This window comes from Gossypium raimondii, chromosome 5 (assembly GCF_025698545.1).
Source record: "Gossypium raimondii isolate GPD5lz chromosome 5, ASM2569854v1, whole genome shotgun sequence".
Lineage (NCBI taxonomy): Eukaryota > Viridiplantae > Streptophyta > Magnoliopsida > Malvales > Malvaceae > Gossypium > Gossypium raimondii.
The window spans coordinates 19239471-19311559 of NC_068569.1; the positions used below are offsets into that span (position 1 = coordinate 19239471).

A 72089-nucleotide genomic window follows, 5' to 3' on the forward strand; every position below is an offset into this window, starting at 1 on the left:
GACTCCATATTATATGTTTCAAATCATAAATAGAGAATATTTATTTAAAAATATCATATCATATCAATTCTAGTTTTAATTCTTTTAAATAATAGAGGATGAAATTACTGTTGAAGATTTCAACTGTGATTTGGAAGCCAAATATCTAGGGGTAACTATTTCATATATATGCCTTTCCCAAAGCATCCATGCTAATCTTAAAAACTAGATGCTGGAACACTCAGATTTCAAGCTACTGTGTGATTAAAAGAAAAGTCATATATATGCTACAAGAATATGCACTTTTTCCCCCCTTAACTCAGTCCTGGCATATTCTCCACATTAAAAGAATCAAATGCTTTAAAAAATAAAAATGTAGCTTGAGAATTTTTATAGCTCAGATTCACATAATCGAGCTTACCAAGATCCCCAGCTTTCCACTTCATGAACGCATTTCGTGTCACTGTCATGGATGCGCTCTACCAATAATACATGTATAAAAGTTTCTATGTTTTATTTTAAATATAAAAAACTTTTAAAACCACGTAATAATACAAATAAATAACATGTTAGACATTGTTAGTAAAAAGGGCGTTGTTAAAAGTAGAATCAACACAAAATAATTGGTACTTAAGTTGATGGGCACTTATCCAAACACTAAATGAGGAAATAGAAAAATATATAGATCACATGAAAATGATCATGCAATTCGATTACCCTACGTTTGTGGAGCCTAATTTAGTAAAAAGTATGTACTTTCTTCAGCAATTATAATATCAACCTACTCAATCACACACACAGTGACCATTTCTCTCACTCTTGTACTTTAAAGATACAAACCTCTCCCCACTATGATCACCCCTGTGACCACAACAGTAAAACCACAATGACATGTTTTACTTTAAAAATAGCACTCTTACACCTCTCCATAACAGATTAAGTGTCTAATTTTCAGTACATTTTTCTATGATAGTCTCTCAAATATATAGACATGGATTCGAGACTTGCTTACAATCCAATATCTAATAAATCCCAATAAAATAGTAATATCATTAATATAATATACAATATAATAACATGTAATATATATATGATCTGTTAAAGTTGTGTGACCCAAAATTTAAGAGATTGCTTGCAAGTCAAGTTAAACAAAATATATCTTCTTTCTAGAAGATTTAGCATTTATGAGTATAATATATTTAGCATTTATTAGCATAATATATTTGACTTTGATTAGAATTAGGTTTTTTCAACCTATAAATTGATGTAGTCGAAACTCCTCTTGTAATTATTCGAATTTGACATAGTGAATTTTCTTCTCCTCTGCCCGTGTTTTTTTTCGAAACGGGTTCCACGTAAAAATCCGTGTGTTCTTTATTTTTATTTCTTTTTCTTTATGATATATTGTCGTTACCGACGTTCTATTTTCACAAATTGGTATCCGAGCTTCTAGGTTGTTCATCTCGATCATGGTAATGCGTCTTTGAAGTATGACATTTCGCTGTTGGATCGCAACACCAGATTTGCGTTGTGGCAGATTAAGATGCAAGCAGTTATTGCGCAGATAAATTTGGAGGATGCCCTGCTAGGGATAGATAAGATGCCTTTGACATTGACAGATGAAGAGAAGAAGCGTAATGATCGAAAGGCGTTAACATAATTACATCTGTATTTGTCTAATGAAATTTTGCAGGATGTGATGAAGGAGAAGACCGCCGCTGCATTATGGAAGAGGCTAGAACAAATATGTATGTCGAAAAATCTAACCAGCAAGTTGCATATGAAGCAGTGTCTTTATGCTCGTTTAGAGGAAGGTGTGCCTGTGCACGAACATTTAACACTGTTTAAAGAAATTCTCTCAAACTTGGAGGCCATAGAGGCTCAGTATGATAAGGAAGATCTAAGGTTGATTATACTTTGTTCGTTTCCCCCGTCTTATTCAACCTTTAGAGACACGATTTTATATAGCCGCGAGTCTTTCATAATTGATGAGGTTTATGATTCTTTGAGCTCGTATGATAAGATGAAGCATCTTGTGATTAAACTCGACTCTAAGAGAGAGAGTTTTATTATTCGTGGGAGACAAGAATAGAATGCTGATGATGATCATGGAAGGACACAGGAACGGAATCCTCGTGGTAAATCTAAGGGTAGATCGAAGTCTTCAAATAGAGGTAAAACTTGTAACTTCTACAAGAAGAAAAGACTCATTAAATCTGAGTGCTATAAGCTATAGAACAATATCAAAAGGGAGGCTACGAATCAAAAGGGAAAACAACCAAAAAATTCCAGTGAAGCTGATATTGTAGAAGACTACAGCGATGGTAAACTTCTAGTCGCTTCTGTCAATAATTCTAAAGTGAGCGAGGAGTGGATCCTTGATTCGAGCTTCACCTTTCACATGAGTTCCAATCGGGACTGGTTTACAACTTACAAAACAGTGTCTGAAGGTGTTATTTTGATAGGAAATAATGTTTCGTGTAAAATTACAGGTGTTGGAACGATTAAAGTTAAGATGTTTGACGGAGTTGTCAGAACACTTAGTGATGTGTGACATGTTCCAGAATTGAAGAGAAATTTAATTTCGTTGAGTACTCTTGATTTAAAAGGGTATAGATATACAGCTGAAAGTAGGGTTTTGAATATTTCCAAAGGTTCCTTCGTTGTGATGAAAGGGCAGAGAAAGACTGTCAAGTTATATGTTTTGCAGGGTTCTACTGTTACTGGTGATGCAGCTGTCGCTTCCTCTTCTTTGTCAGATGATGATATCACTAAACTTTGGCATATGCGCCTAGCGCATATGAGTGAGAATGGCATGACGAAATTGAGCAAAAGAGGACTTCTTGATGGGTAAGGAATTTGCAAACTAAAGTTCTGCGAGCACTGCATTTTTGGGAAGCAAAAGAGAGTTCGATTCACTAGAGGAATCCATAACACGAAGGGAACGTTGGAGTATATTCATTTTGATCTGTGGGGGTCATCCAAAGTGCCTTCGAGAGGTGAAGCTAATTATATGCTAACTTTTATTGATTATTTTTTCAGAAAAGTTTGGGTGTTCTTCCTAAAGTAGAAAAGTGATGTGTTTTTCGCATTTAAGTCTTGAAAAACTATGATTGAAAAACAGACGGGAAAATAAATAAAATACCTTCACACATACAATGGCTTAGAGTTCTGTTCTGATGAGTTTAATAAATTGTGCAAGTTAGAAGGGATCGTGTGACACTTGATAGTTCGTCATACTCCTTAGCAAAACAGTGTTGTAGAACGAATGAACAGAACGATCATGGAGAAGGTTCGATATATGTTGTTAAATGCCAACTTACCAAAGTCGTTTTGGGCCAAAGTAGCCTCCACTGCATGTTTTTTGATCAATCGATCTCTATCCGTTGCCATTGAGAAAAAGACTCCACAAGAGGTATGGTCTAGTAATCCTACTGACTATTCTGATTTAAAGATCTTTGGGTTTCCTATGTATGCTCATGTTGATAATGGAAAATTGGAACCGAGATCCATTAAATGTGTTTTTCTTGGTTATAAAGCTGGTGTAAAAGGGTATACGTTATGGTGTCCTGAAAATAGAAAAGTTGTGATTAGCAGAGATATTGTTTTTTGATGAAACTGCTATACTACCTAACTTATCTCTTAAAGACTCTTCCAATAAAGAAAATCAAAAGTAGGTGGAGCATCAGATTAATTTAAAATCTACAACAGAGTAGACTCCTCAAACCAGTACAAAAATTTAGAATAGAGTTACTTCTTTACCACAATACTTTATCGCCAAAAACAGAACTAGAAGAGAAATTAAACCTCCAAAGAAGTATGCCGAGGCAGATCTAGTTGCTTATGCTTTAAATGTGGCTGAAGATATAGACGCAAACCAATAACCATCTAATTATTCTGAGGTGGTTAGCTGTGAAGACTTAGAAAAGTGGATGTTTTCTATGCAAGAGGAGAGAGAATCACTCCACAAAAATATAACATGGGATCTTGTGAAACTTCCTAAAGGTAAAAAGGTTGTTTGTTGTAAATGAGTGTTTAAAAAGAAAGAAGGGACTCCAGGAGTTGAAGAACCCAGATATAAAGCAAAGTTTATTGCAAAGGGTTACAGTCAAATTCCAGGAGTGGACTTCACAGATGTGTTCTCCCCAGTTGTGAAGCATAGTTCGATTCGAGCTTTGCTTGGTATTGTGACCATGCATAATTTGGAGCTTAAGTAGTTAGATGTAAAAATTGCATTTTTACATGGAGAACTTGAGGAGGATATTTACATGCAACAACCAGAGGGTTTTACAGTCTTAGAAAAAGAGGACTATGTTTGCTTGCTAAAAAAGTCCCTTTACAGTTTGAAACAGTCACCAAGACAGTGGTACAAGAGGTTTGATTCCTTTATGACTTCTCATGATTTCAAAAGAAGTAATTTTGACAGTTGTGTTTACTTTAAAAAAAACAGTGATGGTTCTTTTGTGTATCTACTCATTTATGTTGATGACATATTGATAGCAGCAAAAGATAAATGAGAGATAAGAAAAGTCCAAGCCCAACTAAGTGAAGAATTTGAGATTAAAGATTTGGGACCAACAAAGAAGATAGTTGGTATAGAGATTCTTAGATATAGAAAAGTAAGTAAATTGTACCTAAGTCAGAAGGGGTACATTGAGAAATTCTTTGCAGGTTCAATATGCAGAGCGCTAAGCTTGTTAGTACTTCTTTAGCAGCCCATTTTAGACTTTTATCGGCTTTGTCTCCACAATCAGATGATGAGATTGAGTACATGTCACATGTTCCATACTCTAGTGCAGTGGGATCTCTAATGTATGCTATGGTTTGTTCACGTCCAGATTTATCATATGCAGTTAGTGTAGTTAGCAGATACATGGTGAATCCCGATAAAGAACATTGGAAAGTAGTTCAGTGGATTTTAATATGCTCATGATGTACTATTGATGTTTGCTTACAGTTTGAAAGAACTAGAGATGGAGTCATTGGGTATGTTGATGTTGATTTTGCTGGAGACCTTGATAGAAGAAGATCTCTCACAGGTTATATCTTTACAATCGGAGGTTGTGCAATCAGTTGGAAAGCTACTTTGCAAGCTACAGTCGCTTTGTCTACCACTAAAGCTGAGTACATGGCGATTACTGAGGCTTGTAAAGAAGCTATTTGGTTGAAAAGACTCTTTAGTGAACTCAATGAAGACCTTCAAATCAGTAGAGTATTTTGTGACAGTCTGAGTGCCATCTTCCTTACAAAAAATCAAATGTTTCATGAGAGAACAAAACACATTGATGTTCTATATCATTTTGTTCATGATATTAATGCTCGTGGTGATATTGTTGTGAGCAAAATTAGTACTAATGAAAATCCTGCAGATATGATAACTAAGTCACTTCCTATAACCAAGTTTGAGCATTGCTTAGACTTGGTTGGTGTTCATTGTTGAAGTTAAACCCTTAAGGGGTTTTATGGAAGAGGTGAAAAATTTGTTCGTTGATAATTCGTGTCAAGGTGGAGATTGTTAGAGTTGTGCAACCTAAATTCTAAGAGATTGCTTGCAAGTCAAGTTAAACAAAATATATATTCTTTCTAGAAGGTTTAGTATTTATGAGTATAATATATTTAGCATTTATTAGCATAATATATTTGACTTTGATTAGAATTAGGTTTTTTCAACCGATAAATAGATGTAGTCAAAACTCCTATTGTAATCATTCGAATTTGACATAGTAAATTTTCTTCTCCTCTACTTGTGGTTTTTTTCTCGAAAGGCTTTCCAAGTAAAAATATGTGTGTTCTTTATTTTTATTTCTCTTTTCTTTGTGATATATTGTCATTACCGACATTCTATTTTCACATGAACTCTTAGCAACTTAAAATTGCAATCCAATTTAAAATCCATAATCCAAGAGATTGTTTTGAGAAATTTCGACCCAAATCAATTATCAATATTCATACTCCATAGCAGTATGATCTTCCGTAACAAGTTAGATGCTTACCAAGAAATCAACATAGTCCAAATATAATGTTTAATAAATTGTCAACAACTAAATATGAAAATTGTCACCACAAAAATTAGGTGGATATCCTTCAATACTAAATTATCAATTATATATGTTAATAGAAACAATGATAACATACAATATATTTGAACTATATGTAATTTTATTTATACAATTTCTAAATTTTATTAATAAAATTCAATTGTAAGTCATGAAATACCCTAACCACCAACACCAACCATATATTACGGTATAGTTGTGATAAATTTGGCTAAGAAACTATTCTGGGAAGCATATATAATTTAGGGCTATACTAGCTTTCCAATGCTGAATTATGGGCAGAATAATGAGAGACAGGTTGTCCCATCCAGTGCTAACCGCTGAGAAAGTTAAAATGACAAAAAAAAGGTTGAAATGATGACGGCCCATATTAATTTTTCTTACCCTCAACAATATCTCAACCAATTACGTAAAATCTGAAATAAAAGGAACTTGGAATCATAATTTGAAGAGCTTATATAAATAAGGTAAGAAAACTACATACCCAAAATGGGATTTCTCAACCATGCAGCAAAACAATTAATTTTAGCGAAAGGTCATAAATTATCCAAATATACAAGTACTTTAAGAGTTGATGGTAACTGATAAACCATAGCCTTGGATATATGTGCTCCACTGCACTTTTTTTTTGCCTTTTTAAGTTCAACTTAACTATGAGCTTAGATTTCCCAAGGACATTCGTTTACGAACGAAATAATAAATTCTTTAACCACTTGAAGTGTGCATATATACAGGGGCTCAGCCAACCTCCAAAATAATTGATGCTGGATCAATGGAAGAGCAAAGGTCCGGAGACTTGACTCATCAGCTTTGGAGATCCATTCAACACTTGGGTCCATCTAGATTTCTGGTTTTGCTTTATGTATATAGAATCTGTAGCTTTATTTTGTTTTTCTTCGTAAGTTCTCTTGATTTTCTTTTAATTATTCCACCGTCCTCTTCTTCTTCTTCTCCTATATGAATAAAAGAGGAGGCATCTTACTAGCATTCCTGTCTGATTTTGTTTTCTCTCTCTCTCATAATGTGTGTAAACACAAAATGCATACTTTTTTTTCCCATCGAATCGTGCCTCTATTTGCTGCCATTTGTTTTACTTTGTTTGATAATAAGGAGGAGAATAATTTCAATTTTAATCTTATCTTTTTTTATCAAAATTCAAAAGGGAAGAGCAATATAAAATATAAGCATATACCTACGTATGTACATTTATAGCTAGTGATACTCTTGTTGTGTATTAAAATCACCCATCAAATTATTAATAAATATCCAACCTGCAGTTATTTTTTAAGGTAAATATTAAATCATGCCATCATGAGATTATGGCAACATGAGAGGCATTTTTCACCTCATTTAAAGTGGCACCATTGGTATAATAATAATAAACAACCTTCTTGTCTGGGTAACACAAAACGCAAACCAAGCGTAGATAAAAGTGAAAACTCAGTTTACTAAAAACAAAACCAGATTCCATTAAATGTACTTTAATTGTGAAAATAAATATTAGACAGTACTATACAACTACTACACAGATTTCCAGCAGATTGTGTACTATTGTGCCACAGCAGCAGCCTCTCTACCATTGGAAGTTGAAGCATATGGCATTTTCTTTTTCCTTTTTTGAATTTAGTATATGTCGTTTTCAAGTTACAACTGTATATTCTGTATAAGGTTTATATAATCTTAATTTTTTTTATATATCATTTACAACGCGTTTGGTTGGGGGGATTGCATGCGTATTCCCCCCTATGCAGCGGGCCCACAGGTAAACGGGCGTTTGGTTCGCTGTTACCCCAATCCGTGTGTAATCGGTTACCCCCCTAAAGCCTTTATTGCGCGTATTAGGTAATACGGCCCCTCATCCCCGATTGCCTAATCGGTGTTTTCCCATTTTCCTATTCCGTTTTTTGCCCTCGTCCTCAACCTTCTGATTCTCCGACGCCTCCTTGCACAGGTAATATTTTTTGCCCTTCCCAGCAGTCCGTCATTGATTTAAGTTTAGGGTTTCTTTGATTTTCTTCATTTTATCAAGAAGGAGGAACCGATTTGCTGTTTTATTTTCACTGTTCACTAACCCAAATCGATTTCCCTTTTCTCGTTTCAGACACCTTCTTCATCGCACTCTTCCCCGATTTGCTGTCACCGGGTAAGTTTTCCAGAGGTTTGCATTCACTCTTTTCACTCTTCACCGATTTGCATTCACCCGATTTCCCTTTTCTCATTACAGGTTGTTGTTCATCGTTTTGAGTTCCCCGATTTCCCTGGTTACAGGTTAGTTTTCCTTTTTTTTCAAATTCTTTATTTTTTGTTGCGTCTTGGTATGTTTGGAACTCAAAACTATATTTACGCCCCCCATTACTACTTCTAATCCCCAAACAATTGAAGATATCCTCCCCAAGTAAAACTCCTCTACGATTTGTGAGGAGAAACTTGAGGGGACGAATCTGCTCTCCCTTGCTATTCCTTCTTAACTGCTTTTGATCTTTTGTTTTTGTTCTTTGGCATGCTAATGAGCTTTATGATTGTTTAGTTGTTGTTTGGCAATCTTAATCTGCTCAAATTCCAAACAAATATTATTTGCGTAATTTTAGTTGTTCTTGTGTCTTGGTCTGCTTTGGTCTGCTTATATTTTGTTGTTAGTAATGCTCGTGTTTTGGCTAGATTTGGTTCCAGTTTGCTTAGCTTAGGTGGAATGGTGTTGGGTTTGATATATATTTTACATCGATACATGGAAGAGATGTTGTTTCTTTTCCTTTGTTATGTAATCCAAATACTTTTAAGGCATGCAAGTATGTTATATTAATTATTAAAGCTATGTTTATTATTTCATAGGTAGTAGTACGAACCATTAGGTTCATTTTGGTTGCAATCAAAGTTAATAAGCTTAACTGCAGACTTGAGGCGTTGAGCAATTACGGCTTTGTTTTCTAAGTTAGCTTAATGACCGATCCGGACTTGTGAATTGCCATTTAAATTCGATGTTTTGTGATACTCTCTGTTGTTTGAAAGAGTTGTGATATGTTCGGTTCTCGCTTGTTTTGGGGATAATTAATTGCAAGTATGGTAGGATATAGCTCATTATTTAGATTTTGAAATGAAATGCTGTAAATGGGTTACTTGATGTAGAGGTAGATATTCGATTAAGGGTTAATTATGTATAAACAATCAAGTTTCAATTTCGATTTCGATGGTTATATAATGTCCAAATTTAAAATGAAATGAAATCTCAAATCTTGTAAATTATGTATAAACAATCAAGTTTCAATTTTGATGGTTATAATTTGTCCAAAGTTAAGATTAAATCTTCATATGTTAATTTCTAATAAGATTTGGTACATCAATATTTGTATGTTATTTTTAACCGATTAAAATGCTAACGCAAATTTTTATACTTGATAATAATATTCAAATTTCTTATTTAATTGAATTGATTATAATATGGTTTTCAAAGAAATTATCAAATTATAAAATGACACTAAAATAGACATAATTATTCATAAAGAGTTTATTCCTTTTCAAATGCGTATAATGTTAATTACTCATGTTTTTGTTGCATCAACGGAGAAAATATTCTCAAAATTAAAATTGATAAAATCTTCTTGAACATTAACAATATCTCAACAAAAATTGAAAGAATTAGCTATTTTATTAATTGAAAAGATATCTTATACGAGATTTATTTTAATAATTTTGCATCTCTAAAGTTTAAAAATAAATTTTAAAGTGTTATTTATAATGTTTATTTAATAGTTAGTTAACTAATTTGAAGGTCTAATTTTACAGTTTCTCTTTTAAGTTTTTAGAAATGTTGAGAGACATTAGGTAAATATATTAACAATTTAATTACCTTAGGAGCAATTTTCCTTAAATTTGATAAAAAAATTTTATCTATAATTATTAAGCCTAGTATAGTATTACTTCTTAAATTTATATTATAATTTTTGAACTCAAAAGCAAAAGCTACAAATTTGAACATGCTTTATAATTTATTAAATCATAATGAGTTTAGTTATAATTTGAACATAAATGTTATTCTCTCAAGTTCCAATTTCGATGCTTATATAATTGTTATTAAATTAATAATATTCAAATTCCTTATTTAATTCAAATTGATTATAATATTATTTTGAATAAATTATCAAATTATAAAATGACACTCAATTGACATAATTATTCATAAAGAGTTTGTTCCTTTTTCAAATGCGCTTAATGTTAATTACTCATATTTTTGTTGCATCAACGGAGAAAATGTTCTAAAATTAAAATTGATAAAATCTTCTTCAAGATTAACAACATCTCAACAAAAATTTAATGAATTATCTATTTTATTAATTGAAAAATATATCTTATACGATATTTATTTTAAAAAATTTTCTACTCTAAAGTGTGAGGGGATTGATCTTGAGTTCTAATTTTAATATGGTGCGAGAATGGCTCAAATCTCGCCTTAATTGTACAAAGTGTGAGGCGAAAAGAATCGGTCTTTGCATTGACAATTTGGTTGGAAATCAGAGAATCGCGATTTGGTTCTTATTTAGAATGGGTGCCAGCCTTAGCCTACATACTTATAGACCAAGGATTAGGTCCTATACCGTAGATTTTTATGCACAACGGGATTATGTGAAGAGGCTTGTATATGCTAGTGACGAGACTTGTATTGAACAAGTACGGATGAATAGAGCGCCTTTTTAAACTATGTGAGATGTTAGAATCGATAGGGGATTGAAGTCGTCAAGGTTCATGCTTGTTGATGAGCAAGTAGCAATGTTTTTACATATCATCTCCCATCACCTAAAAATCGAGTTATCAAGCATCACTTTAGGAGGTCCGGGAAGCGTAAGCGAGCATTTCATAATGTTTTAAATCTTGTCATACGCTTACAAGATGTCTTATTTAAAAGCGGACCCGATTACGGTGATTCTTCCGACACAAGGTGGAAATGGTTTAAGGTATTAGACCGAGTTTTATATATAGCTTGTACAATATTTAGTTGACTAATATGATTAATCATAGTGTTCTAACTCAATGTTCTATATCATGTGATATAGAATTGCTTAGGTGCTCTTGATGGAACCCACATCAAGATTAGGGTGCCAACAGTTGATAAACCTAGATATCGCACCGAAAAGGTGACATAGCAACAAATATGCTCGGTGTTTGTACACGAGATGCAATTTGTTTATGTTCTTCTGGTTGGGAAGGTTCGATTGCCGATGGACGGGTGCTTGAGATGCCATTAGTAGAAGACATAGACTAAAAGTTCCTCATGGTACGATTGTATAGTTAGAGGAATTTGAATTATTCATTAAGATCAAACTTTGTTTGCTGAATTAATCATTTTTTAGCCAATTTATTTTATAGGTTGTTATTATCTAGTTGATGCTGGATACACAAATTGTGAGGGATTTCTTGCACCATTTAGAGGACAGCGATATCATCTGAACGAGTGGCGTCAGGGTTATCAGCCAAGTTCTCCGCAAGAGTTTTTTAATATGAAACATGCCTCAGCACGTAATGTCATTGAAAGATGCCTTGGCTTATTAAAACTTAGATGGGGAATACTTAGGAGTCCATCGTTTTATCCTGTAAGGGTGCACAATAGAATTATTATTGCATGTTGTTTGCTCCATAATTTTATTCGAACCCATATGAGTATTGATCCCATTGAAACGGAGGTGGGAGAAGGATTACCTACTAATGTGGTGGATGACAATGAACTGAATATCACAAATATTCATCCATCGGATGCTTGGGCTACTTGGAGGATGGAACTAGCCAACCAAATGTTCGATGAATGGCAAGAATCTAGAAATTAGTTAGGTTTAGGGACAATTTGAGTTTGAATTGATTTGTTGATGTTATTTTATGTATCTAGTTTATTAAACTTTGGTAGTCTTTGATTACAATTCTGTATTGTACTAAACTTTGTTGAATTATAATTTAATTATCTTTTCATTCAGCATGTGTTATAAATTTAAATTTAGTATTGAACTACCGATACAATATATATAAACTGTTCACCTTTTGATTCATGATATTCAAAATAGTAAATAATGTGTATTTGTTTTTTTTCTTAAGAACAATATGTCAGGTGTTCCACCAACGGGTGCTTCTTCTCAAGCTTCTCGAGGAAGCAAAAGAAAATGGGTTCGAAGAGGATGCACCTTGGTTTCTTGCATGGTGGATTTGCACAATGTAGGAACATTTAATGTCGACATCGGGTTCAAAGCGGTTATTTGAACGAGCTAGAGAAAATGCTAGAAAAGGCTTTACCAAGAGCAATGTTGAAGGCGAGACCAAATATTGAATCTCGGATTAGGTGCCTAAAAAGGGAATGGTCAGTCGTCTACGACATGCTTAATGGTCAGAACAACAGCGGTTTTGGTTGGGACGAGCATAGGCGTTTCGTTGTTCTTGAAGATCTTGTTTGGGAATCCTATGTTAAGGTAAAATGTATTTCAAGTATTAATTTGTTTTTTTACAAAACACATGGACTAATATGATTTCCTCGTTTTTTTTAGAGTCACAAAGAAGCCTCTCAGTTCAGACATGCGACTGGGAAAGACGCTCAAACAGCTGCTGATGTTCTTGAAGAAATACATGCTGAGGATGAACGTACTACATATATGAATGAAGAGAGAAACACATTCTATAATCTGCTGTCGACGTCTCTTTAGACGACATGGATGTTTCGCACGGATCCGCGAGGAGATAGAGACCAAGGGGGTTCCTCATCTTCAAACAAGAGAAAGAAGAAATCTGATGCTCGTGATGATGTGTATTCTTCATTTGAGGAGGCTGCCACCTTGTTGGGGGAAAAAATCCAGGCCGTTGGCGATAAAATCAGTAGGAGTATTGCCTCCGAGGTGGTAGTTCAGCACAAGTCAGAAGAGAATATGGAAGAAAAAGCTTCAAATTTATATTCAGCCTTATGGTCAATTGAAGGTTTAACCGACGATCAGCGGTATGATGCTTTGAGTAAAATTCCCGATCATCCAAATCAAATGATCGTTTTCTTTAGTTTACCTTCTGTTGCCCGATTGGAATGGGTCAGAAGATTTCTTTCTCACCATTAAATATCAATGTTCAAACTTTTGATGTTGTAAAACTATATAACATATGGATTATGATGTACAATTTCATTTTCATCTAACTTTTCTTAGTATAAGTTAATTATGTTTATGCGAAAATAATTCTCTAGTTATATTTTTATTTTAGTAAATTCATAAGAACATTTTATGAAATTATATTTAATAATAATTATTTTAAATTGTATTAAATCATATATTTTAATTAAAATATATTTAATATTAATTATTTCAAATTTTCATTTAGTATCATATATTATGATTTGAGTAAATTCATATAAGAATATGAATTATTAAGAATTTTATTAAATTATATACCAAAATTATAATGTATTTAATAATAATTATGTTTAAATATGATTAAATTATTTATTATTGATATTAATAATCTTATTAAAATTTAAATAACAATAACAAATTTCGCTAATTATAAGAATTTTATTAAATTATATATTTTAATTAAAATATATTTAATAATAATTATGTTTAAATATGATTAAGATATTTATTATTGATAATAATAATCTTATTAAAATTAAATAACATTAACAATAATCATTTACCAAAACAATTTTCGCTAATTATAAGAATTTTATTAAATTATATATTTTAATTAAAATATATTTAATTATAATTATGTTTAAATATGATTAAAATATTTATTACGATAATAATAATCTTATTAAAATTTAAATAACAATAACAATAATCATTTACCAAAACAATTTTATGCTAAGGGTATTCTAGTCATTTTAGTTTTTTCCATTATGCTATTACACCTTTATTACATTCAACCAAACACAAGATTACTATTACGCCTCTATTCCATTACATTCAACCAAACAGTGGATTAGCTATTACACCTCTAATCCAATACACCTCTAATCCCAATACACCTCTAATCCAATACACCTCTAATCCAATACAGCGAACCAAACGCACCCTTAGGGTTGAAGAAAAATTAAAAAATAAAAATCGATTCAAGTTTAAATTGAATAATTTAATTTTAATAAATTATGTATACCAATTTCATTTAAATAATTTGATTTTGCCGGGAGTTAACTTTTTTACATTTTGACCTACTCAATATTGAACTAAATTACATAATATTTATATGTAGTCAAGGACTAACCAGTAATGACAATGAGTAAGTGGATCCCTCCCCAAGTTAGTATAATGGTATTATTGAATACTTTTTTGGACTAACATATATTATTGACAATTTTTATAAAAATTAATATTATTTTTAAATTAAATATAAAATTATGTAGTTATGTGATTATATTTTATATTACCAATCATTATATAAAAAAAGCATATAATTACACTCTATTAATTAAGTATATTTTAAAAACTCCTTATAATTACAAAATAACGAAATTATTATCCTAATAATTATACTTCCATTAATATACAGACACACTCTAATTATTCAAATATGTGATACATAAATGGACATATAATGATTGCTTGGGAAGTATTTTTTTAATTTTGGGGTCAGAAGTACGTAATTATTTTGGTACCAATTTAATGTGAGATGATGCCCAAAACTCCCTCCGTCCAAATATAAAATCTCCGTTTCTAATTGGCACTTAAAAACTGAAAACCAACTAAAGCCGTCATTGGGGAATTTTAGAGTATCCTAAGCTTACCGTATCATTTTTACACATAATTTAATTTTATTATTAGTATGACGTGGACTTGCAATGATGTGATGCCAAATACCATAAACTGGCTACATTAAAGAAAACGAAATGAAGGGCTGAGATTCATTCCTGGGTTTCTGGCTCTTCTTTTATCTGCCCCATCTCCACTTCTCCACTTCTTCACCTGTCTGTTTTCCCTTGGAGACCTTTTTGTCAAGAAAATAACGAAAGAAGAAGATGCAGCTAGGGAAGAGACCGAGGCCGAGGCAACCGATGAAGAGAACGACAAGCTTGATGGAGATCACTTTTGATCTAAACACAAGCAACGTTGCTGAAGCAGCTCCACCGCCTGATCCACTTAACCCTTTTAAAAACCACCCTATACAGCAAGCTGGCGTTTGGGGTCCACAGATACAGGCTGATGATGGAGGTTTAGATCAGCGGTCCTTGGCGACGGTGTCACCTAGAGTTCATAGGAGACACTTAGCTGATTTTATGGAAACCCCTCATTTCTTAAGGTCTTGCGGTCTTTGCAGACGTCGCCTTGTTCCTGGACGTGATATTTATATGTACAGGTTATTTATTTATTTTTCCCTTCCTCCTCTTTTTCTTTCTTTCTTTTAAAAAAATGGTATATTTTGATTAAATATATATATTTAGTACATTATCTGACAATTTTTTTATAAAGTAAGAACAAAGTTGGAATCTTAAATCTCAACTTCAGAAAAGTAGAAGAATTTCTAGATCATGTCTAGATTATTGATGTCAGAAACTTTCAATTGCCTGGTTTTTTGTTTAATAGATTGAATTTAATATTTATTTTGGGGTAAAACTTAATGATAGACAATTTTCAAGTTCAATCTTTTTCATGATGAATCATTATCATTACACGATTAACTCATGATGGAACTTTATTTATTTGCTTAATTGCAGGGGTGATAGTGCATTTTGCAGCCTAGAGTGCAGGCAACAACAGATGAACCAAGACGAGAAAAGAGAGAAATGTTCGATAGCATCCAAGAAACAAGCCGCCGCTTCATCTGTTGCCAGATCCGGTGTCTCCGCCAAAGGCGAGACGGTTGCCGCCGTACAGTTATATTAATTAGCGTGGCCAAAAAGGAATTTTACCAAGCCCAATTTCCATGCTACTAGAAGGAATCAAAATATATGTATGTATGTATGGATGGATGTATGGGGAGTGCAAGTTTTAGCTTTGTAATGTTAATGGGACAAGTTTTGGACATGTTATTTTCTGTGGATCCAAAAATGATCATAATCATACCCCCAAAGTCTAAATCCCTACCTTTTCCTATAAATCTTCTTATTTTTGTTATTACTTAATGCAAGAAAAAATTGCAGCTCTAAGTAGGTTTTGAATATTAGTTCTTCATTTTTTTTTTGGTTGTTTTCCCTACTGGGCTTATTAATTGCTTCAAGGGTTGATGAAGAACCAATGGTGGAGATATGGGGCTGACAGATGTTTTGTCCCCTTTAAAATACAAAATTTTTCGTTCAGATCTTTTATAATTTATAAAATTTTAAATTAAAAATAGTAAAATTACACTTACGTGTTTTAAAAATAATAAAAATTTAATTTAATTTTTTAAAAATTATAAAGATATAGATTATTAAAATGATAAAATTACATATTTACTATTATAAAAATATACAATTTAATTCTGGCCGCCACTACGAAGAACCCGACCTGATTGAAAGAAAAATTGCAATATGAATAAATACATATTGTAGCAATAATTGTCCTAACTAGGATGGAAAAATTGTTCCCTTTATTAGATTAGATGACTAAGTTTTAATTGCATAATAAATTAATTTTTTAAGAGAAATTAAATCCGAAGCACAAAATCTTTAAAGAAATAAAATTAAAAGAGAAATGATTTACATAAAAGGGAATTTGCTGCTAATATGATACTGACAATTGATTAGTGGTGTGGCTTAGTCAGCTTTGCATGGAAATTTGCACAAAGTGAATGTAAGAAATAAAAGGAGGAACAAAATGAAACACATTATTGTTATCAAAATGGTAGGCAATTGTTTGTTTCATTTCTTATGTTGTTGTTAAATAAGGAGAAGATCCATTGAAGGGCTCAAAAGCCGAAACCCTAATTAAAATCACAATGTGCAAAGTTTATTGTGAATACCAATCCAGCGTGTAGTTGTCTTCTTTAAAATGACCTTTCCCGTTTAAAAGAGTTAAATGCCATCCAATCAATCCACCACTTCAGCCCATGCCTTAATCAATATTCTAATCATTTCATAAGCATTTAACACCTTTATTACATTAAATACATAACTCTCAACTCACCCTTTACTTCTCCATGCAATAGTCAACAAAACTATATTGGTAGCTATCTATGAAAATTTATAAAATGATCACTCAATTATTTAATTTTGTCTTCTTCTTTTTTTACCATCGGCTGTTAAATAATTAATGGAAAGATGATGTGACAATTTTTAAAATTAGTATAATAATAAATTTAGCTGTAACGCCCCAAAATTTTGAGTGTTGTTTGCTAAATCTTGTTATAATTAAGTTTTTGTAACTGTGGCTAAGTGCTCTACTTGTATGGTCTAGGGTGGGGGTTCAATTCTTTCTTTTGGGGTTTTGCTATTTATTTTGGTTTAACCCCAATCCTTAACTTCTTGGATTAAGTTTAATTTTGTGTGTTTTTATGTTAAGAATGAGCATGTTGGTTCAATGGTTAAACTTTTGTATACTTGTGGTCTTGAGTTCAAGTCTTGACATAAGTGAAGAGGACTTTTTTTTGACATGGTGTGATAATTAGTTCACTTTTAATTAATTAAATATGTTTAAAAAAAAAAGAAAGTTTTTCCTCTTACGTTCTTCCTTCCATTTTTTGTTTTCATTATTGTTTTCTTCTTTTTATTTATTTTTGTTCTTGCTCGTTATTTTGTGACCTTCTTTTTACTTTGTTGTGGTGTGATTTATTGAATTATGTCATTCTGTGTTCGATTTCATTCGTTAAGGTAAGATTTTACGGGTTAATTCATTGTTTGTGTTGGATTCGTTGTAAATTGGAGTTTTTCCCTCAAATTCCATTGTTGTGTTTTAATTTCTCTTGTCTTGGTTGTTGTTTCGATATGTTAGGGGAAGATCAAAAGATTCCTAATGTTCCTCCTCCTACCTAGGATTCGAGTGTGTGTTGTTGGTTTGCAGGTAAGTATATTTTGTTTGTTTGAGGGTTGTGTGTCGAAGTTTTAGATGAAGGTTGATGGTGGTTTATTTATCATTTAGTTCGATTGTTTCGTTAAATTGGTTATTTGATGGTCGTTTTTAGGTTCCAGTTTCCCCGTATTGCTCTGGCATCGAATCTATACCAGGTGTGTAACGAAAACTTGAAAACTTGCTAATGAAAGAGGCTAAAAAACATGGTTGTCGACGTCACACGACCGTATGTGAGGTCGTGTAACTCACTATTTTGGCTTTAGGGTCACACAGGCCAGGGACACAGGCGTGTGTCTAAGCCTTGTAACTTATTGTTTTAGCTTTAGAGTCAAACGGGCTAAGGACACAAGTCTGTGTCTAGGCCATGTAACTCACTATTTTGCCTTTAGAGTCACACGGGCTAGAGACACAGACGTGTGTCCAAGCCGTGTAACTCATTGTTTTGGAGTTTGAGTCGCATAGGCCAAGGACACGGGTGTATGTCTAGGTCGTATGAGATGTATTTAAGTTCTTGAGTCACACAAACATGTGTGGGGCTGTGTGTCAGACCGTGTAACTCATTGTTTGAGCCACACGATCGTGTGCCAGGCCATGTAAACCACAAGGGCCAGCCATCCAGGCTGTGTGAATCCACACGAGCGTGTGGGTCAAATTCTAATTTTTTTCCTAAGACCGTAAATGTTGTTCAAATCGAACGTAGGTCTACCATAGGGTCCGCATGGTCTAATTTAGTAAGAAAATTAGTTATCTGATGATCTGTTACTGAATATTCTGTTGTTTACATACATGTATTGACGTGATACCTGATAAATAAGTGCAACAACATTACATGATTATGGTCTGAATTGGTATTACCATATACGTATATCTGATATCTGTTAAATCTGTATCTGCATTGGGTTGAGAGTGTATAAAGGAGGAAGTGTGGCAGTTTAATAATCTATAGATTTTAGTGGCTGAGCCACAAGCTTATATATGATTCTGGCAGTTTATCGCGTTTTGATCTGGCAGATAGTTTGTAATCATTTTGAAATGTGTCATATTGACACTCAGTGGTATGTGAGGCAGGATGAGTATTTGATACCCTAAATGGTGTGCTGGGATGGTCAGAGATAGTGTATAGTAGATGAGGGTAAGACTCTGCATTTGTATCTGAATCTGAAACTGTATCTAATATGTTCTGTTTTTGAATCTGTAACTGTATATGATATGTTCTGTATCTATTTCTGATTATGATATCCGACTAAATAATATCTGAAAGTGAGATCCGTCTGTACATATTTAGTTCATAAGTTACACATTGAGTGTGTAAACTCACTTCGACTGTTGTTTGAATTTCAGGTAATCCTCAGACTTGATCGGGTCAGTGTGTCGAGAGCTCAGCTAGATTGTTTAACTAACTTGTTATGATATTTGGTTTTATGTTGTTATTATCTTTCTGGGTTTGTGTACTTTAAATGTTTGGTTTACATTCTGATTATAAACTTTTAAATATTTTGGGTTGTCTAAACTATAATTATTAAAGGTTGGATTTTTTTCTATGAAAGAGTTGATGTAGCTCTCCAGACTTGGTCATGTTGTCTAGGCTGAATTTGGAGTGTTACATTTAGTGGTATTAGAGTCAGGTTTCAAAACCCGGGCTGTGTTTTCTAGGCTCCTGTTTTTATGAAAAGTATGATTTTGAATAAAACGTTTATATGATTAACTCTGAAAACTAATTTTATAAAAGACCGAGATACCGACGCTGAACCTATAAGTACTTCTGTCTTAGCTGTATTATTTAGCTAGAAAATATTGTAGGAATTGAACTTGTGTCTTAGGTTAAAGACTATGGTATGAACAGTGAAATGAGATATCTGATGAGAACTCTGAACTTATCTGTGAACTTTTAGCATTGTAGATAAACTGAAATAATGAATTCGCGCGGTAGTCATGGACGTAGTTCTCATTGGGCACCGCGGGCGTCGAGGGGGATCTCGAGCAAAGTCATCCTCTATGGGTAGTATGCCCAATTTGGAGACCAGCGAAACTGTTGGTTCTCTTACTGTTGAAACTGGGTTTTAGACTCCAATAACTAGGGACAACGCACTATCCCAAGCTATACTGCATGTTTGGGAGAGGGTCGCTAGGACTTATTTTGGATATAGGAGCCAAGGGTCGGTTACTGAACGACTCTAGTCGAATGGTGCTGAGTTGTTTAGGGGTGTCACTGGATTCACCCCTATAGTGGCCGAGTACTGGTTAGAGTCCACCAAACGTATTATGAATGACATCAACTACACTCCTATACAGAAATTGAGGGGTGTCGTATATCTGCTTCGAGATGAAGCTTACCGGTGGTGGTTGATTGTTGAGCAGGGTTCCCAACCCGAACAGATCACTTGGGATTTCTTCAAGAGCGCCTTCCAAAGTAAGTATGTGGGGGCGAGTTATGTGGAGTCTCATAGACGTGATGAGCTTAGTTCAGAGTGAGAGGTCTGTGATCGGGTATGAGGTTGAGTTTCTGAGATTGAACAGGTATGCACTCAGTTTGGTTCTGAATGTCTATGAGAGGAGTATTCGGTTCGAGGAGAGACTGAGATATGATATGAGAGTTTTGATGGCTCCTCAAAGGGAGTGATTTTTTGCGGCCTTGATTGACAAGGCAAAGATAGCAGAGGAGGTGAAACGCATTGAGCGCGAGAGGAGAGACCGAGAGAGAGGTCAGAGTATGCTTAAGAGGGATTCAATTTTCTTAAAGTAAGGTTAGAAGTATATTCTAATTGTAACTTATATAAATGGTTTAATATAATAGATTTTGAAGAAAGCTTGAATATAACTCTTTGGATAAATATGTGTCAATGTATTCGAACTTATATCATCTTGTACTAATAATAATGTCGATATAAGTGAAATTAAGACTTAGTCGGCTATTAATCGAATTAGTAATATTGTGTTAATTTGAAATTTTGAATTTGAATTAAATTGTAAAAATAAAATGGTTATATTATAAATAAATTAGTTCACTTTCAATATAACATATTTGAAATATATATATAAAAGTTTAACCACTTCTCTTTTGGCTCTAAATAATGAGTGTGGTGGTGAATTTGATGTACTAAGCAAGAAGGGTAACAATGTAGATGAAGCAAAGTTTGCATAGTTGCCTAGTAGAGGGAGAAAGAATTTGGGTATGTATCATAACAAGGGCCAAGTAGCTAGAGAGCTTAAATTATTATTGAAAATTTTAATAATGATTCCTTATGGACAAAAAAGGTCCCATCCTCAGTAATTGGTTCACAATATATGACCCACAACACATTGATCGTAAGATTACTTTTTCGTTAATAAAAAGTGTAATTTGATAAAACAAGAGTTTTTAGCGTGAAGAGAAACAGAATGCAGCTACTCGATCATCTTGGTGGCATAAGTCTTCCAAAGCAAAACAACATCCGGGGACAGAACAGAATCCCGTTTAGGGTGAAGGCTCATGATTTTTGTTTTTTCTTGATATATAACACTAAAAATTATAATTTTGTAAATTTACATCTACTTTGTCCTCCAAAAATTTAAACATGGATTGCTCCCTCTCTCATTATATTCACCCTATTAGAATACAACTAACTCCATTAGATTCCAACCTAATTGCTTTCCTTTTTTTTTTCTCCGAAATATTTATATTTATTTATTTTATTCTAAAAACTTCAAACAACTTTTTTCGAGGTTTCATGCTTTAAGGAAAAATAACTCAAACTTTTCCCAACCCACTTTGCAAGTTTTGGTGTTAGAGACAAACAAGGCAACCATAAATCATGATTTTAAATTTTAACAGAGATACCTCCCAAATGCATTTGGATGAGTAAAAATAGAGATAGACATAAGAATAGGAAAAATTATCATATGTTTGTCGAGCTTTTAATTTGCAATATAAGATGTAATTTAAGTTTAGTTCGTTTTATACATCAATTTAAGATTATTCTCCCATTAAAATTTTTCCTTAAAAAGCTGAACACGAAAAATAATTTATTTACAAAGTAAATATTGTACTGAAAATAAGTTACTTACTACAAACAAAATAAGTGTTCTCATTCTTCTTCAAAAGTGGAAACACAAGTATTTATATAGACACTAATTGTAATATATTTTTAAATGAGCAAGTATGATTCAATTGAAGGTTTGAAATTTCACCCAACTAAATTACTTATTAAGAAATAAAATAAGAGAGATATTATTGACTTTAACTTCTACAATGTTAGAATCTCTTTAAATAAGATCACACTAAGATTTCTAAGAATTTTCATTACCTAATCTGATCTTTTCTCCAATTAAAATCTCGAGATTTGCTGCTCAAAATCCCAACAACAATGTAAGTAAATAATTAAGATATATAGGTCAAAACATGCCAATAAATAAGACAAGTTGCATAATATCTAGTTAAAAAGTGAATTGCAACTTGCTTTTCATATGTGATATGCAACTAGCATTAACAACCTCCGCCTCTGCATTTGTAACCAAAAACCTTGCACCAAACTTTGTCGAACAAGGGATTATGAAACTTAAAATAAATATTTTCTAACTCTTCTTAAATGTCATCTTGTAACACCCTTTACCCAACCCGATTGACAGACCTAAACCACAAGATGCTACATTTATTGCCGAAGCAACTACAATAAATTTCAATCAAAATAACATGCTTACTTGTATATAACACAATTCAAAATAACGTATAATCATTTTCAAGTCTTATATGAACTTACGAAAACTCTCATAATAACCCGAGCTACTGAAGAAACAACATCAAGTTTCATTTTCAACCTTGGGTCTAGAGCAATTTCGTGGAGTTGAAAGAAACACGAAGTGGTGGCCTTATCAACCTTTGATGCTGAGTATATTGCATCAACTTCTTCAGCTTGTCAAACAATTTGGCTAAGGAGAATTCCTGTATATTTCAATTAGAAGCAGATAGGTGACATCGTTTGTGACAATAGTTCGACTAGTTTGTATGACAAATAACCCAACTTTTAATGGTAGAACCAAACACTTCAATGTTTGCATCATTTTATTCGAAGTCTTATTTGTATTTTTGTAAAATAAGTGAGCCACTTATAAACATTTTATAAAATCAATTTCACAAGTAAAACACGAATTTTTCAGGCAACAACCTGGAGTTTGCAGCTTTGAGTGAAGAGGGAGTGTTGGATATGGATTCAAAGCTTTGATCGATTGTTGTGGATGTATGTTGGTGGATGCATGACACAGTATTTTGGTCAAAACTTGTTTCTACTAATTAGCTTAGTGGGTTATTTACTTTAAGATAAGGCTTGTTTATTGCATGTAAGCTTGTATATAAAGTCACTCTCTATTTGTTTGTTTTTTAATCATTGAGTTTTAGAAGTAATAAAAGCATGAGTAAACTATGATTCACTCAACTATATGCTGGTTTATTTTTTTTGTCATAATTTCTTTTAATTGGTAACTATTGTTATTTTTATCCATTTTCGTTAAGTATTTGACTAGAGGGTGATGTGATAATTAAAAATGGCATAATAATAAATTTAGCCCTTAATTTTTACATATTATATCGATTTACTTATAATTTTTAAAAATAACTCAAAATTTACAAATAGTCTCAATTTGATCCTAATTCTAAAATATTCAAAGAAATATATAAAAAACATATAATAAATTTTAAAATATATAGAAATAAATAATATTGTTAAAATTATAATAATGTTAATATTAATATATACATAAATATTTTTAAATTATAATAATGTAAATATTAATATATTCTCATTTAGACCTGATCATGGGTCAAGCCAGGTTCGGGTCAAGGCGATGCAAAATTTTAGGCCCGCTTTCTAAAGCTCGGGCCCAATTCGATTCAAAAAATAGGCCTAAAATTTTTCTCAAGCATGACCCAGATAAAAATGCTAAACTTGAGCCCAACCCACCCGTATTAAAATTATTATATTATTTTTTATATAAAAAATTTAAAAAATATATAATACATCAAATACACTAAAAATATTAAAATAAATGTTTCCTAACAAATTGAAAGTACATTAAAAAAAAGGTCTTTATATTAAATAACACTAAGATAGTTGCAACTTAACAAGCAAATACCTCTAAAATAGTAGCAACTATCTTAGTGCTATTTAGTGCTATTTAAGTATAATAACCAAATAGTTGTCATTTTGTATACTGAAACAGTAGCAACTAAACAAGAGTTATACAATATCCAAACAATAACAACAAAATAATAACAATATAATAATAAAATAACAATAAATTTAGGCAGATTCGGGCATGGCTTGAGCCAAGAAAAGCTTACCGAAGCTCTGTCCATTTGGAAAATGTGTCTTATTTTTTGTCCAAATCCATTTTTTGAACCTATATTTTTCTCAAACCCTCTAACTTTTCGGGCGGGCCTTTAGGCTTGAGCGAATAGTCCAGCTCATGATCAGGTCTATTCTCACTCATGTGAATGAAACACATTTCATGACTAGTTATTTACTTCTTTGAAGAATACTTACGGCTAGAGGATTTTCATTACTACTGATAATAGATATTTTAATTATAACAAAAAAATAAATGATGATTTTTTTTACAATGGGTTACAATATCATTTAAAAAGAAAACAAAAATTCGAGCAAATCGAATATGAATTTTAATTATCATGCAAGTAAGCATTCAAACTAATCCTTTAAACTCATTTTACAATGAAATAATTTCTTTTAAATTTGTTTCTCCATTAAAATAATCAACGTGGGATGCATGTGTTGGACTCTGCTCCTAGGGAGATGAAAACACTTGATTTACAAGGGGTCATTGGTAATAGTTTTTAGGCTTACTCACTTATTTCAACCAAAAAAAGTATTTTTTTTTTCAATTTGTTGTTTATCAAATCATAAAAAATGGAAAAATTAACTATTATTATTTTTGTTGATTTGGTATTTATGTAGATGTCACAATTAATTTTTTAAAAATTAAAAAAAAATTCAAATAAATTATAAAAAATAAAAATTATTGAAAAAGCATAAAAAAAAATATTTTAAAATTAATCATTCACTAATGTGTTATAAATGTGGGTTGTCACGAGAATGTCACGTCGGCAAAGTTAATAAACGTTAATTTTTCATCTATGTCAAGGTTGTACAAACCCAAATATGCCCGGGCCCAGACCAACAAACAAGCCCAAATATTTAACCTTAGCCCAATAACTAAATAGCCCAATACTTAAATAAAAGCAGGAAACCCTAGTAGCAGCAAGTTGCCGCCGCCCTCAAACGCTCCAGTAGTCTCCAGTCGCCGCAAGTTTCGGCCTCCACGCGTGCCGTTTCTCCGCAAACACCGCTCCTCAAGCACGTACCTGCAACAAGCGAAAGAGAAGAGCAAAAAATCGAGCCAATAAATAACCGAATAGATTTATTTGGATTTATTTTTTCTTTCCCATTTTCGGCTATAAAAGGCCAATATTTTCAGTGTAAAAGGTGGGAATTATTCAGTGTAAAAGAGATACGAAAATAGAGGGAAGGACTGAGATTACAAAGATTTTCTTTTTTTCGAAGGTGAATCGGGACTTTTTTAATTTTTTTTCTATTCTTTCTATTTTATTTTTTTATTTATAATAAAAAGGGAAAGAAGGAGAAAGGATCTTACCTGGTGCCGTCATGGTGTCCCCTCTCCGTCGCAATCGGAGGCGGGGTGCCGTTGGAGGCCAAGGGACGACCTAGTGGTGGCGGTGCAAAAAAAAATGGGTTCAAAAACCCTAAAAAGTTCTTACAAAAAAAGAAAGAATTGGAAACTTTCTTTTAGTTTTAATTTTGTTTCTTTTAAATTTTAAAAGCAAAGATGAAATGGTGCCGTTTGGGGAAAGGGGGGTCCGCCCGTCAGACCTTAAATGGTCTATTTGCGCATTCGGTCCCCCTATTCTAGCAGTGCGTTTAAATTAAATTTTTGATTTCTTTTAAATTTTCCCGCATGTTTTATTTTTGTTCCATTTTGGCCCATCGCTGCGCAGCGTTTTGGGAAGATGGGAATAATTTCCCATCACTATTATGCGCGCATTTAAGTTGGTCCTACCTTCCAATTTATTTCAAATCTGCCCCACTTTTTTGTCTTTAAGCTCAATTTAATCCATTTTTTAAGAAAAAACTATTATTTTATTTAATTATTTTTTCTTAAAAAACATTATTATTATATTATGCATTATAGTTATCATTATATATTTTCTATACATTCACATTCACGTATTTTATATATATATATATATATATATAATTTGAGTTTTTTACATGCATACATATATTTCTCTCGCACATTTTTTATATAGTTTTTATTTTAACTTTCACATGCCTTATATTTTATACATACTTACCCAATTTTTATTATATATATATATATATATACATAAATTTGTATTTTTATTTTGTTGATTTTCACATGTACATATTTTTATATTTTTATCCTATTTTCATAAATTTCGCATACATATATATACATGCATATTTTCTTAGGAATTATAATAGGTTTTGTTTTGTTTTATATATTTCATTTATTTTTTATTTTTACTTATATATACCTGTTTTAATATATGCTTATACACGTTTTCAAAATTTATTTATGTCTCATACTTATATTTTGAAAGTACTTATATACATATATTTTAAATTAAAGTATCAGATCATATTGTACATTAACTTTTAACATACCCTTTTAAAAATATATTTTGGTTTTATCTATTCATCAAAGTTATTTTCTTGATTCAAAGGTTTTTTGAATAAAAGCATTATTTGAAGTTTGGGATTTTTGAGGGAAATTGAGCCCTAACGTATTGGGTTTTGATTTTCTTTGTCAATCTTAAATGACCGAGAATATTCTTTATTTAAAATGCATGAGCATAAAATCATTTTTGGGAACTTAACTTGTCGTGCCCTAACGCATTGGGTGTGGTATGTTACTTTCTCGAAATGAAGATTTTCGCATAAAATAAAAGTGATATTCAAAGATCGAGGATTATGAGAAATTGCACCCTAACGTATTGGGACTTGATTTCTTTACATGACTTGAACAATTGATTATCTTTTTTCAAAATTCATCATTTGAGTTGATTTTAAAATCTTTTTAACCTTCGACACTAAGACATTAAATGATCAATTTGGTACCGATTTTGGGTGTTACGAGGGTGCTAACCCTTCCTCGTGCGTAACTGACTCCCGGACTCATTTTCTCAAAATTCGTAGACCAAAATAGGGTGAGCCGATCACACCTTAATAAAGGATCGGTGGCGACTCCAGTCTTTGCTTTTTTAAAGTCGACAACTAAATTTTTGTTTTTCAAAAAACGGTTTCGACAAAGGTGATTTGACAAACAATACAAGTTCAAAAATTAAAAAAGACAGAAAAAATAAATAAAAAACTAAAATAAATTTTTTTATAAAGTTAGAATATCAAATAAATCATTATGCCTAATGTTTGTTCCATGTAACACAGCTTTAATAACTTGTTATTTTTCTATTATAAAAAAAAAACTAAAACTAAAAATATTAACAATTTTAAAAGGTATGTCGGTGAAAGAATTGAATATGTGTAAAGTAGACAATCTTTTAAGAGACTAAAATAAAATTAATAAAACAAATTAAAAATTGTTTAATATGAATTCTAAATCAATTTATGAGTTAATTAATATTTTGTTAAAAGTGTAGGATAATGTAATCTTGAGTACATTAAAACATGTTTATCTTAATATTTAAGGGTTTAGAGGATATGAATAGTTTTAAATATTTTATAAAATAATAAAACCAAAAGTTAAAAATCAAAACTAAAAAGTATTTTTTTAAAAAATCTAGTGTCGATAAAAGAATCAAACATATGTTAAGTGGACAGTCCAATTAACTTTTTCTTAAATGTATAGTTTACATTTTTTCAAAATTTCCTGTTATATTTTTTATTTTATAGTGGTGAATACTAATTTTTTTCTATTATTTATCTATTTATATAAATAAATAATATTGAGATATATTATATAGATAAATAAGATTTAATATTAGAAAAGACACTCTTTTTTCAATTTTATTTATGTTTTACTCATTTCTCACTGTTTATTATTGAATTTAATTATTTAAATTTCTAATCCCCACTTCCATCTCTAGCCCAAGCTTTTATTTAAAATTAAAAAAATCTAATACTTCAAATAATTAAACTATTTTTGTGTTGAAACAAATTACTTTTTTTAAAAGTTATTATCTATTCCTAATAATAAAATAATTAAAATTTTAAAAATAATATTTGTAACTTAAATATATTTATTTATCATTAAAATTTTAAAAATATTTTAATAATTTTGGGTACACTATATTATTTTAATGCTTTAACTTCAATTATTTGTGTATAATTTTTAAAATAAATAATAAATTACAAAAGACTTTAAAATTTAAATTTTTTATCTTTAACTCTTTATTTATATTTTAAAATTAAAACCTTATTTTTTGTGCAATATTATTTCACATAAATTATAAACATTTAAAACATAAATATTTTTAAATATCAAAATAATAATTTAAATTTAAATTTAAAATTTAAAAATTCTTTTATCTCTAAATCCTTATTTAGCCTAAAATTAAAAAATTTAAAATTTAAAATTTTAGGTCATCATTAATTTTAAAAGTTTCAGGTCACATATATATTTACAGCAATTTTTTCAAACTTATTTTCAGTTATAAACTTGAAAAATGAAATCTATTATTGTTAGTTTTATTTTAATGTTCTGCATTACGGTGACAAAGGCTGAAATGTCACCTTCCTTATCTCCATCAGTGAGTTGTTCCACTATCATTTACGATATGATAGATTGTGTCTTGTTCTTAAGTGGTGACAGCACCGAAGATGAACCAACAGCTGCATGTTGTTCTGGCTTTAAAATTGTGTTAGAAACAAATGTGAAATGCTTTTGCGAAGCTCTTAAAAGCAGTGCCGAATTGGGTGCCGACGTTAATCTTACCAAAGCTGTTATGTTGCCTTCAGCTTGTGAAGTTTCGGCATCTCCTATGAACAAATGTAACTTAGGTAAGTATTAATTTTTTTTTTTTTTTTTTTGGTTTTTTACTTGTTTCTATTACTTATTTGATCAACAACATAATATGCAGTTTCTTCTCCACCTAGTGTAGCTCTTGGTACGTGCTCTTTCTTCTGCCCTATCATATATACAATTGTTTTCCAGTTTCATGGTTTGAAAATTGCTTTGGTAGATTATTTATTTATCAGTCTAAGATTCAAAACACAAAAAAGGAAAAAATTCCTTGCAAACTTATTTTTATCAAATACTTATATCAGTTATTGATCAAACATTTATAATGAAAATTAAGTTTAATTTCTACTATGGTATATCAAAATGCAGTGATAGAGTCTTAAGTCTTCATTTTAACTTAATTTTTTCTGCAACATTACAGTAGCAAACCCTTCCCCTAGTGAATCGCCAGTAGCTAATTCAGTTGAGCGATCGATTGCTCCAGTATCATCAGGAACACCAACACCGTCAGCTCTTGCAACTCCCACCGAGGAAGTTACACCAACACCATCATCCCCCGACAAGAAAATTACACCAACAGCCTCAACTCCCGCCGATGAAGCTGCTAAACAAGCTCCTTTACCAAACCTATCCGGAAGTTACTCAGTATCATCTTATTTCTTTGCTTTCTTTAGCGTGTTAGTGATTTCATTTTATTATATTTTAATATAATTTTATCTCTTTTTTTTCTTTTAATCAATCCTAGTAGTAGTAGTATGGTATTAATACTCTCTTTTTTTTTTGATAAAAACCCTTTATTTTTATATTAATTTTAAACTTTTATTTTAATAATAGTTTCTGTAAATTTTATGTTATAATATTAGTTTGCATTTCTATTTCTATTTTTATAATTTCTTTTTAAAATTATAGACATTTATAATATTAATTTTAGAAAATATTACCTTAAAATTCAAACTTCATTAACTCAAATATGATCTTAAACTTCGTTAACTAATAAAAATCATGCCAAATTAGAACAATTATTTTGATGAGGCAATATGTCAAAAACCTAAAGCTTTCCTTGCAAAGAAAATGAAAAATTGCTATTCTACAATTAATATTAATAATTAATTTCCTACTTTTTTAAACAAACAAGCCAAAACATGGTGGTTTTCTTTCCTCTCGACTTTATAGAAGGAAAGAACTTCATAAAAAAAAAATGTCCAGTGACTACCAGCTGACCTTTCTAACAAAATAGTTGATAAAACAAATGTCAAAGCAGCGAGTAGGACTGACCATAGAATGATTTGAATGGGTTTTTTTTGATAAAATACACTTTATCTTGTCAGGAGAAAGCATGCAATAATTATCAGAATAATTGTATTTCAAGATCACCCTTCTAATACACAACCAGTCAACTATGAAGCTAAAGATTAGGGACCAATACTGTATCTAAAACCAATCTAATCTTGGACATAAGCCTAAAAACAGGTTATTATATTCATATAAAACTAAATTAATTGCGCACTTTTATAAATTTTTATAAGATTCAATAAACATGCATTTAACATTCTATGAAATACAGTAATTTCACAAAAAAAAAAAAAAAAAAGTGATTTTACATCAGCTACTTCACAACCAACTATTTACCAATACAGAACTTACCAAAAATGTTAGATAAAATCTCCTCAGAAATGTCATCTCCACTTATCTGGCCAAGAGCCAATGCAGCCTCTTTTAAATCAATTGTCCAAAAATCGAGAGGCAGTTCCTCCTCTATCGTCGACTTCAATCTTACAAGAGCCTCCTTGGCTCGCATTAGCTGTTCGCATTGTCTCTGAGAAACACCCCATGAAAAATATTCCACAAGCAGCAGTCAGAATCAACATCAGACTGTCATGTTATAGCTTTATCTGAGAAATGAATATGGAACTACAATTGTCTAAAGCTAAGAGAAAAATGGCAGTTTTAAGAATGCTAACCTGATTAACGGTCCATCTACGGCCCCCAGCGGGAATCTTGTTTAGGCCAACAATCTCTAAGATTGATTTCTCCAAGTCATGTATCCCTTGACCAGTGATGGCACACGTAAAGACATGCTTACTGAACAACTTGGCTTCTCCATCGACCCAATCAGAGCAAGCAGATGAAGCACAGTCTATTTTATTGATTACTAGAATCATCGGAATGGATGCTGATCCCTGAAACTCAAAACAACACCCAATCTCACTATATATTCGAAGAAACTTAAGTCAATGGAAAAGATACTTAAAAATGGAAAAAGCATTGAGATCAGTAGAAGTTAACCTTGATGCTAATCGCTTACCATATTGGATCGAATCCTCTCAAGAAGTTTCGTATCTTCCAGAGTCCATCCATCAATTGCACTCACCGTCATGATGATGACATCAGCACCCATAGCAACAGCTTCAGATCTTTCCACACCTAGAACAAAGTCATACAGATCTAAATAATGATTGACATATTAAAAAAAGAAACATCAATCATAAAAATTAAATACCTCTCGCGAATAAAACTGTTCAAATCATACTAAAATCAATTTCTCTGAAGATGCAAAGACTAACATTTGCTACTTTCTATATAGAGTGTAAAATTAATACACTCGATGAAAGGAAAAGACTGAGGTCCTAAACATTTTATAGAAATCAAACTAAATTGTACCTTTTGGCAATAAAAAGAAAAACTAAAATCTTGCATGGCCTTATTTGGAGATCTCATGATGAGAAATGACAAACTACAGAGTATAGCCCAGTCTTCTGACTACCAAAAAATATAATCCATACCATTTCCGATTTTCATTTTGTGTGTGAAAGTTGACTGGCAGCTGGATTAAAGATATATTTACAGGAATCAACTTTCTTATTAGAAAAGCATTATCTAGTAGAATAATCAACTTGGAACTCCTACTTGATGCTTGTAAATTACATGAGCTATTTTTGGAGGGAAGGAGAAAATTCTTACCAATCTTCTCCACGATATCATCAGTTTCCCTGATGCCTGCAGTATCAAGAAGTGTAACAGCGACACCAGCAATGCTAACACTGGCTTCCACCACATCCCTAGTGGTTCCTGCAATCTCTGTAACTATTGCTCTCTCACTCTGCACGCTAAAAGCAAGACATGGAGTTGAACTAAATGCCATACAGTTTCTATGTAAGAGAACCAGTGAACAAATGAAAGGACTAATAGTTCATGGGTCAAACAAATTGTTTATATGATGTGACACAGACATCAAAACCAAGTAATGGCAATTCAAATAATTTATGCAATAGGAAGAAAGGAGGGATAACCACGTACTTTGCTCCATCCATTAAGGAGGCTTGACTTCCCAACATTCGGACGGCCAACAATTGCTATCTGCAAGATTTTGTAAATGGAAGCAACTGTATTATTAAAAACTAACCCTAAATATAAGATGCACATACCGTCTCCAAACATTTAAAGACCAAAAGCTCAATTTATCTTATTATCAAAGCAAAATAGCGATAAGTAGATATAGACAACCCAACTGAATGATCAAAAGTTGGATGGTGCTCAGTTAGATGATATGTTTGGGGAGTAAAAATGTGAATTCTAAATAAGAAAAAGCCTCCTGCACTTTAACTCACTAACATAAAATTTCCACTTGATACACATTCAAAGATCTCAGATACACGGGGATTGTACCTGCAATCCTGATTGCAGAAGTTTGTCATAATTGGCAGTTTCCAGTGCGTGCTCTACATCCTGAGACATGGCATGCATTCTATCCATAATTACGTTGACATCGAGTGGAGGCATCTCATCCTCAAAATCTAAACGAGCCTCTATCTCAGTAAGCAATTCAATGCATTGTTCTCGCAATGATCTGACTAAAGTAGAGAAGCCCCCCTGTCAGACAGTCAAGCTCATCAATGTTGTTAATCACACTGCAAACCAACTCTAACTAGAAGATTTAAGAAAAATGGCTAAAACAGAAATTCTAAAGGTGAGTTCATGCCTGCATTCCTGCCAAAGCTGCATCAGCGGCAGCAACAGACTTAGCTGAAATTAATTTTCCAACATTTTCAGCTTGGGAAAGATCTAATCGACCATTTAAGAATGCACGGAGGGTAAACTCGCCTAAAAACAAGAAAAGGAAATAAAAGATTAGGACAGTTTGGACAAAACGATGTATGTAAACAAAGCTTGCAACCCCTCCCCAATGCCTCATTAAGAGAGGTCTAAGAAGATATCTACTAGAATCTTGTTTTCAAGGACATTGATCTTTAATCAAACTAGAATCAAAAGTGCCAATAAATTTAATTTTGCATAAGTTAAACCCAACCTGGTTCAGCAAGCCTTGCTCCAGCTTCTAAACAAGCCTTCAACACACGACGCAGACACACTTCACTCCCATGGCACTGGAGCTCAACCACATCTTCACGAGTATATGATTTTGGAGCCAGCATTGGCACAGCTAAAACCTTTAAAAAAAAATTGCAACTTTAACCTCCAACAATTCCAATAGTAAAAACACGAACAACCCAGCAAGAAAAAGTTTAACAAATGCAATTTTTTTTCCTGGACAAAAGCATACCTCATCAACTACATTCCCCTGAGAATCCAAAACAACGCCATATTCAACAATATGACTTTTAGGTTTCCAAGAACCCGAACCTGAATCAAACCTCTTCTTCTTCTTAGCCGGGGAAAAAACACGGCCAGCGATATCGACAGCGTTGGGACCAGACAAACGAACAATGCCAACGGCAGCAGGAGGGCCTCCTAGAGAAGTGACGATGGCTGCAATGGTGCTGGTCAAGCTCTGGGCCTCAATTGAACCACCATTGTTCACTGAACCCAAACCCACCAAGCGCTCATCTCTGTTGGAAACGAAACTAGTCTCTGCAAAGGTCAAAAGGTGAAATGGGTAGTTAAATATAAAAGTGAACATGAAAAAAAATGAATTTTGGGGCAGGGGGACGGAGAAGATGAATAACCTTGGCGAGTGGAGGCAAGGGGTTTAAGTGGTTGGGGTTTAGGGGGGAGAGGGAAAAGAGAAGAGAGCTTTTTGGGGAACAAAAGCGAGGAAAAGATCAGTTGTGGAGGCGGTTTCGTTGGCCTGTAAAAACGAGTGATAATAGTACGGAAAGATGGGAGTAAAGCCATTGTTGCCGTGTGTGAGTTTTCACTGATTATCATATCAATGAAGCAGAAGCTGAGAGGATGAAGAAGCAGTTCTGCTCTTTCCTTCTGATGAACTATGGAGTCTGGAAATGTCCATGGCCCATGCTTTGGTGGGCTCAACTGAGCTTTATTTCCATTTTTATATCAAATGGGCTTTATTCATGTCCCAATCCTGAAGGGTTCATCCATTTTTTTCAAAGTTCTTTGGAGTTAGAATTTTCTTTAAAAATAAGTAGTGTTATAATGAACTAATATTTAATTAAAATCATAAAAAATATTATTTTGTTTTTATAGTTTTATAAGGGTTAATATTTGGTAGTCTGACAGTCTAATTTTTATTCCATACTAAAATTTAAAAACTCGTCATGTGTTCTTTTTTAATATTTTACTATATCCTTATAAGATACTGTTAACCCCTAACTCTGGTATGGATCTAAAAACTTTATTAACAATGTACCAAATATTTTTCCTTTTATAATAACTTCCAGTAAATTAAATTATCTACTTCATCATCTATCTATAGTTATATAAAGAATTTTACTAATTAAAAATTACCTAAGTGCATATTTTCGTATTTTATTATTTTTATATGAAATGTTTAAATAAATAACTATAAATGGAAGGTCTAAAATGTTTAACTTTAAGCTTCACCATTTTACCTATAATTTAATTATTAATTTTTTGTAAGTATAATTTTACCATCGGTTGGGTGTAACATTTTTTTAAATTAAAAATAATCATTATGATAATTGGATTGAATGAATAAATTAACAATTAACTTAACAAAATTAAACTTTAAATTAATTACTAACCAAAATAAATTTGAAAAAGAACTCCACATTTATATAAAGTGAGCAACACTAACTTAGTTCAGGCCGGTTGTTATTCAAGGAAATTTTCTAAACTTCTTAAGTAGGTAGTAATTCAAAACCGGTGGAGACAATGATGATGATATTGAATTGAGGGATAAGATCTTATTCCCAAAGTGACTGATGGTATTCCCTCGACCAAATTCTTTGGAAGGGACCATTAGTCTAGAACAAATTATTATTGTTAAACTTTTGGGTAAAAAGATTAGACGTAATACGCTTTGAAATAAGATTCATGCTCTTTAGAAATCTTCAAAAGTCTTTCGCATATACATCTTAAGAATGATGAAATTAATTACGATCTAAAGTTTTATCAAAACATCCTTGGACTATTTTTAGACACAACGTTACCGTCCAACCATGGTCAGTCTTTTTCCACTACTCATGAGTTTCAATTCAATGTGGGAGTGTAGCTTCGTCTCTTACTTCTTCGAGGACAAATGTCTCCAGACTCATAATGGCACCCGTGGGAAATTTGCTAGAAAAAAAAAATTTAAGGGTCGAACTCAACAGACCGAGTATGAAGGACTTCCTAATATTTTTGCTTTTCTTGTGTTCATTTTGGCCATCTTAAGAATTTTCGTCCTTCATCGACTTCCACTGTTAACGAGGACGGGGTAGATGTTAGTCACCTAACACCTAAAGATGATCTGAGCAAGCAGGCAGAGGTTGAAAATTCCGGTATGTGAATGGTCTTTGAGAGAAGAAAAAGAAGGCAAGGTAATAAAAATCTCGAAAATTCCGCTAATATCCCGAGGAATAAAGAGAATAAAAATAGGTTTGGGTTTTCTCTAATCTACAGGAAGATGCGACGAATGGAATTGAAGGAAAAATATAACAGTGATGTAGGAAAGGCCCACAAAAGAAGAAGAGCCCAATTGTTAAGGGCGATTTAAAGTGACTGAAGCCCAAGAAGATCCAAAGAATAAGTTTTTCCCAAGATAATAATCAGAGTTCCAATCAAATTTTGTCCAAAGTTGTGTCAATCGACACTTTCTTAAATTTGGAGAATCATTCAGTGGTGTGGTAGACAAGAATAAAGATCCTAATCAAGCGGTTTCTATAAATAGTTACATGTGTTTTCTTCAGTTAAATGGAAGTAGATGAAGCGAGGGGTTAAGGGCTCATCCATGAAATTTCGGTTGGTGTAAACTGGGAATTTATCACCTAAAATGGCAATGTTGCAATTGGTTGAAAAGATTGATAAGAAAATTCATGCTATTCAGTTAGACTGGAATGATGGTGATAGCCAACCTTCGTGCATGCATAGATCGAAAAGAAGAGTACTGTGGGAGTTGCTCAGTCGTATTGGAGATGAGATGGTTGAGCATTGGTTGACTGTTGGTGATTTCAATTCCAATCTTCAATTTGATGAGAAAAAGGGGTGCTTTTAGTACAAGTAATGGTTTGTTTTGTGATTTTATTTTTAATAATGGTTGAGAGATCTGGGAGCTGTTGGACCTAAATTTACTTGGAGTAGTGGGAGGAGCATTCATGAGAGACTTGATAAAGCTTTATGCAATGATAAATGGAATGAAGTGTTTCCAGATACCACAGTTTTTAACCTTCAATAATTGAAATTCGACCATCGCCTTCTTTTTACTCAAATTAGTCGTGATGTTAGCAATAAACCCCAACGTCCTTTCTGTTTCTTTGCTGGCTGGGTGAAGCATCAAAATTTTAAGGAGTTTATCAAGAATCAATGGCATTGTGATAAGAATATGAGTGTTACTTTATTGACTTTAACAAAATCTATTAAACCTTGGAATAGGGATGTGTTTGTAAGTCTTTCAACTCATAAAAAGGAGAATATTGAGGAGATTACGGGGTATACATGAAGCATTGAACACTCATACGAGTAAAAATCTTTCCAAGCTTGAAATTGATCTCGAGGAGTTACATTGGAGATAGAAGTTTAGATGCAAGTGGGTTAGTCAAGGGGATAGCAATATGAAGTAATTCCATAACCAGGCCATGGCTAGAAGTTGAGAGACGGTTAATAGTCTTTTGATGTAAAGATTATCAAGAATGAGATGATTTCTTTCTTTAAAAATCTTTTCACTGTAGAGGGTACGGTACATGGTTACTTTCCGATTCATGATGCTTTTCCTAGGATCTCCGTTGATGAATCCAAAATGCTTGGCAATCTAGTTTCGGATGAAAAGATTAAGAAGGCATTGTTTGAGATGAGCCTGCTTAAAGCTTTTGGTATTGACGGGTTTCATGCTTTGTTTTTTTAGCCATGGGATGTTGTAAGTGATTTGATTTGCAAGATGATTCATGAAGTTTTCTCGGATAAGCCAATTGACCAAAAATGGATCGTACATGGTTGGTTCTCATTTCCAAGATCAATAACTCGGGAGGTATGTCCCATTTTCGGCCCATTAATCTCTGCTTTGTACTTATAAAGTGATACCGTTATGCCTAAGTTGGTAAGACTGAATCAAGTCAGTTTTGTCTCCGGTAGGAATATAACAAATAGTATTATTATAGCCGAAAAAGTTTTACATTCCATGAGTTTATTGAAGTCTTAAACAAATTCCTCTCAATCATGCATATGAGTGCTATTATGAATTATATTTCCATAGTGTCTTTGCAAGTTCTTTGGAATGGAAAGACGATGGATGAGTTTCTACCGTCGAGAGGGGTGAGGCAAAGTGACCCTTTAACACCGTACCTATCGTCCTTGGTATAGAATGGTTAATCCATAGTATTAATAAGTTAGTTGAGGATGGGCTATGGAAGCCGATTAAATTGGCTAGAGAGGGTCCAAATATTTCCCTTTTGTTCTTTGAAGATGGCCTTTTTTTATTCTCCAAGGTAGAGTCATCACAGGATGATGCCATCAAAGGAATCGTTGATCAATTTAGCTATTTCTTTGGGCATCGCATCAACCCCCTTAAGGCTTAGATTTTCTTCTCGAGTAATACTGATGACTCCTTGCTAATCACATTAACTCAAGACTCGGTTTCAAAAACCTAATAATCTTAGGAAATATCTCGTTGTTTCGTTGTTTCATAAATAGATTACCAAAGAAACCTTCCAATTTGTTGTTGATAAAGTCCAAGCTCATTTAAATGGGTGAGATGCCAAACTTTTTTCTAGAGCTGGTCGCGTTACGCTTGTTAAGTTGGTTCTTCTTGCAATCCGAATTATTTCATGCAAAGACACTTATTCCAGCTTAATCCATTCTGAAATAGAAAAGATGGTAAGAAGATTTATTTAGGAGGTCGACGGGGATTATCAAGATGATGGCACTGGTTAACTGGGATAATCGTTGTAAACAGTTGAGAAATGGCGCCCTTGGCATGCGGAAGTTGAAAGAGCATAATATGTCATTCATCATGAAACCGGGTTTTCATACCTTGACTAACAGTTATGAATTCTGGGCTTGGATTCTTAAGAATAAATATAAGTTGGTGATGAAGTACCGGACGATAATAGTAAGCCAAAAGCTTCTTGTTTCTGGAGATCTCATTTCAAGGTATGAGGTGTCCTGAAGAATGGTATCTCATGGTCCATTGGCAAGGGGAACCGAATTAAATTTTGTTATGATGTCTGGTGTCTGACTTGGGAACCTTAAAAGCAACGTCATTTATGTCGTGGTCATGGTGAGGATAATACTTTAGTGAGGGAGATGATTAATGATAGTGGGCATTGGAATTGGCAAAAATTTGTAGGCTGATTTAGTAGTCAAGTTCTTCTAGAGATTGCAAGGACTAGACCTCCACAAGCTTATGATATGGATGACAGGTGCTCATGGCGATGAACCAACAATGGAAGGCTAAAGGTGGCGGATGGTTATAAGATTTTGAATCAACACCAATAGGGTAGTGCAGACTCTAAATGGGACCTAATGTGGAAGCATAGAAGAGTAAGACCTCCACGGTTGAATTGTGGTTGGCTTGTCATGGTAAACTGTTGACTAACTTGGAAATTAAGATGCAAACGAAGAATTGTCGATCATCCTTTTTGTAGTGTATTTGGGGAAGATGTTGGGGCAGTCACTCGTGCTGAGAGATTGCCATCTAGCATCCAGCTGTTGGAATAAAGTTGTTCCTATTTCCTGCAGAGACGATTTCTTTAGGATGCCAATTCAAGGTTGGTCATTAAGTAATCTTTCAAACAGAAAACAAGTTGATCATGCTGGGCGGGACTGGGACATTCTTTTTGAAGTAGTTTGTTGGAAATTATGGTCTCAGAGGAATAATTTCATATTCCGTAATGATAATGGCTATAGTAACTCAGTTATATCTAAGAGTTCAGCCTTTGTTAGCTGAGGCTATGGAGAGTAACTTTGGGTGCGATACGGTTATGCTTCAGGATCCTGGATGGTTCAAACCTCAGGTCGGATGGATGAAGCTTAACAGAGATAGGGCGCTTAACCTTAGAACGAAAGAAATTGGAGTTGGAGGACTCATCAGAGATTGCAGGGGCGACTGGGTTGTCGGTTTCTGCAGATTCGTTGGATTGTGTTCCCTGTTACAAGCTGAGCTCTGGGCCATTTTGGAGGGGATTCAGATGGCTTGAGATTTAGGTTGACGCAGGGTGGTAGTGGAATCGAACTGTCATAATGCCTTGGATATTTTGATAGATGATAATGCTGATTTCTGTCATCTTAGTCTGATGAGGAGCATTTTGGTTTTTAAAAATAGACCATGGGAGTTAGCTTTCAAGAAGGTGTCTCGTGAAGCTAATCAAGCTGCGGATTTTACGGCAGCCCTACATTCCAAAGATCACACTTTGTGTAACAGGTTTGAGCAGCCTCCGCAAGGGACTCATGCTATCCTCAGGTCCAATGCTAGAGGTACTTCCCCTGAGAGAAGAAATCATGCGTAGTCTCTCCTAGAGCTTAGCTCTCCCTTTTCCAAAAAAAAATCAAAGATAAAGTGACAACAAATTAGTGAATCCTATGTTTGACTTTTGGATACCTAAAAAAAGCTCTCATGTAACAAACTGTTTTAAAAAAAAAACTATCAAGTAATAAAAAATTACCTTAAAAATTGGCAACCAATGAGTTGTATAATGTTATATTGTTATCCTTAAAATGCGTTATTCAAATTTAAATAAAAAAGGATGAAAATAATAATGATAATAATAAGAGTCGGCAAAAATCTTACGTCTCTAATCTTCAGTGACGACAATCGAACATATGTAGTGGGTAGGGTTGTTAATGAATATAGCTCTCCTTTTAAGTCTATATTCATTCAATTGCCTACCATTATTAACATATATAAACTGGTTATCTACCTCGTAGAAACCAAACACTTGGGTTTTGATAAGTGATTCTATTGGTTAACAAACTATCGGGATTAAAAAAATAAAAGTGATTCTATTGGTTAATAAACTATCGGGATTAAAAAAATAAAACTGGATTATATGGATTTTTTTTATTTTATTTTTTTGCAAATAGCAATATGTCCGAGCCAAACATATTGCTTTTGGCCAAAAAATCAAACCAAACATATTGTACACTTGTTGCATTGGAGAATGATCTCAGACACACTCAGCTCCTCCCACTTAAACCACTTCTCATAATCGAAACCTTCATTATTAATCATATGCACCTCCCTTCTTACTATATATATGTACATTAGAGTCATAGTTTAAGGATCATGTTTTTAAAATGTTCATACTTGTTCTTGGACCGGTTTTGGAGAACATGATGACACTGCATCTGCAACAGTGAGGAAAATCTTGTCGTCCCCGATTAAATTCGCAAAATTCGATGCGTGAAGCTTCTCTATCACCACTGGTCCCGGATTTGCCAGAATCAGCTGTTCAATAAATGCAGGCAGCCTCAATCAGGTAAATGGTAATTAAAAGCTAGCCTTTATTATTATTTTTTCAGTAAGCTTTTACTATAAATTTAATTTTTTATTTTTTGAATTACCTGAATATTCTTTTTCTGGAGACTACTGTGTAGTTCTTCCAAGGCATGGATGCCACTGGTGTCAATGTCAGTTACAGCTAACATACAGGAAATTAGGAAAAATGAGCTAAAAAAAAAAACTTTAAAAGACATAAAGATTGAGAATAAGTCAATGGATTCTACGTGACATCTCAATTATCAAAAACTGGATTGTCGATTGGCATTCAGCTTTTACTTGCTCTTCTTCATCCATCAACCATCTCAATATCCTGCAAACCATGTCCACCAATTAACTTTGAGCATCGTGAGAGATCTAATCGAAACTTGGCTGAATTTAGCCAAATTCTTAAACTTCCAAACCCCATCACAATTCTAAAACTCTAGAATTCCTATATCAGAATTAGAGAGAAAGGCTAAGAACAATGTATATACCTCTCCCTGACATAACTGGAGTTGGAAAAGTAAATCGCAGAATCAACTCTGACTATCAAAATCCCTGGAACTTTAGTTGCTTCAGGATATTGTTGGATATTTCGATACACAGTAGTCCCAGGGAGCTTCCCAAGAATAGCAGTTCGAGGCCTAGTAACTTGTAAGAGGATTTTAGCAAAGGATATTATGACCTGCCATGCATGGAGTTACAGTGACAAAAGATTTATATCGAACACATAAAATATATATCTATATAGTTGATGTAAAGGAAGTTTAGGTAGCGGACAACTAAGTTCTTACAGCAATTAGGAGGCCAATCTCAACCGATGAAAAGACTGTTCCAAGAAAGGCTCCCATGCACGCAAGAAAATCAAATTTATCAATCTTCCATATCAGAATTGCTGCCTCAAAATCCAAAAGCCCAGCCACAGCTGCTATAATGATAGCAGCCAGGATAGCATTTGGGGTGTACTTGAAAAGAGGTGTTATGAATTCCAAGGTCAAAAATACAACACAGGACATAACGATATTTGAGACTGCAGTTTCGCATCCAGCCATGAAATTAACTGCAGATCGAGAAAATGAACCTGCAAGAACAATAACATCAGTTATATTATATATGCCTAAATTATTATGTGACTACATGTGTCCTATCTCACCTGTGGCAATATAACAGGAAGTCATGGAACCAACGATATTCATTGTTCCTAGTGCCACCATTTCTTTGTTTCCATCTATTTGATAGTCTTTCATCGCAGCAAAAGTTCTTCCAATGGCAGCAGCTTCCTATATAATCGACCCACAAAGAAGAATACGTTAAAGGGTCTATGTAGATGCAATTTCATAGTTAATTTTTTGGTTAGTGAAGATGAATAAACAAAAATGGCTTACCGTCAATGCGATCATACCAGCTATCACACCAATCCTCATACCTTTAACAAGATATTCACCAGTGAAGTAAATTTGATTTACAGATGAGGGATTGATTCCTTTTTCAATATGCTTCACCTGCAAAGATGAAAGAAGAGTGGTTCTGCTGTCAATACTCAATTAGTACAATAACTACTATGGTTTGTGCCATCACTTTGAACAGCTGAACTATTAAATTGCAATATTGTACCATTAGAGGTTAAAGAAAAGAACAGTAATGCTTACAATCATAACTCCTTGCTTTTCTGCATGTGTTATAAAAACGAAAAAGGTGGAGAGAACAACAGATATCAGTGGAGCTACAGCAGGCACCCAGAAGAATTTCTTGTTCCTTTTTCCCTATTTCACAAATCAAAGCATGTCAAAGTGAGCAAATGGTTACAAACCTGTTATAGTCGTAAACAGAATATATAAGAGTTTAGACTGATCTCTTACAATGTATTTCGCAAACAAAAGGAAGGATAAAAAGCTAACTCCAATGACTATAGTCTGCCAGTTCCACTGCAAAATATATATAGTATCATACAACTTTAGTAACTGTAAATGTAGTGGTCAATGATAACATTGATACTGGTTAGTAATTCTTTAAAAAGAGAGAACTGAAATGCTTTTTTTTTTTTTTTAGGAAAAGGGAGAGAGTGGATATATAAATGCTTACTCCATGCTCGACGTTGCTCCATACAGACTTCATTACCGAAATAATGTCTGTATCCTTAGTAAAATTTTTTATACCAAGAAGTCCCTTAACCTGTTGGAGGGCAATTGTGACAGCAGCTCCGCCCATAAAACCGACGATGGCAGCATGAGAAAGGAACTCAATCAAGAATCCCAACCTAATTATTTGTTTACGAAGTTAAAGTTCAGTGAAGTAGCACAAAATTATCAGAATATATATATATATATATATATATATATATCAGAGACTTCCACGAGTAAAATACATAAAGGTAAATACCTAAGAAAACCAAGAGTTGCTTGAGTGACGCCTGCAAAAAAGGTAGCAGTGAATGCAAGCCGCAGATACTCGGGTTTATTTTGGACAGGGTCGAGCTCATCTGAAAGCATAGTCCCTAATAAAAGAGATACCACAGCGACTGGTCCAATGGCGATATCTCTTGAACTTCCCATGAAGGCATAAATCAATGGTGGAACAAAGCTGGAGTCTGTAACGGAACGGTCGAAGAATAACAATCATTTTATATAAAAAAAGGCAACAAAAAGCTACTTTATACAATGTAAGACGAGGATAAATAATACAATGGAAACTTACAAAGTCCATACTGTGGATCCAAGTATGCTAGCTTTGCATAACCAATGTCCTGTTTTCCAAGTAATTTAAATGAATATATAGGTAAATAAATCTGACATCATATCATATGATCAAAATTAGTGATTTAAGGAGTGTGTTTGAGGAGTAGGAGTGTGAATATCCACCTGAGGAATGCAGAGACTGGCAATAGTGAGTCCAGCAATGAGATCACCCCTAAATTTTCTCCAGCTGTAACTCCTTCCCCATTCAAGAATTGGGAAGATGGCCTGCGTTGCCAGGACGAACTTTCGAGACCTGGGTTGATCCTTGAAGGGACGCAGTGGGTCATCAGCGAAGAATGTTTCTCTCACAGTGGCTTTGAATTCCTGGAACAGGTTTTGCTTAGGGGGGACTCCCACCTTGTGAAGATAACGTGCACTGTGCACGTAACGCCGAGAGGATGACATGCTTCTAATGTCCATTTCTTTGGTTTCAACTTCCTCATTTTTTGAGTGAGACATCGAATCCATGCCCACTTAGCTCTCCTGTACCACAGCCAAAGTAAGCCTCATCCATAAACACAGCACTTACCAAGTAAACCCATGCATGCAATCCATTATAAAACAAATATCACTGCATAACAAAGTATCTAAAAGATCAAATATATTGATCAGACGATATGGAGTTTACAGTCTACGGGTGGACTAGAGGGTAACCAAAATTCACTAATATAATCTCAAAGGGATAAAAAAACGAGACTCCTACGTCCAACGAAACCCTAAAACCTTATCTCAGGATCTCCATGCTAAACTAATGGAATTTTTAAACTACTCGCAGGATTTTATTTTTTAAATAAAGGGAGGGTAGAAGAAGTTATTCAAACAAGCATATTGCTTGTATATAAAGGTATAAACAACTCAAAACTCCTTTACCATAACCATGTAGGGCACGGGTTATCTAGTAAATTACCGACTGTTATTAATTAGAATTTATGTAAAGACACCGAGTTCAATTAAAGCTGTATTAATGAAGAAAGATTAGCTGACCAATTAACACAACCGTACTAATATTTCTTAGTTATTACTACATGTAAAATGTTTCCCTAAAACTCGGTAACCAAAGAAACTAGAAGACAACATAATGAAAAAAATGAAATTAGAAGCTAACCAAAGAAAGTTGATATGGAGGTAGTGGGCGGAGAAAGTGCAAGCAAAAGAGTTGTTTAACTTGGAAAGAAGCAAAGGAAGATCGTGCTTATATAAGTACGGAAGGAATTCCGATGTCAAACTTTTACATGCTATAATCAGCAATAATTTATGAACCTGGACCTCTTACTTGTCCCGCAGCAGATTTTAAAATTACAAAGCTATCAAGCATGTGAGATGATTCGATGTCAACAGCTGATCATCTCTCTTCCATGATATGCAGCTGGGGAAGATGTTCACTATATATGCGCGGGTGGCAGCATCCATAATGTGAAGACTCATCAAAGGTAGATGAAATGTTCAAAAAGTTTATATTTGTTATTTTTATTATTTTTCATAAAAGACTCATTTTTCTAAAACTTAGACTTTTATATGCCTTTTTACTCGCTCTTCGAGATGCTTTTCACTTTCACTTTCAAATTGTGTTTTCTTTTTCACTACCAATGCTTCTCTCATCATCGATTCCAACCTTTCTACTTCTTTGCCCAGGCTTAATAGATCGATCGTGCCAAGACCATATCCTATTTGAAAACTCTTGTCAAATGTGTCTCGGGGTGTGTCAATGTCCAACACTAGTACCAGGGAGTTTCATATGTACCTCGCAGGCTTTCATTATCTTGTCAGAAAAAAAATTCCTTTGAAGTTTAATTCCATTTATTAGTAATGTACCTGCCACTAGTACCATTAAAATTTGTGCTGATGTGAGACGCAAACCAATCAAACTTACCAATTAATCCAAATAATTTTTACTTTGCCAAAATTAAATTAAATAAAAATAAGTTTCCCTTTTCTAATTAATAGAATAGAAAAGAAGAGAAAGGGAAATCTAACGTTTAGAAACCCTCTCTTCTGAACTTTTATTTTATTTTTAAAATTTTTAACTTAGTTCCACAATAATTCTGTCGTACTCAAAACCACCATTGTTGATGGAAACCACCGTGCCGGCTCAGAGCATCGCTCTTCAAATCTTAGACTAAAAAAGGATAAAATTAACCAAATCGCAAATCTTACTCAGATCAAAGATTGAAAATATTAGCCTGAGGCTTTGAAGCCCACATACCCATAAGCCAACATTCAAAATCCAAAAGGGTTGGAGGCAAAAATTCATCAACAACTTATTGAAATGATAATAATAAAAAGTAAAATGAAGGCAACAATATATGGGAATATTTACTTGTTTGATATTTCAAGCACCAATGTTTAAACTTTATTCATGTAAAAGAATAATAGAGTGTGTGAATAAATCTCAGTGTACCATTTATACACTTTTATTGGTTCTAAACTTTTAAAAAACACCCGACTTTTCAACACTATGGGTTGGAATTTCGTAGAAAACTAATATTTTAAAAATTAGAGTAAGATTAAATGATTATGGATAAATCTTATAAGTCTTTATGCTATACCATACACATGTCGTGTAATGCTAAAAAATGACTTTCGGCCCTTATATGAGCTTTAACCTACTCATACATATTATTAGGGATCAGAATTAGGAGAGCTACTTTGATTTTCTTTTTTCTTTTTGGTTTTCTCTCGACATGTATTGCTACTCTTTTTCTAGTAAAAGAAATTTAAAATTTTGATTATCAAGATTGTATTGACAGATTAAAATTTTATGTTTCTTTTAAAGTTGTTTATCGATTTTATTAAGTATATAAATATATTAAATTGTACACACATAAAAACATATTAGGAGAAATTTTCACAGTTTTTAAGTCGGGTGAAAACTAAAATATTGTAAAGTCATATTAAATTATATTTTAATATTATTAAACGCATGCTTAAATTTTAGATTTATAATTTATATTTTTTATTTAAAATATAAACAGATAAGATGTCATAATAATAATATTAATTAAAATTTTAAAAAAATATTTTTATAATTTAATCATTGTAACTCAACCATTAATCTGTTTTTGAAACGTTAGGATATCAACTGTGCTGTCGTGGAGGTTGGGTTGTTTGTAATTAAAGAAACTAAAATGTCAGCGATGATGGCGTGGCATCTTTAGTTGCACACGTTGGTTGAATATGGACGGTTTTAAGGTTGAGTTCAGTTTTTCCACAATCCAATGGGTTAGGTTGACTTCTTCTTCTTCTTCTTCTTCTTTCTTGTTGGGTTTGAATGGTGTTTAAATAAAATTATTATTTATATATATTTGAAAGGATTTCAATAAAAGTAATAACATATTATTTTTGTTTATTTATACATTCTACTTATATATATCTAATTAAAGTCAGCCTTATCCGTTCAAGGTATATATCTCTTTATATTATATTAGTATGATAATTTGAAAGTTAATACATTTTAATCCTACTTTTATTTTCAAAATTTTAAATTATTTACTTTTTAGATTTAAAATTTTAAGTCCAATGTTACCACTATTGCATTCACTAGTATAACATTTTGAAATTAAAAAAATTCAATTGGTAGTCATGTAATAATAAAATAACATTGAGAGTGTTTATATAGATTTTTTCTTAAAAGCATTCATTTGAACTCGTCATGATAAAATAATTATTTATTGGAATAGTGCTCCTAAGAAACATTGACGTAAATATTTTGATTAAAGTAGTTAACAATATTAAATATTTAGACTAATTAATGACATTATAAAAGTAGAATATGATCGAATTATGTCAAAAATAAGGTATATAGATTAAATCTCAAGTTTCAACATAATATAATAGTTAAAATTGAAGTTTGATTATTGTTTTATAATATATATATATTGACTAGCTATGATCAACAATGTATCGTATATTTTGACCTAGCCCATAATCTTTATTTATAGAGAAAAACGCGAGTTCTAATTGAACAAGAGATAATAAAATAATAATATTGCAATAGAAAATGCACATTGTCCTATTAGGACTTCGCCATAGGTGGAGCCACTCCTCTCGGAACTAGGGTTGCTACCCATCAAATGCTAGATGGGGATATTGGACCTATATCACACATTAGGTACAATTATATGTGTTATCTAGACCTTAAATCAACTCATATAATTTATTCAACCCAATAATTAATTTTTTTATTGCAAAATGTTATTTATTTTATTAATTAAAATTAAATTAAATATTTTCACAATTAATTTTTCTTAACTCATATCTAACTTCATGAAAGTCATGATGACTTTATCATCCTAGAATATATGACTACATAAATTTAATTGCCTTGTTCAACAAAACTGCAATGACTAATCAATTTAATTTTTACTTTGAACTTCAAGTATTTAATTACAATAAATTAAATAATAATTCAAAGAAATTAATTTAATCTCTAAGTCATCTCTTGCTCATAGAGGGGAAATGCATTCAATACATGAGATCTGTTTTTTTAATTCATCGTTTTCATTCATTCAATTGTATCGATTCAAATGCAATTCGTATAAAGTTGTGTTGAGCTAGCAGAGAAACCAATTAAACATATATATTTAAGGCTCAAATAATTTGTTATTAAGTTCCAAACCTTCGTTTATTAATAACAACATTATTTAGTCATGAAATTAAGTACCATGGCTAAACTCTCCCCATTATATACCATTACAAAAGCAAATTTTTTTATGCACGTTTAATGATTTTGTCATATATGTGTTACCATCACAAGATATCATTAATTTCTTTGGGTTAAATTTGTTCACCCAACATGATCCTGTTTTATCTCACGGTAACCATTACATTTTCGTTTATGAAAAAGTCAATTACTAACATATAGTAATCAAATCATTCGTCCTAGACGAATGACTCGTGGTCACGTCACTTTTTCATCAACCATGTAAAGCCAATGAGAGGATATTATTTACCATCTATTGGGTTTTGAATTCCATTATTGCAAATGAAATCATACCATGTAGAAGCCATATACCCAACGTACCAGCTTTTGGCTCTATTACTAATTGAATGCAAGCTTTTAATACATTAAAGTATATGAGTCACACATGCATAGTTACACACTATTGAACATCACAAGTAAACAAATCCATAAATTGATCTAGAATAAATCCAACTTGGGTCATGTCAAATGTATTGTCAGTCCAGACAATCACACATATGTCTCTATCTTCTATAAGTCATTCGCTCTAATACCGTATATAAAATATCTCCCCAATTAGACTTGATAAAAAACATGATATCCTTAAATTGATTTGCTCAATTTCGATTCATCAAATGAAGAATTATTTAGATTATCTACTAATATAAGTTATCTTCTCACATGATGATCTGACCACATAATGCAACTTAATATTAGTTAAATGAAAGGTAATCAATGAATCAATATTTTCTTATACATTTTACTTTGTGTGCAAAAACTATTGAGGAGAAATACGGTCAATAATAATGTGAATGATGGATTTTATTAAACCAATTTGTTCAAAAAAAGTATATATGACGAAAACTACACTAAAGACACTAAATCCGACTATAAAAATTTTAAAATGGTCACTCGACTAATCAAGTTTATTTCTTTTGTCATTTTCTATTAAATGTCATCAAGTTTTTGTTGAGGGTGAGGTGACAGCTCAAAACTTAGTATAATAATAAATTTAGCCCTTAACTTTTACATATTGTCGAATTTAGTCATATTTTTAAAATTAACCTTGAACATTTTTATGTTATAGTAATTTGATCCAAATTTTAGAAATTCAATATATATATATAGATACATTATTTTAAAAAACCTAAAAATATATAAATATAATAAAACAAAAATTTTAAATTTAAAAAAATCAATTTAGTTCTAAACCCGAAATATTGAAGCCACAAAAATTTTGATCATTGATTTTCGTATCCACTAACTTTCTGTTCTTCAAAGGAGGGGACGAAGGGAATGACACAAAGTTATAAAATAAAATAAAATAAAAAACCCCACATTCCCCATTTATGAAGGGAAAAAAAGGAAATTTCTAAATCAATTTTCTAGGTTTAGAACTTTGTTGGAGTTTTTTTTTTTTTCATTTTAGAAAAATCCAAATCTATTTTTGAGAGTTGTGACGATAGGTGGGGGTTGGGTTCGGTAGACTAGTAATGGTGAAGGTTTTTGGGTTTAGAATTTATTAAAATTAAATTGAAGAAACAAAAATAACAAGATGAACATGAGGAAGATAATAATTACTATTAGAACACGAAATTTTTTTGGGTTTAGATGTAAATTGATTTTTAAAATTTTATATATTTTGTTTTTAAATTTATAATATTTATAATATTTAGATTTTTAAATATTTATGTTTTTAAATATTTTTATTTTTATAATTAGGATCAAATTGAGATAATATATAAATGTTTGAATTAATTTTAAAATTATGACTAAATTAACGCAATATATAAAAGTTTAGAGCTAAAATTATTATTATATTATTTTTTAAATTGCCACTTCATATTCCCATTAAAAACTTAACCTGGAAAAGGATAAAAGAAAACCTAGTGTAGTTTACCTTTGCTTTTATTAGAAATTTTTTGTTTGCAATAAGGGTATATGAATAGTTTGATGATTATGAAATTTTTTTGGTTATGATTTTGGTCAAAGGAAAAATAGCGAGTAGCCTAAGAATGAAGGGTTGCTAAGTTGGTTGGGTTAGAGGTGAGGCATGAGATAAACAATGCTAATTAAGTTTTGGGGCTTGAGTTGTTGTTGATATTGTTCGGATTATCGAGTTAAGGAGTAATGGTGCAAAGATTGAGTAATCAAAATGTAAACTTGTATGCTTACTAATAGCTTAGTTGCCAAATTATAAATTTACCCGTCCCCACATTTGACATCCATTACATAATTAACGATCTAGTGATCAAAATATAACTTTTTGAAATTAAGTGATCAAAGTGTAAATTTGCTAACAATTAAGTGACCTTAAACCTAATGAAATCTTATCCACTATATATCTTTCGAAGGCCAAGCTTTGCTTCAAAAGGAAAATCTGTAAAGTCCTTTCCCAAAAATAATAAAGAAATGAAATATGTATACATGCAAAGGAAAAAAGCTCAAAAATGAGTTCAAAATCAGAGGGTCATAATCTGTCTGTAATAATACTTGTAATAAACTGAACCATATCTCATCCAGGTTCAATGAACCCAACAGTGCGTTTCCATGAATAAATAAATTGTAGCTGCTTCAACTGAAATACTATATAATATGCTTTCAACAGATTTAACCTTTCCAGGCACTCAAACATACAAACAAGTGTTGGGATATCCAAGGAGCTGATGCCCACGTTGGTCGGTTTGTTTTTTTTTCTTTTTCTTTTTTTAAGAACCCAAGAAGTCAGAGATAAAGGCGTGGCATGTAAAAATGGTTGAACATGGAGGATTCCAAGGGTAGATTCATCTTTTCATAAATAATCCGTTGGGTTTGTATAGAGTTTAAATAAACATAATTTCTCATGTCTATTCAAATCGTTGAAAGGGCATCCTTAATTTGTATTATCTTATGCTTTCTTTTTTAAGTTCTTTGATTAATAAGATAAAGTATTTAATTTATTATCATTGTGGCTCGTTATTAAATAAAAAATATAATAGAGTATATAAGTGGGTGGCGTTGGATCACTGTTGAAAAGAGTGATGATGAATGATGATAGCTTAAGCAAATTAAAAGTGAATAGAAAGATCTGAAAGTCGTAGCATATGGCAAATAGGTAAGCAATGATGCACCAATTAATTTAAATTTGGTTGGAATATTTAATTCATCTTATCCATTATATATTGGAGGTTGACTTGCAAGAACTCCAGGAATGGAATGGTCGGTCTCAAATAATGCATTTATGTCAATGTACATACAAATATACAATTTGGTTGGCCAAAAACCATGCCACTTGTCATATAAATCACTTTTATAATTTCAAATATTGGTTCTAATGTAGTATTCATCGTTTTATGTTACTCGTCGTTGAATTTTGTTTTTGGAAGTTATATGCATAGGTTGATTTCTATTTTAATATAACATGTGAATTTGTCACGAATAAACATTAATATAATTTTATTGATAATACATATATTTAATCATAATATTATTAGAAATTAAAATATACAAAACTTCTTAACGCATGTGCAATCCAACCAATTCAATTACTGAACCATTTTAAATTTATTGATAATTAGAATTATAATTTTAAAAATCTAGTGATAAGAAATTTAAATATTAAGATGAATACTACTTATCTTTATGATAATTAATTTAAATTTAATATAAATATTAAGATAAACATTATTTAATTTTATATTATATTATATTTTAAACTTTGATTATTAAACTATATTTTTAAGGATAAATAATTAAATAGCTATATGTGCATTATAGGGTATATTATTGTGAATTTATACACATTATATTTTTGAGTATATATAATATTATTTAACTAAAATATACTGTACACATGTGTATTAATATAAATAATACCCGAAAAATATTGTGTATCTAATTATTTATTAAAATAGTAAAATGATTAAAAATCTATGCATATTTATAGAGTCATATCAATTAACGTGTGTCTAATAGTCTAAATCATAAAACAAAATAACAATATATTTAGTAGCCGCCTATGCGCGCCATGGACTTCAAGAGCTTCGACTTTGAAGGAATCCACTTTGGTTCAATGCGGATCAAACGGTGCTCCAAGTTATCTTTATTTTTAGAGTTCATCATAATTTAATGTGGCACGTCATTATCGCCATCTCCATTTTAGAGTCGTCTTCGCCTGAGAACACCCATCCAGATTCTAATGAATCTCTCGAGACTAACTTAAATTATACTGTTATATTGATCTCTCTTTTATCTTCCCGAAGACGAACTTCCACCACTTCAAAAGCTGACCACCTCCGCCATATATATATTGTTTAGATAATTTTATTAAAATATATTAATAACTTAAATTATTTAGATCATTAGTTTGCTAATATGTTATTTAGATAATATATTAAATATGTTAATTTTAGATAAATCATTTATGATTGTACAAAAACACATAATAAAATAAATAATATTAAAATGTTAGTATATTTAAAAAAATTAAAATATATAATCATTATTTAGACTTAAGATAATTTAAGTTTATAATTTAATTTAAAGCACATTATTATGAATAATTAATAAATTATTAATTAAACATCAGCATTATTAATATATTATATTTAATAACCGTGCAATATAATAAAAATATTATGTTATATTTAATGCCCAATTATCAATATATTAAATATGTTAATTATATTATATTTAAACCAAATTATTGATAATTATTAAACATCAATATTATATTATTAATAATTTAAATTATATATTTTTATGATATTAATAATTTATTTATTAAACCCAAGCATATTAAATTATTTTATATAATCTTAAAAACTTTACATTTAATATTAAAATTTTAATAATTTGATGTAATACCTGTGCAATGCATAATTATAAACACTAATTAAACTATTTTAATTTAGACATCCAATTTTTATTGCTAATCCATGTTTTATTTAAGAATTATAATTTTAAAAATAATATATTTATTACAAATATGTTATATTTAAAACTATATTTTCTTTGTACGTAGTTAAATATATTTTCTTTGTCCAATTTTTATTTATATATTGATCACGTTATTTATAGTACTTTTATTTATAGATTTAGCTAAATAAAATAGTATTATTTTATAATTTAAAATTTAAAATATTCTCAAAGTATAATTTTCCGCTCGAGTAATTACAGGATCATTCATTATAAGTATCTGAATGAGTAATTAACTCAACAAACTTAACTCAAATTAAATTATGCACATATGATTTACTTTAGGTGAGACTCGAACTTGAGATCTCAAAGCTTCTAAAACCTTAACCTGATCATCAAGTCAAGACCTTATTGGCTAATGGTCTGTTTAGTTAACCATTAGACAAATTCAATAAACTAAAAATTAATATTTTCATAAATTTAGTTTTTAAAATACATTTGATAATTTAAAATGAAAACGACTTTATAGTTTTTCAATAAAAAATGTTGATAACTAGATAATTAGTTACTTATCACTTAATAATAACAAAAAAATTAAAGGTAGCTTGTTATAAAAGTTTACATTATCAAAGGTGTGAAAATTAATTTGCTACACTTGAGAATTTTAGGAAGATCGTTTGGGGGTGGGGAGGAGTTTTGGCTTGACCCTTTTTACCCCAATTGGTTCCTTGTAAACCCTAATTATAATTGAAACGTAATATACTCGGGCTTTTCTCTCTGCAGTTTCACAATATGATTTCATTTTAAAAAATTAAATCTCAAAGGATAATTAATGCTACTTTGTCGTCAAGACTTTTTTGGAGTAATAGTTAAAATTTTATCCGATATTTAGATGACACAGGTTTAAACACTGTCATTCACCTTGTCCTTCTCAATGTAGTAATAATAATAATAATAATAATAATAATAAAACTTAGCCCATGTTTGACAAAATGTTGAAAAAAATTCGATATGAAAATATTACAACATAATTTTTAAACACATTTATTGGATATAATTCTACCTACAAAAGTGTAGAAAATGATGAGTAGATATCACCTACTAATCACTTGATAGAGAATCAAATTCAATTATTTTATTTCATTTCATTTAAGATTATATTATTGTTTATCAAAGAATATAATTATAATCAACATTTAATTTTAAAGAATATACCACTTAAATTCAACACTTATTTTTTTAATTTATCAAACACAGCCTTAACCTTATTTGATATATTTTATTATTAAATAATAAGTCTCTTAAATTATTTTAATTAAGAACAAAGAATTGAACCCGGATTATTCTTGAAAATGGTTCAATAAATTTCAAAATAAATCAAATATAGATTATAAATCAACTTGTGAATAGATATGTGAGTCTAACTCGCATGCCACATTTATTTAATTTTTAACTTTTTATATGTGATATTATTATAATATAAAAATAAACACAAAATTGTCCATAATTTTTCTGTCCCTTCATTTTCATTTTTTCATCCAACATATAACAACAATAAGAATAAAACAAGCGTTGGGTTCTGAATGAAGCACGTCTTTAATTAATTAAGTTGTATAGATATCAACCATTAAAAATTGATACACTTACATGACTTATTTTCAGCTATTTAATGACAATCCGCAGATGATAACCGATAAAAGGCAATCATATGTTGTTCTAAATATTAGAATCTGGCCGGAGTTGAAGAAAAAAATGTTGAGTTTTAAAAACAATAAAATTGTATGATTCATGCTTTCGTATCGTCATTATTTGGTAAGCCAATATATTGTGTATAATTGTATTGACTTTTAAATTTCATAAACAATCTGAAATTAATTCATAATCAATACTTGTTCTAACTTTATTTTCGGTTTTGGGCACATTATTTTAATATGTTAGATAAAAATATTAAGAGTCTTTTAACTTTTAAATTTACAAAATCCATGAAAATGTCAATGGAAATTTTAAACTCTACAAGTAAGGTTAGGGATTGACAAATATTCTTTTTCTAAATCGAAAAACAATATACCTTATATAATCATTCCCCAAAAAGAAAGTACAAGTTTATAAATGATATCTTTGTGTTGGCTCATTATTGTAAGAATAGAGTTGAATGATATTTTTCCTTTAATGCATCCAACCTAACCCAAGTTTTTTTTATTTTAATATTCTACTTTTTGGAAGCCCTACCAAGTTAGTTTGATAATTCATTTCTATAATTAAATTTAGAAATAATAATCTCATATTTTTAACTTAAACAAAACCTTTGTTTAAGACCCCAACTTTAGGGGTCTACTGAGTAAGCGGGCAGTCGGATGTAGTTTTTATTACGATATATAAATAAATCATAATTCATAGATGAATATGAAAAAGATTCTACTTCTTCTGGGTTTTTTATTCTTTGGGTTACAAGTTTTGGACAGACAAAAAAGAAAGATGGAGAATATAGTTATTTTCATTCTTTTATAATGGAAAATGTACTGCCCATAAAGTAAACCCAGCAGATTACCCAACATGTCACGGTAGTTCTCCTCAATAAATAGCATGACCTTTGATGTGGGTGAGATAGGAGTACTATTAGAAGACGTAAACTTGAAAAAAGACTAGTGAAAGATTGACTTTGGTGGTAGTGGAGAGAGCATTGTTACCACATTCTGGGGTTGCTATGCACCCATTATTTCTCAGCTTTCAGAACGACATGGACCTGAGATTTCTTATACATCAAAGATGTATGGATAGTGTGATTGTCGTCCAACCAAGGTTCATTTGACCCACCACCCCCACCAGGTAGGGTTTTGGATGTCCCTCCCTTCTTTAGTACTTTTCAAAATCTTTCTTTTTTTTTTAAAGATTTATTTCAGTCCTTTAATACCAAATTTTTAGCTTTACCCCTTTGACGTCGGTATTCAATTGCAGGCCCATCTCAAGCATGGTTTGAGACTTTGAATTATTTTAAATATTTAAAGAGAATTGTATCTTTATGTTATGTTTGCATTATATTTTCATTTATAGTACATTTTGTAAAGTTTGTTATAAGATTCAAGTTCTAAAAATTTCATGGGCTCGTATTAGTGTTTTTAATATGAATTTCTACATTATATATATTTGCATGCTCATGATATTCAACTTATTATTTTTAAATTTTTTTATCATGAGTGTGTTTAATAAATCATTATTTTTATTTATAAAATTAAGAGTTATCATTTCATTTTTACTTAATAGCAAAATTCAAAAAATGAATAAGATAAGTATTTAGACATGTACTTATTATTTAATGTTGAAATTTTAAGTTGATTTTATATTTTACAGGCTAAAGGTTCAAAACAGCTCTGAATGTACCCAATTAGGTTTTTTTTGTTAATGGAAAAAGTGTATCTAATTGAACCCTTAATAAAAACAAAGTCAATTAGGTTCTTTCGTTAATGAAGATAATCATCGATTGGTTTGATTGTTAAGGAACACTAATGTGGTTGACATAAACAATGACAATCTGACACAGGGTATGCCATGTCAACATATAATTAAAAATAAAAAAGAATTCTTTTAAAAATGTACTTATAAAATAAATTTGGACAAAAAGGCATCTAACTTCATTTGAATCTAAACATCCTTTTGTATAGATTCATTTTGGATATGGTTATTAAAAAATTGTTAAGGGAGATCTACTCCTTCAGGAGAAGTCTTTGAAGTATCGTTCGCGAACAATCGATACGGCCCCCAACAATCTTAGGCATTGTCTCAGGATACGAGTTTTGTCTCCCAGCTCTGCGGAGAGCCTTGAGGGTACGGAATGGGAGCGCCTCGGTTGGTGGAGAGAGTACGTACATGAACGACGCGTAGATAATTAATCGATGAAGTAGCACGCAATGTGGATCGAACCACTAACCAATGTATAACTAGCCTTTTCAAGGAGACATTGTGCCACTTGACTGACTCGAATTTTGTCTCCCGACTTCGCAAAGAGTCTCGAGGGTTCACAAAGTGGGAGCACCTTGGTTGGTGGAGAGAGGACGTACATGAAGGACATGTGTATAATTAATCGATGAAGTCGTGCACGATGTGGATCGAACCACCAACCAATGCATAATTAACATGTCTCCTTGAAAATGCTAGTTATGCCTTGGTTGGTGGTTCGATCCACATCATATATAACTTTATCGATTAGTTATCTATACATCTTTCATGTACGTACTTTCCCCACTGACTAAGGTGCTCCCACTTTGTAAGCTCTCGAGGCTCTCCGCAGAGTTGGGAGACAAAACTCGTGTCTTGGGGCAATGCCTACAATTGTTGGGGGCCGTATCGACTGCTTGACAGATGATACTTCGAAGACTTCTCTTTAAGAAATTGATCCCCCCATAACAAAAATCATAACACATCTTTCTAAAAATTTATTAAAATATAAAAAGTATAAAAAGTATAAATAAATTAACTTATTAAAATTATAATTGCTTTAAAAAATTATAAAAAAGTTATAAAAAAATTAACTAATTGGATATTCATCAAAATGTCTCAAGAAAATCATTTAAAAGATCTTCATATTTATTTTTCATATTGTTAGAGTTGTGTGACCTAAATTCTAAGAGATTGCTTGCAAGTCAAGTTAAACAAAATATATTTTCTTTCTATAAATATATTTATTAGTATAATATATTTAGCATTTATTAGCATAGTTTATTTGACTTACTAATTTAGCCTATACTTTTACAATCTTAGAAAATACACCCATTAGAGATTAGAACTCATAACACATTTAGAGAATTTTGTGTTTACATTTTGAGGGTTCTTTATTTTCGGGTTTTTGAGGTTTAGTTTTTATCTCCATCTTTTGTACTCTTCGTTCTTTTGCATTATAGTAAAATTGTCTTTACCCATAGTTTTTTATCCTCTTTGGAGGGGTTTTTCCACGTTATATTTGTGTGTTCAATTTCTCAATTTATTTCGCTATTTTTTGTTACTTGTTTCTTAATCGGGTTGATCCTAACAAGTGGTATCAGATTTAGTTCAATTTTCATAGATCAACTTGTTCAGATATGGCAGCAACAAAGTTTGAAATTGAGAAGTTCGATGGTGAGACAAATTTCAATATATGGCAAGTTCGAATGATGGCAAATCTAGTTCAAACCGGCTTGAAAAAGGTTGTTATCGGGAAAAAGCCTGAGAATCTAAATCAAACAGAATGGGAAGAGCTTGATGAAAGACCTTGTCTGCAATCCAGTTGTGCCTCGCGAATACGGTATTGTAGGAGGTATTGATGGAGAAAACATCATTTGCCTTGTGGAAAAGGTTAGAAACTCTTTATGATACTAAGTCTCTGGCTAACCGTTTGGTATTGAAACAACATCTATTTACGTTTAGTATGAAGGAATGTGAGCTTATTAGAGATCACATCAGTCAATTTATTACTCTTTTAAATGATTTAAAGAACGTTGAGGTTCATATTGACGATGAAGATCAAGCTATGCTATTATTGTGCTCTTTACCCCCTCCATACAAGTCTTTCAGGGAGACCCTGATTTATGGTAGAGACAAACTCTTGTTCGAAGATGTGAAGGGTCATTTGTGGAGTAGAGACAAACTCGACAATGAGTTTGGTTTGGATAGCAAGGCAGATAGGCAAGCTTTCGTTTTGGTACAATCAAAGAAACAAGACAAAAGGTGTCACTATTGTAAAAAGTTAGGTCACGTCAAAGCAGATTGTTATAAATTGGGAAATAAAAGAGCTGCTGAGAGTAATAAGGAAGATGTAGCTGGTACTAATTTGGCTAATGAAAGCGATGATGATTTCTTGTTAGTTTCAATGAGCAATAACTCTAAGCTCACATCCGAGTGGATCCTAGATTTGGGATGTTCTTTCCATATGTGTCCCAATAGAGAATGGTTCTCCACATACAGTTTGGTTGAAGGTGGAGTTGTGCGCATGGGAAATGATTCATCTAGTAAGGTAATTGGTATTGGTACTGTTAAAATTAGGATACACGATGGGACGATTAGGACACTCTCAGATGTCAGGTATATGCCTGATTTACGAAAGAATCTTATCACATTGAGTATTTTAGACTTGAAAGAATACAAAATCAACACCGAGTCGAGCGACATTAAAGTATCTCGTGGAGCTCTCGTTTTGTTAAAAGGTAAAAGAACTGATAGTCTTTATATTCTGGAAGGTTTTACAGTGACTGGTAAAATCAGACGTCCCTCGTCTATTACGGAGTCGAAGTTAACACGTTTGGAATGGAGGTGTAACACCCCAGACCTGGCCTGGACGTTATGGCCAAATCTGGCGATGTCACATGGATGTGCGTTTAAAAAAATCATATTATTTCGAAAACTGTTTTCCATTTAGAGTTTATCATTATCTTTTATTAATTCTCAAATCGTGATTTAATTCCAAAACACTATACTTTGCGGAAGCCTTTAGAATAGTTTGCGTGTGTGTGGTATTTTGATAAATTATTTATCTCTTTTGAAAACCCAAGTTTGATCTACTTCTAGCAAATATAAACAGAAATCAGTATAAAATCCAAATTTTTGGTAAAAATTCATAGAGGCCATTATTCCAAAAAAAACCTCAAAATAAAACTTAAAATCTTAGATAAGTATCAAATAGTAAAAAGGAGTCGTGTGGCCACTGCTGAGTCCTTCGTCGCACTGATCTGCCTATGTCTGGGGACTACATGTACAAATTAAACAGAAGGGGTGAGTTTACGTAAACTCAGTGTGTAATCCCCATGTAAACAAACATGCAATAACAGATAATCTCAGTTTGGGCCTAAGCCCTTTTCAGTATCAGTAAGCATTAGGGCCTTAGCCCATCATAGTACAGTAACAGTGACAGTTATGCAGTTATAAAATCCTACCCAACCAGCTTCTACACTCAATCTCTGTCTAACCTTACACTCCATATGGGGATATAATCAACCCACCCATCCTTACACTCCAAATAGTACCGAATGTGGCATTAGACAATAGTTGCAACTGAGCTGCCAGTAAGTTAAGCTTGAAGCCTTTCAGTACACTTCCTCCAATCAATATCAATTCCCAACCCAATACAATGCATCATACAGACATGTCATGGTATCATGTATAATCAGTACAATGTGAATAACATGCTCAACATACAAATATACATATCTATCTCATATAGACATATAACAGTCTTTCAGTCATTTCAGTCAATAAGGGGTTCAGGTAAGCTTACCGACCCTACAGTAGGTCCACAGTCGACTCGGACGACCCGTACAACCTTAGTAATCAAGCAGTAAAAATGGGTTCATAGGCCCATATTGTATGCCCGTGTGGGCTCACACGTCAGTGTGGCCCACACGACCCAAAATGGCCTTAGCCGTGTAGATCACACGGCCTGACCCAATAATTCCACACGCCCAAATACGGCCCGACCCATGAATCGTACATGGCCAACCTCGTCGATAACACGCCCGTGTTCAGTCACACGGCCTACCACATGGGCGGCCGCGTGGCGTCGACATTCGTATTTTTTGGCTTTTCGCCATTTTCCATTTTCAGAGTCGTGTTCACATACACACACACGCACACACCTGGTTCCACTTCTTTGCAAAAGTGCTCACGAGCACTCCAAGACCTAGCAATTGAACAAGAAACATGAATTGATTACTTATACAATAATCAAGTTAAACGAACCCTATTCAAGATGCCTATTCAATTTATCGGCAAATCTACCTTTGTTTGAACAACCGAAGCCCTACACTTAAGCCGTTGAGAAACTATCATCGACCCTTCGATTAGTACCTGCAAACTAGTCAAAAACCCCTCTTTAAAATATATTCACAAGAACAGTCTAAACCAAACGATTACCTAAACTTACCGAATGTACAGAAACAAAGAACGAGAATGAGACTATTGGAACAACAATAGAAAGAACCCAAGAGAAACGAAATCGACAGAGTGCAATAATCAACAGGACGATAGCAAAGAGAAAAGAACAAAATAGCACAGTGAGGGAAGAAAAAGAAGAAATCGGTAAGAAAAGAGGCAACTCTTGGCAACCGAAACGAGAAAGGGAATAAACCAATGGCCAAAATCAGCAAGAATGAAAAAGAAAAAGAAAATTTTGGCAGAGGTTCGGCAGAGCTGGGGGAGGAGAACGGCAGAAGAAAAGAGAACTTTAGGAATTTGAAAGGAAAAAAGAAAAGAAAAGAAAAACAAATCAAAATAACAAAAATAAAGATTTCTGCACCACATTTTCCCAAAATCTCTCAAATCTCTTCCAAAACCGTCCAACCACTCCCATCCAAATCCCTTAATTTTCTCTCCACACTTCCCACTACACCTCAACTACTTCAGCATTTCAGTTCAGCTCAAACACTACACGACACTACTAGCAAAAATAATACTTAAACACTGCTTAAACCTAAGACTTCTAGCATTTTAACACACCACTTATCCACCAGACCAACAAGCCCATTCTAACATGCTTTTACAAAATTTTAACTATAAGCCTACTGAACAAAAGCAAGGCTTTATTGAATTAAAATAAAAAAATTTTGCTCAAGTCAAGGCTTGAACTTGGGACCTCCCAAACACTCCCAAAACACATAACCACTAAAGTTGACAGATATTTGTGTCATAAATACATAGAAAAAAATACAAATTTTAGGGCGTTACAGGAGGCAACTTGGTCATAGTAGGGAAAAACGTATGACTGTTTCGTTGAAGAGAGGTTCTCTTTTGGATACAGGTTTTGAAAAGTTAGGGCACTGTGTTCGTGAAAATTAAACCCGGGTTAGTTTTGATTTGGCAGTGCACAAGTCGAAGGCTAGAAGTCTTCCAGCTTCTAAGCACAGATTCGACTCAGTTAATTCTCTGCATAGTTCAAGATAGACCTGTGACGGACTTTGGCAAAGATGACGTTGTAAGAATTTGTGTCAAGGTGGAGATTGTTAGAGTTGTGTGACCCAAATTTTAGGATATTGCTTGCAAGTCAAGTTAAACAAAATATATTTTCTTTCTAGAAAATTTAGTATTTGTTAGTATAATATATTTAGCATTTATTAGCATAGTTTATTTGACCTACTAATTTAGCCTATAAACAGGTTCTTTTACAACCTTAGAAAATACACCTATTAGATATTAGAACTCATAACATATTTAGAGAATTTTGTGTTTACGTTTTGAGGGTTCTTTGTTTTCGGGCTTTCGAGGTTTAGATTTTATCTCTATCTTTTATACTCTTCGTTCTTTTGCCATTATAATAAAAGTCTTTGCTCGTAGTTTTTTATCCTCTTTGGAGGAGTTTTTATACGTTAAACTTGTGTGTTTAATTTCTCAATTTATTCCGCTTTTTTTTTACTTGTTACTTAATCGAGTCGATCCTAACACATATAAATTACGAGTACATGAAAAAGAATACAACAATGACTTTAGTTACATATTTGCAATAATCATTGTAGTTCCTATCATTGCTTTGCTCTCTTACGTTAAGTCATTGCCTATTCCCCTCTATCCAGAAATATGAGAATTTTACGAAAGAAATTGTTAATATATATATTTTTGAGATGTATCTTTTTATTTTTATATATATTTTAGATATTTTATTTATTCTATGATTTTTACATATTTTAATAATTTTTATAATTTGTAATTTTATATTTTCTATAATTTAAATATTTTATATTTTATATTTACTTTTTCAATTTCTTAACTTTTTATTTTTAAAATATTTTATAATTTTTAATATTCAAGTCTAGAATGGAATTGGAGAAATGAATAGCTAACTGCAAACGAACTTAGACCTCCATTTGTCCAGGTTTATTTTAGATGTATATATATTACAAATTATTAATTTTTAGTATTTTAAAATTTTAAATATATGATAATATGACATGCTAATCAACATACTTCCATGTGGCATGTCATGTGTCACTCTAAAACTATTCAAAAGAATATATATTTTATTAATTAATTTGTATTCTCATGTGATGATTGTGTGTATTAAATTTATAATATTTATATAACAATAGTTTTTGCTTAAATTTTTAATGAATTTCTTCAAAATCATTAATAAATAGAAAAGAAATGTAATCACAATATTATTCAAAATATTTAACTAACTTAGAATCAGATATATTAAAGTTAATTTTAAAATATTTAATATTAAAATAAAAATTCACCATAATTTGAACGTTAATTTTAATATATTATAATTTAAATAATATTATTATTAATTTCTTACAAGGTATTTATTATATCTATTTTAAATTAATTTATTTTAATGTTAAAATTGTTAATATTCGATTCTTTTATAATTTTATAATATTTATATTTATTCTATTTTAATCAATGAATATAGTTAACTCTTATTATATTTGAGAAATACATTTAATTTGATAAATTTTATTAATAATGTCTTTTCTATAAACTATATTTTAAGCTTAATAATGTAATATGCATTAATTTTAATATTATAATATTAACAGTTAATTCAATTAAGTAAAATTTTAAAATAAAGAAATAATTTATTTAAAACCAACTTTATATTTAACATATAGAAAATTATAAAGAAAAATTTTAAACAGAAGGCATGGGTGGACTTGATATGGGCTGGATCACCCGCCTAGGCCCAAAGGTCTGCCCAAAAGGTGGGAAGGTTTGGAAAAAATATAGGCCCAAAAAATGGGCTTCGACAAAAAATAAGACCATTTTCTAAACGATTCGGGCCTCGAGTAGGATTTTTTGCCTGGTTTGGCCCGATTTTGTTGTTTTGCAGCTATTTTGTTGTTGTTTTGCTGCCATTTCGTTGCTATTTTGGTACCATTTCGCTATTATATTACTACTATTTTTTGTTATTGTTTGGAGATTGTATAACTTTGTTTTATAGTTAATTTTGCTACAATTTTGGAGGCATTTGCTTGCTAAGTTGCAACTATCTTAATGTTATTTTAGTAAAAAGACTTTTTTAATCTATTTTTAATTTTTTGAGAAATATTTGTTTTAATGTTTTTATTGTATTTGATGTATTATATTTTTAAATTTGTTTTATATAAAAAATAATTTTAAAAAATAATATGGACAGGTTGGACTTGGGTTTATCATTTTTAATCTAGGTCAAACTTGAGAAGAATTTTAGACTTATTTTCCAACCTGGGCCTAAAATTTTGCATCGGCCCGACTTGGACCCGACTGATCAAGTCTAGGCATAGGATAAAAAATTAGGTAGTGAGTAAATGAGTAATTTACCCAAATTGTAAATAAGTACTTCAAATGAAGAGTTTCACGCGTCAAAAAAATATAATGTGAACATGACCATTTATTTCCTTTTTATGTAACCTTATATTGGTATAGTATTTATATATATAGTAAGATTAAAATTAAGAAACAAATAAATTTTCAAAATCAATATTTACTTTTATCAATACATACTATTAATTTACCAAACAAATATAAATTATGTACATTGATATTAAAAGTTCTATTTTAGCACATAATTTTTCAATACATGAAACATCTTAGTTACTATATCATGTTTTAATGCATTTTAATTTATCTCATGTTTTATAATATTTAGATAATATATATTAATTTCTCTCATATTTTACGATGTATGACAAATACAAGTTTAATGACCCGATTTTAGGCGGTATCGAAAAATATAGTTTTGGAAACTCCACTTCCATAAACCGAGTCTGTAAGAATAATATAGGAAGATTTACTGAGTTGGTATGAAAATATATTAAAGATCGATTAAGTAATTTAACTGAGAAAATCACTAATTAGAGTTTAGGGATTAAATTATAAAATTCAATCGCTATTAAATTTTAAATTAAAAACACTTGAGGACCTAGTTAACAATTATCCAAAGGACCAAATTAGTTAACAAACCATTGTTTTCTATGGGAAAGTGGGAAGAAATGATGATAGCCACTTAAATGTCATAATTGTAATTAAGAGATATGTATATATTAGTTAGTGGATTAAGCATAATTAATTAAGATTAATTAAACTTCAATCTTAGTATATAAGCAAGTAAGTGGAAAGAAAGATTAAGTTATCATCTTCCTCCTTATGTTTAGTGGTCTAAGCTAAAAGGAAAGAGAAAAACTTCTTTGTTTCCTTTTCCATTTTGATCCAAATCAACTAAGGCATTCAAGCTAATTCTTTCAAATTTTTGTAGATTTTGAATCATGAGAGCTTAATTTAGCTAATCCATGTGTTAATTCTTTCAATTATTAGATGACTAGCAAGTTGTCATTAAAGTGAAATTGATGAATTTTTCTTGAAATTGAAGAGATTGATAGTTAGAAAGCTTGAATTATGTTAAGAATTAAGTTAGAAATTAAGTTAAGTTTATTAGATAAATTTAAGACATTAGGGACCAAATTGAATAAATTAAATTTTTTAAGAAATTATGCTATAGATTAGTAGTACAAGACCCTAATGAAAGGATATGAAATCAGATTTTGATTCAATGTTAAATACAAAAAAATATGAGTATTTCGGATATAGGGACTAAAATGAATAAAATGCAAAATATGTTTGATTATATGTTTTCATGTGAAAGAATGAAATTTAATACTATTTTTATAATTGAATTATCGAATGTAGTTAAAGACGACGCTAGGTCCTCTCAAGAGAAAGGAAATGTGAGAGTCGTATGCGAGTAACAAATACGATTTGTACTTCCATAATTTGAGTTATATACACACACACAATATTTGTTGCAAACTAGCTTAATTGAGGTAAACATTCTACTTGTCTCATGATTCAGTTTATATAAGGTGATATGAAATGTTGTGGATTGAATAGGGATGAGCATGGTAAAAACGAGAGTTATATGAAATTATGATATGTGATCATGAACATATATATGTGTGTGTGTTTGAATCATTTGTTACGCTATTAATTGTCTCAACCAGAGTTGGACAAAGTTAGCATGCCATAGGATTAGTGTACGGTATTTACTTTAGTTTATAGTGATGAGACGTGAAGTGTAATTTATACTTCGGACGTTCTGATGAAGCACTGAGTGCCATATATATTGATGTGATGGTTGAATGATCCATGTATCCGTCTTGAGTCCGTGTCCGGTTAATAGGGATAATAAAACATAAACCTTGCCTATTGACATGATATGTGAAACTAATAATGGAGAAATTTGCATTTATGTGAAACGATAGCATGTGATGCGAACCGATTTAAATGAGTCTGAAGGCCAATATAGATACGAAATGAATCAATAGATTCGAAAAAGAGATGAAAAAATGAATTGAATAAGTGATATGCTATGAAATATAAGCAAGTGTGATATGATGATAGAAAACATAATATGATATATTCATGTGGTTGCCAAATGAGATATGGCATAAATTTTGGTGAATGAGACATGAATGGTATATTGAAAGTGTTGAAAGTCGCGACACCGAGCTTCTATCTTCATGGTTGCGATCCTCCTCTGTTGAGGTTGTGACATTGAATCCCCCTATCCTCTAAGTCACAACGTCCCCTACTGAAGTCACGACGTCAGCCTCCTGTCCTTAAGATCGTGACTCACCTCGATTGAAGTCGTGATGTCGATCTTCTGCCTTCAATGTCGCAACATGATTCCCACATGGCCACGACGTCATTTCGGTATTTTGAAAATTTTACATTTTAGTCCTTCAATTAACATTGGTTTTTCATAAAAGCTTTCGTAAGCTCGTTTATAACCTAGATTTGATTAAATAACATATTATAATTAAGTATTGAACCTAATGCCTTGTCTAAATTGTTTATTTGATATGCAAACGAAGTTGTAGTTGCTCTTGCAACAATGAATGTGACATTTCACTTCTCGAATTCGACGATTGGGTCAGGTGTAGGGGTTACAATAAGCGAACTTTAATTTGGTGGGATAATTCTTGCCGACCTCTAGAAAATAGAGATATGGTATTTTTTCCATTTGAGAGAACAAAACAGATTCTTTACGATGAAGATTGCGTTAAAAGAACTTACCAACACTAAGAGCTTCAAGGTGAAAGTCATGAGTTCTAAATATAAGGTGAAAGTCATTCACCATTCCTGACTCAATTGACAAAGGAAACAATTCTTTTGTATGGGAGGAGGTTCAAAAGAGTGCTTGTTGGTTGTTAAGCAATGGACTTATTGCCATATTTTGGAGTGACATTTGGTTGTGGTTTACGTGATATTTGTGTTGAGTCACTGGAGCACCATTTGCACAGCAGATTATAGATTCATGTGTGAGGTAATGCATCCAGGATAAAGAGTTTGAGTAAATTGAATCGAGTTGGGTAAGATTATTTAAATGCAAAAATTGAACCGCAATTGTCAACTTCTATTGTATCCATCTGATGAATAAGAGCAAAATTCTCTTTAAACATTTTTAGAGGCTTATTTTGAAATTTCTGTGCTAAACAAATTACTTTTAAGTGAAATAATGAAACTATTCAAAACTAATTTAAATAACATTTACCATCTAAAGGTTTTTTAGGAATTTAAATTAGAATATGATATCGTTTCAACATAAATTTTATTTTATTTCCTAAATTATCTTTTTAACTAAATGTGATATTTAATAAATTTGGTAAATCAGATCTCATCCGATTAAAATATGTGAAACATAATTTTTAATCTTGTCAACTTAAATTATGCAAAAATTGTGTGAAACTAATATGGAGTCTATGGCACATGGGAACATTCTCATATATATTTGTTATTTTATATGAAAATTTTAATTATTAAAAAAAAACACTCTCATGTTAATATTTGTTATTTTATAAGAATTTTTTACTTATTTTGTAACTATGTTGATATCTAATTGACTCGTGTTCTAAAATTCAATATAATAACTGCACATAAAGAGACTTAAAAACTTATACATTATTGCGTATAGTAAATCTTAACCCTAAATAAGATTTTAGGCCTCCACGCTCATCAATTGAGTTAATAACTCAAGTCAAAATTTTACATGTATAAAAGTTGTATAAACATATAATACCATCAAACATGATTATAATATACAAAAGAGAGGGGGGAGTATATCGAAACTCGAAAGATATGGAAGGGGTTGAGGTAGTGGGTTGGCAGCAGACCAAATCCAAACGTTTGGCTCATAATGATGCTGCCTTTGCTTTTTAGTGAGAGAAAAAGAGCGAAATGGAGATGATATATGTTCCATCGTAACTAAAGCCAAGGGTTTGAGGATGAATGAAGGCCAGCCCTTCACATCTTTTTCCTCTTTTTTTTTTTTTATTGAGTCAAAGTGGCTAAGAGTTACGAAAAGCCATGATCCAGACCCATCTATGAATCTCCTCCATTCGCCTCCATTTTTATTTCAAGAATTTTTGCTTTCCATTTTGACTGGCAGAGGTTCCATATTAATTACATCATAGTCAGTTGAAGCGACCCATCAAACATGTTTGTCCCTCCCCTAAGCCTCAAGTGAGTATGCAACTGGAATAAATGGATTTCTTTTTCTGATAACACAAGATTTCAATCCCCATATCATATTTGATGCAATCAGTTACACTCAAGTATTGTAATGTGTGTTGTAACATTATGAACACCATGCCTCACCTTTTTGGCTTATATTTATTTTATTGATTATTTTCAACAAAACTAGGTTTTATCTATAAAGTCCATTATTTACTCTTTTTTTAGGGGATATTGATGGAGATCATTTAGGATAAATCTCTTTACCCTTTTCTGAGTCCATTTTTAATCTTCAGTAAAAAAATGGTTAAGCCTTAATTCTACCCAATTCAAAGATTTTAAAGCCTAATTAGAAGATCACGCGAGTAACTCATCCTTCAAAATTTTTGGTTGATGGCCCAAAAATTTAATAGTTATATATTATTATTTAAAATTTTAATTGAGTTGATATCACAAGTCAATTTCACACTAACTCGAGATTAATAACAACACTATTTACTATTAACTACTATCAAACTTTATGTTTGAATTATTCATTGTACGTTATATTCAAACACACATCTGTATTCTAAATATGTTATGTCTACATACATACACATATGATAAAAATACTAGTAATAAATTATTGTTGTTGACATTTTCTAGGTAATTGTTAGCGTAAGAAAATTAATATTTAGAGAGAAAAATATACGATATGATATTGTTGTGTCTTCCTCTTCAAATTCAAACCGACAACCAATGATTGTACCATGTTTTGGCACCACAATTGCAAAAATGGACCCCCTGTCGAAACAAGCCGTGGTTTATATATTGAGAATCCGGAAAGGTTTGTTCTCGACGAAATGTTAGAATATCATTTTAAATTTACACCACATCCTTATACTTGTAAATCATTTGGGTTTCCCTTGTTTAATTAAAATATGTATTTATTTTTAAATATTTAAACAAAAATTGAGTGTTAAGGAATAGAAAGACCATTGTCGGACATCATCGTACGAAAGTTTGTAAATAAATAATTTTAAGTTTTAATTTATTTTATTTTTCGGAAAATTGTGACGTTTAGTAAATTCTCATATTCTAATTTACCTTTAGTTTTAAATTTTAATATATTTTTAGGCAAAAGGGCTTTAGCAAAAAGAATTGATATATAGTCACGTTTATGGTATGTCAATATATATTTTCATTTGTTATAATCAAATGGATCAATAATAATTTTTGTTAACGGAGTGATTCTAGTGATACTAAAAACTCAAATAAATGATTTTTGGATTAATATTATTTAGAATTTTGCCAAAAGAAAAGCAATGAATTAACTCAACATGCAGGGAAGCCAACGAGATAGCAACTGTGTAATTTGTAATGTTGGTAATGCTTTCAATACTTTTGTTCCTGAATTTATTTTAATTGAGTATTTAATTTCAGACATTATATTAAAAAGAATAGATATGAAAAAGATATTTATTTTTAGCATGTTGATGATGAAGTGCAACAAGATATAGATTAAAATTAAAATTAAATTAGACGTTATAATTGTTGAGTCAACCTAAAATTTTTAAAGCTTAAGACTGGAAATCGCATGGTTAACATGTAAACAACTCACATGCTCTGCATTGAGAAAAGAGGGGTTCATATGGTTTAGTACCCAGAATATTTAAACGTGCACAACAATTACATTATCCTTGTATATTCCATATTACTTATAAACAATACACTTGAATTAATTTTACATTTATAGGCGGGTCATTATCGCATGTCACCATTATTTATTGACTGAACTAGACTTGTTTTCAGAAGATTACAATCATAGAGTGAGTTAACCCAAACGCTTCAAACAATCATGCCTCACACTGCTGCGGAGGCTCAGCAGCTAGACCTCGAGGATTCCAGTCGAACCGAGAGAGTGCAGTGGCTGATTAATTCACCTGAGCCTCCTAGTTTATGGCAGGAACTAGTTGGTACAGTCAAAGGAAGTTTGTTAACTCCTGGAAAAAAGAATTCCTCATCCAACGCCAAGGGGAAACATGCCATGTCCTTCCTCCGAGGTCTGTTTCCGATCCTCAGCTGGGGAAGGAATTACAAGGCTTCATTTTTTAAACATGATTTAATGGCGGGTTTAACACTCGCAAGTCTTAGCATTCCTCAGGTACTCACTTTCTTTTGCTTCTCTGTGTCACTCTTTGCTTTCTCATGACACTGTATTTTCTTTTTCCCCAGAGTATTGGATATGCTAATTTAGCGAAACTTGATCCTCAATACGGTCTATGTAAGTTGCTGAAAAACTGAGCTTTTCATTTCCTTAAGCTTGAAGTTTCTTGTTCTTGATGAAATTGTGTTATGGGGGTTGTTTCATCTAGACACAAGCGTCGTCCCACCTCTTATATATGCGGTAATGGGGAGTTCAAGAGAGATAGCTATCGGACCGGTAGCCGTGGTTTCAATGCTGCTATCTTCCATGATTCCAGGCCTGGTGGATCCTGCAACTGACCCCATTGGGTACACAAGTCTAGTGTTCACCGTGACATTCTTTGCTGGAACTTTCCAAGCCATATTTGGATTGTTTAGGTAGTGAGATCTTTTAAGTTTTTTTTTTTTTTTTTGGTCCTTTAAAAAAAAAATCAATACACATGTTCTTCTCTGAAAACAGTTTTGCTGTTTCACAGACTGGGGTTCCTGGTGGATTTTCTTTCACATGCTGCAGTGGTTGGATTCATGGCGGGTGCAGCCATTGTGATAGGGCTTCAGCAACTGAAGGGACTATTTGGACTGAGTCACTTCACCACTAAAACCGATGTAGTGTCAGTTTTGACCTCGGTTTCCAAATCAGTTAAACATGAAGTAAGTAGTCAAGGAAACCTAACTTTGCAGCCATCAATCATTTCAGTATGATGGCTAAAATCTTTCGCTTTCATTGTCTCACCCTTTCTATATTTCTTTAAACAGTGGTATCCTCTAAATTTCGTCCTCGGTTTATCCTTCCTGGTATTCCTCCTTGTCGCCAGGTTTATCGTAAGTAAACAAATTCTGGCAGGCTTTTCCCATTAAAGTAATAATATTTAACTTGTTTCATCAGTAAATCTAAAAAAAAAAAAAAAACCTGATTTCAGGGAAAAAGAAACAAAAAGCTCTTCTGGTTCCCAGCAATAGCTCCTCTATTGTCAGTCATATTATCCACCCTGATTGTATATTTAACCAGGGCTGACAATCATGGGGTGAAGATAGTAAAACACTTAAAAGGAGGCCTCAATCCAAGCTCAGTCCATCGTTTACAATTTAATGGCACACATGTTGCAGAAGCAGCCAAAATCGGGTTGATTTCTGCCATTGTTGCTCTCACTGTGCGTAACTACTCTTCATCTCACTCCCATCTTTCTTTTTTAGCTTGTTTACGGCAACTCCTTTGAAACATATTCTTCTCAGGAAGCCATCGCAGTTGGCCGATCATTTGCTTCAATTAATGGATACCATTTAGACGGTAACAAGGAAATGTTGGCAATGGGGTTCATGAACCTTGCAGGATCTCTAACTTCTTGC

General features: G+C 31.9%; 5 protein-coding genes and 2 long non-coding RNA genes across 10 annotated transcripts in view; 4 read left to right on the forward strand and 3 right to left on the reverse strand.

Moving 5' to 3' along the window:
* The first annotated feature begins 7744 nt into the window (after positions 1 to 7744).
* LOC105770424 (uncharacterized) lies at positions 7745 to 8634 on the forward strand. The gene is made up of 3 exons (XR_008195886.1): positions 7745 to 7986; positions 8137 to 8178; positions 8260 to 8634. It is a non-coding gene; the product is annotated as an uncharacterized LOC105770424 (long non-coding RNA).
* A 6264-nt stretch (positions 8635 to 14898) lies between these two features.
* On the forward strand, positions 14899 to 16143 carry LOC105770423 (FCS-Like Zinc finger 5). Its single transcript, XM_012591622.2, has 2 exons — positions 14899 to 15341; positions 15700 to 16143. The coding sequence occupies exons 1-2, from the start codon at positions 15004 to 15006 to the stop codon at positions 15866 to 15868; spliced, it is 507 nt and encodes a 168-aa protein (XP_012447076.2). The 5' UTR covers positions 14899 to 15003; the 3' UTR covers positions 15869 to 16143.
* Positions 16144 to 25061: 8918 nt separating this feature from the next.
* Positions 25062 to 25772, reverse strand: LOC105770425 (uncharacterized). Its single transcript, XR_001126209.2, has 2 exons — positions 25613 to 25772; positions 25062 to 25322 (listed from the first exon to the last, which is right to left on the reverse strand). It is a non-coding gene; the product is annotated as an uncharacterized LOC105770425 (long non-coding RNA).
* Positions 25773 to 28737: 2965 nt separating this feature from the next.
* LOC105770422 (non-specific lipid transfer protein GPI-anchored 23) lies at positions 28738 to 29809 on the forward strand. Of its 2 annotated transcripts, XM_012591620.2 has the most exons (3): positions 28738 to 29016; positions 29097 to 29123; positions 29400 to 29809. In XM_012591620.2, exons 1-3 carry the CDS (start codon positions 28743 to 28745, stop codon positions 29687 to 29689), a joined length of 591 nt encoding a protein of 196 aa, XP_012447074.2. In that variant the 5' UTR covers positions 28738 to 28742; the 3' UTR covers positions 29690 to 29809. The 2 variants fall into 2 exon arrangements, with proteins under 2 accessions (XP_012447074.2, XP_012447075.2); XM_012591621.2 differs by lacking the exon at positions 29097 to 29123.
* Positions 29810 to 30463: 654 nt separating this feature from the next.
* On the reverse strand, positions 30464 to 34218 carry LOC105770848 (uncharacterized). The gene is made up of 10 exons (XM_012592205.2): positions 33940 to 34218; positions 33537 to 33844; positions 33285 to 33423; positions 32958 to 33079; positions 32645 to 32848; positions 32276 to 32335; positions 31940 to 32078; positions 31284 to 31402; positions 30940 to 31158; positions 30464 to 30794 (listed from the first exon to the last, which is right to left on the reverse strand). The coding sequence occupies exons 1-10, from the start codon at positions 34139 to 34141 to the stop codon at positions 30600 to 30602; spliced, it is 1707 nt and encodes a 568-aa protein (XP_012447659.1). The 5' UTR covers positions 34142 to 34218; the 3' UTR covers positions 30464 to 30599.
* Positions 34219 to 37513: 3295 nt separating this feature from the next.
* LOC105765782 (sulfate transporter 1.3) lies at positions 37514 to 44972 on the reverse strand. 3 transcript variants are annotated; one of them, XR_008196011.1, is made up of 16 exons: positions 44646 to 44970; positions 43664 to 44023; positions 43500 to 43548; positions 43185 to 43392; positions 42888 to 43062; positions 42665 to 42730; positions 42455 to 42568; positions 42191 to 42307; positions 41959 to 42085; positions 41600 to 41886; positions 41300 to 41490; positions 41051 to 41136; positions 40889 to 40965; positions 40632 to 40772; positions 39382 to 39857; positions 38919 to 39061 (listed from the first exon to the last, which is right to left on the reverse strand). XR_008196011.1 is itself a non-coding variant. In XM_052630934.1 (15 exons), the coding sequence occupies exons 2-15, from the start codon at positions 44006 to 44008 to the stop codon at positions 38933 to 38935; spliced, it is 2112 nt and encodes a 703-aa protein (XP_052486894.1). In that variant the 5' UTR covers positions 44009 to 44023; positions 44646 to 44972; the 3' UTR covers positions 37514 to 38932. The 3 variants fall into 3 exon arrangements, 2 of the variants coding, with proteins under 2 accessions (XP_052486894.1, XP_012440488.2); XM_052630934.1 differs by lacking the exon at positions 39382 to 39857 and having other exon boundaries at positions 37514 to 39061; positions 44646 to 44972; XM_012585034.2 differs by lacking the exon at positions 38919 to 39061 and having other exon boundaries at positions 39100 to 39857.
* A 25367-nt stretch (positions 44973 to 70339) lies between these two features.
* The window catches only part of LOC105770786 (low affinity sulfate transporter 3), a 3952-nt gene continuing 2202 nt past the window's right edge, over positions 70340 to 72089 (forward strand). The window contains exons 1-7 of the mRNA XM_012592124.2: positions 70340 to 70701; positions 70773 to 70821; positions 70913 to 71120; positions 71219 to 71393; positions 71499 to 71564; positions 71663 to 71893; positions 71976 to 72089. The exon at positions 71976 to 72089 is cut by the window's right edge and continues 13 nt beyond it. Coding sequence (XP_012447578.1) covers positions 70396 to 70701; positions 70773 to 70821; positions 70913 to 71120; positions 71219 to 71393; positions 71499 to 71564; positions 71663 to 71893; positions 71976 to 72089 — 1149 coding nt within the window. The 5' untranslated portion in view covers positions 70340 to 70395. The remainder of the gene's footprint in view (positions 70702 to 70772; positions 70822 to 70912; positions 71121 to 71218; positions 71394 to 71498; positions 71565 to 71662; positions 71894 to 71975) is intronic.

Excerpts from the sequence above, each read along its gene's own strand:
- LOC105770423 (XM_012591622.2), top strand. The coding sequence starts at position 15,004 with ATGCAGCTAGGGAAGAGACCGAGGCCGAGGCAACCGATGAAGAGAACG. Across the intron at positions 15,342-15,699 it reads CGTGATATTTATATGTACAG|GGGTGATAGTGCATTTTGCA; the intron begins GTTATTTATTTA and ends GCTTAATTGCAG.
- LOC105770422 (XM_012591620.2), top strand. The coding sequence starts at position 28,743 with ATGTCACCTTCCTTATCTCCATCAGTGAGTTGTTCCACTATCATTTAC. Across the intron at positions 29,017-29,096 it reads TATGAACAAATGTAACTTAG|TTTCTTCTCCACCTAGTGTA; the intron begins GTAAGTATTAAT and ends CATAATATGCAG. Across the intron at positions 29,124-29,399 it reads TCCACCTAGTGTAGCTCTTG|TAGCAAACCCTTCCCCTAGT; the intron begins GTACGTGCTCTT and ends GCAACATTACAG.
- LOC105770848 (XM_012592205.2), bottom strand. The coding sequence starts at position 34,141 with ATGATAATCAGTGAAAACTCACACACGGCAACAATGGCTTTACTCCCA. Across the intron at positions 33,080-33,284 it reads AGCAAGGCTTGCTGAACCAG|GCGAGTTTACCCTCCGTGCA; the intron begins GTTGGGTTTAAC and ends TCTTGTTTTTAG. Across the intron at positions 32,849-32,957 it reads CAGCTTTGGCAGGAATGCAG|GGGGGCTTCTCTACTTTAGT; the intron begins GCATGAACTCAC and ends ACTGTCTGACAG.
- LOC105765782 (XM_052630934.1), bottom strand. The coding sequence starts at position 44,008 with ATGGATTCGATGTCTCACTCAAAAAATGAGGAAGTTGAAACCAAAGAA. Across the intron at positions 43,063-43,184 it reads GCAACTCTTGGTTTTCTTAG|GTTGGGATTCTTGATTGAGT; the intron begins GTATTTACCTTT and ends ACAAATAATTAG. Across the intron at positions 40,966-41,050 it reads TTTGATAATTGAGATGTCAC|CTGTAACTGACATTGACACC; the intron begins GTAGAATCCATT and ends CCTGTATGTTAG.